The 69668-nt window shown below is 47.4% G+C and overlaps 4 protein-coding genes across 7 annotated transcripts in view; 2 read left to right on the forward strand and 2 right to left on the reverse strand.

Moving 5' to 3' along the window:
• SPTBN2 (spectrin, beta, non-erythrocytic 2) overlaps positions 1–13720 on the forward strand; it is a 48851-nt gene extending 35131 nt beyond the window's left edge. Inside the window, exons 20-36 of the mRNA XM_006860869.1 lie at positions 4735–4959; positions 5211–5300; positions 5639–5899; positions 5993–6123; positions 6868–7072; positions 7762–8136; positions 9530–9774; positions 9867–10005; positions 10270–10354; positions 10597–10793; positions 11459–11601; positions 11676–11751; positions 11828–11878; positions 11999–12219; positions 12353–12526; positions 12957–12999; positions 13487–13720. Coding sequence (XP_006860931.1) covers positions 4735–4959; positions 5211–5300; positions 5639–5899; positions 5993–6123; positions 6868–7072; positions 7762–8136; positions 9530–9774; positions 9867–10005; positions 10270–10354; positions 10597–10793; positions 11459–11601; positions 11676–11751; positions 11828–11878; positions 11999–12219; positions 12353–12526; positions 12957–12999; positions 13487–13720 — 2895 coding nt within the window. The remainder of the gene's footprint in view (positions 1–4734; positions 4960–5210; positions 5301–5638; positions 5900–5992; positions 6124–6867; positions 7073–7761; positions 8137–9529; positions 9775–9866; positions 10006–10269; positions 10355–10596; positions 10794–11458; positions 11602–11675; positions 11752–11827; positions 11879–11998; positions 12220–12352; positions 12527–12956; positions 13000–13486) is intronic.
• Positions 13721–24209: 10489 nt separating this feature from the next.
• Positions 24210–37151, forward strand: RBM4B (RNA binding motif protein 4B). The gene is made up of 4 exons (XM_006860870.1): positions 24210–24376; positions 25167–25590; positions 33333–34009; positions 36552–37151. Exons 2-3 carry the CDS (start codon positions 25179–25181, stop codon positions 33998–34000), a joined length of 1080 nt encoding a protein of 359 aa, XP_006860932.1. The 5' UTR covers positions 24210–24376; positions 25167–25178; the 3' UTR covers positions 34001–34009; positions 36552–37151.
• A 7449-nt stretch (positions 37152–44600) lies between these two features.
• On the reverse strand, positions 44601–52036 carry RBM4 (RNA binding motif protein 4). 2 transcript variants are annotated; one of them, XM_006860871.1, is made up of 4 exons: positions 51900–52036; positions 50667–51090; positions 46862–47555; positions 44601–45035 (listed from the first exon to the last, which is right to left on the reverse strand). In XM_006860871.1, the coding sequence occupies exons 2-3, from the start codon at positions 51076–51078 to the stop codon at positions 46870–46872; spliced, it is 1098 nt and encodes a 365-aa protein (XP_006860933.1). In that variant the 5' UTR covers positions 51079–51090; positions 51900–52036; the 3' UTR covers positions 44601–45035; positions 46862–46869. The 2 variants fall into 2 exon arrangements, with proteins under 2 accessions (XP_006860933.1, XP_006860934.1); XM_006860872.1 differs by lacking the exons at positions 46862–47555; positions 51900–52036 and having other exon boundaries at positions 45016–45035; positions 50667–51097.
• An 8226-nt stretch (positions 52037–60262) lies between these two features.
• Positions 60263–69281, reverse strand: RBM14 (RNA binding motif protein 14). 3 transcript variants are annotated; one of them, XM_006860873.1, is made up of 3 exons: positions 68857–69281; positions 61904–63371; positions 60263–61147 (listed from the first exon to the last, which is right to left on the reverse strand). In XM_006860873.1, the coding sequence occupies exons 1-3, from the start codon at positions 69191–69193 to the stop codon at positions 60940–60942; spliced, it is 2013 nt and encodes a 670-aa protein (XP_006860935.1). In that variant the 5' UTR covers positions 69194–69281; the 3' UTR covers positions 60263–60939. The 3 variants fall into 3 exon arrangements, with proteins under 3 accessions (XP_006860935.1, XP_006860936.1, XP_006860937.1); XM_006860874.1 differs by having other exon boundaries at positions 60726–61147; positions 63261–63371; XM_006860875.1 differs by lacking the exon at positions 61904–63371 and having other exon boundaries at positions 61119–61147; positions 68857–69196.
• Positions 69282–69668: the final 387 nt, after the last annotated feature.

The following is a 69668-nucleotide window of genomic DNA, read 5'->3' on the forward strand; positions in this document are numbered from 1 at the left end:
TAGCAGCCCAGCACTTAACCTACTGTGCCACCAGGTCTCCTAATTTCCGAATTCTACTGGATCACCTTTCTTTGGGATGAGCATGACTATGGCTCTCTGCCACATTTATACCCATTCCAAAGAAAGATGGTCCACCAATTTGGAAATTATCAAGCAATCTTATTAATATCACCCACAAGTAAGCTCTTGCTGAAAATAATTCCAAAATGGATGTAGACATACATCGACAGGGAGCTGCCAGAAGTTCAAGCCAGATTTAGAAGAGGACATGGAACAAGGAATGTCATTGCGGTTATCAGATGAGTCTTCACTGAAAACAGAAAGATGTTTCTCACAGTGCTTGCACCATTTTACAGTCCCACCAACAATATAGGAGAGTCCCAGTCTCTCCACGCCCTTGCTAGAATTTGTGGTTTTCTGTTTGTTTGGTTTTTTTAACTTTGCTGTTAATGCTGGTGTAAGATGACATCTTACCTTTTACCTTTCTGACGTTGTTATGAAGTAAAGCCCAAAGAGGGAGTGACTTGGCTTCTTCACCTTTTGTTTGTTCTTCCCTGCTGTCTCCTTCAGAAAGGAACAATTTTTAAATGCTTGTATTATATACAAGTATAGGTACACAGCAAGGATCTCTGATAGTGTAGTGGTTACGAATCAGGCTGCGAACCACAAGGTCAGCTGTTCAAAACTACCAGCTGTTCCACGGGAGAAAGATGAGGCTTTCTGCTCCCAGAAAGATTTCCAGCCTCAGAAACCCTGTACCAGGGTCACTATGAGTCAGAACGGACTCCACAGCACATCACCACCACCACCATATATACACAGCACATATGTGGGATTTACGAATCGGGCTGTGAACCTCAGGGTCAGTAGTTCGAAACTATCAGCTATTCCGCGGGAGAAAGATAAGGTGTTCTGCTCCCGTAAAGATTTACAGCCTCAGAAACCCTACACAGGGTCGCTATGAGTCGGAACTGACTCCACGGCACGTAACAACAACAATGTGGGATTTAGAGATTGAAGCTGTCATTGAAAAGGCATGACACTGTTCTGTACCCAACAGTTTTTAGTACCAGCCCTTATGCTATATCCTTTGTGCAGTCATTGTCAAGGAGAAACTGACCATTTGAACTTCTAATTGTATTAAATGGATTCTAATAATGTGAGTGGAGTCCTGGTGTGGCATGCTGTAGGATAAGCACTGGACCACAAGGCCAGTTTCAACCTTAAGTTTGGTGGTTCAATTTCACCAGCAGCTCCTCAGAAACCCTATACAGGGTTGCTATGAGTTGGAAACAACTGAATGACACTTAACAACGACAAAGGCTGTCTCGTTCTGACTTGCATCTCTCTAATGGTTAATGATCATGAGTGTTTCCTCATATGTTTGTTGGCCACCCAAATCTCTTCTTCGGTGAAGCGTCTGTTCGTGTCCTCTGGCCATTTTTAATTGGATTATTTGCCTTCTTCTTGTTTAAATGTTGAAGTGTTCTAGGATTTTTAGAGAATAGTCCCCTGTCTGAAATGTCTGTGCGAAAATTATGTTCCCCAATCTGTCTGTGGGTTCTTCTTTTACTGTTTTGAAACCTTTTATGCACACAAGTGTCTCATCTTTAGAAGGTCCCAGTCATCTATTTTGTCTTCTGCTCTCAGTAATGTTTGATACTGTATTTGTACCATGTATCAGAACTCCTAAATTTATCTCTACATGTTCATTGATGATCTTTATGGTTTTAGATTTTATATTTAGGTCTTTAATCCATGTTGAGTACATTTTTGTTTCTGGTGTGAGATATGGGTCTTATTTTATTCTTCTGCAAGTAGATTTCCAGTTTTGCCAGCACCACTTGTTGAAGAGACTATGCGAAGGCATTTGACTGTGTGGATCATAACAAACTATAGGTAGCATTGCAAAGAATGGGAATTCCAGAACATTTAATTGTGCTTACACAGAACCTGTACATAAACTAAGAGGTAGTCATTTGAACAGAACAAGGGATACTGCGTGGTTTAAAAATTAGAAAGGTGTTTGTCAGGGTTGGAGTCTTTCACCATGCTTATTCAATCTGTAATCTGAACAAATAATCTAAGAGTTGCATTGTATGAAGAAAAATGTGGCATCAGGATTCAAGGAAGACTTATTTATTAACCACCTGTGATATGCAGATAACACATACTTGCTTGCTGAAAACAAAGAGGTCTCAAAGCACTTATTGATAAAGATCAAAGGCTTCAGTATGACTTCTCAATAGTGTCCTGATGTGGCGCTGTAGGAAAGGTACGGGACTGCTAACCATGAGGTTGACAGTTCAAATCCACCAGCCCCTCCTTGTTGTTGTTGTTGTTGTTAGGTGCCATCGAGTTGGTACTCACCCATAGCGACCTTATGCACAGAAGAACGAAATCCTGGGCCAACCTGAACCCGATCCTGGGCCAACCTCACTATTGTTGCCACGCTTGAGTCCATCAATGCTGCCACTTGGCCAATCCATCTCGTTGGGGGTCTTCCTCTTTTTCTCTGATCCTCCAGCTTACCAAATATCATGTCCTTCTCCAGTGACTGCTCCTTCGTGACAATATGTCCAAAGTATGCGAGACGAAGTTTGGCCATCTTGGCCTCTAAGGAGTACTCTGGCTGCACTTCTTCCAACACAGATTGTTGATTCTTTTGGCAGTCCATGGCACTTTCAGTATTCTCCTCCAACACCACAATTCAAAGGCATCAATTCTTCTACAATCTTCCTTATTCATGTAGGAAGACCATAGAATTGATGCCTTCGTCTCTCATAGTTTGGACATATTACCAGGAGGGAATATGCTTCCGTGGAAGCCCTATGTAGGGTTGCTATGAGTCAGAATGAATTCAATGTTACACAACAACAACATAAACAAAACAAAAATCCAAACAACTAATAAGGCAGCATAATAAATGGAGAAAATGTTGACGTTGTCAAGGATTCCATTTTACTTGAATCCACAATCAACACCCATGGATGCAGCCATCAAGAAATCAAGTGATGTATTGCATTGGGCAAATCTCTGCTAAAGACTTCCTTAAAGTGTTAAAAAGCACACATACCATTTTGGGTGGATCTGACCCAAACCGTGGTATTTTCAGTCACCTCATATGCATGTGGAGCTGGACAATGAATAAGGAAGACCGAAGAAGAATTGCTGTATTTGAATTCTGGTATTGACAAAGAATATGGACTATACAGTGAACTGCTGGAAGAAAGACCAAATCTGTTTCACAAGAAGTACAGCCAGAGTGCTACCTGGAAGCCAGGATGGCGAGACTTCTACTTAGATTCTTAGAATGTGTTGTCAGGAGGGGACAAGTCTCTGGAGAAGGATATCAGGCATGATAATGTAGAGTGTCAATAAAAAAGAGAAAGACCCTCCGAAAGATGGATTGGCACAGTGTCTGCAACGATGGAGTCAAACATAGGAACAGTTCTGAGCATGGCGCAGGACTGGGCAATGTCTCCTCCTGTTGTTATACAGGTCACTATGAGTCAGAACACCAGCCACGTGAGTCAGAATTAACGCAATGGCAGCATAATTGATTTACGTTTGTTAACGAGTTAAATTATTCCTTATTAAGAGGGTACAAGAGAACTCTAAAGCAGGGTTCTACAAGGTTTTCTGTAAAACCTTGTAAGCTTGAACCGCTGAGCTTTGCTGTTCAAACGACTTTGCAGTTTGGCGCATTAACCCATAGCACCACACCAGGACTCCATATGGGTGGGTATGGCTGTTTAACTTTTATTGTAAAATACAGTTGCATTACTCTGTTTACAAAAACAGGCAGCAGGCATTCTTATATTTAAAAAACAAACAAACAAACAAAAAAGCATATATGTGTTCCAAGAAAACTATATTTGCAAGAATACGCCATGAACCATCTTCCAAATAAAGATGTTTCCTTAATAATCCCCCATTTTCCCCTGTCCCATGCTCAGTGATTAAAGAAACCTGATGTCCATACTTTAAAAAAAAAGAATAGGCCATGGCCCGGAGTTGCTGATTCCTACTGAAAATGAAAACAGACATAGGGAACAGCTACTACCTTAGGGCTGAGGGGGAGTACCCAAAAAAGCCAGTCAGAAAATGCCCTCCCCTCAACCAAAGGCTGAGGGGGCAGAAGCCCTCTGAATGGCTGAGAAGAAGCAAGAGCCACAGCTAGTCTGAAGCTGGTGAACCAGAGCCGATAGGCAGGAAACGCCTACCCACTGGAGTGCCAGCAACACTTGCTGGAGCGTGAGAACCACTAGCTCTGTGGCACATCATGGGCAGTATTGCCATAGAACACGGAGAAAAGCACACAGGAACAAGACTAGAAGCCCCTTCTGCTCTGCATGGTGACATCACTCCACCGCCCTTTTAACGACAAGCCCTCACATTGCACACACTGGCAAAGGAGAAACGTCTACAGAATGCAGAGCCAAGAAGGTGGATTTGGAATTGGGAGACAGTACACTGATAATTAGTGTGAGTGGGGCATGGGAACCTACTTTTCAAACAACATGCTACCTTGGGCTGCTTCTATATATTAAGATTTGAGGTCTACTGATCTATAGGCCAGGGGGCATGCTGTTTACTTACTCTCGGGTGGAATCATGTAGAATGGCGTGGAGATAAGAACTCATGATTGGCTTGGTTTAGACCCGTGTCTTTTCTGCGTGTGAAGACAGCCTGCAGTGCTAACGTCTTCCTCCTCCTTCCCTGGCCTGGCAGATGCTGGAATGGGAGATGGCTGTGAGAGAGAAGGAGGTGGAGGCCATCCAGGCCCAGGCAAAAGCTTTGGCCCAGGAAGACCGAGGTGCCGGAGAGGTGGAAAGGACCTCACGGGCTGTGGAGGAGAAGTTCAGGTCCCTCTGCCAGCCCATGAAGGAGCGCTGTCAACGCTTGCAGGCCTCTCGCGAGCAGCACCAGTTTCACCGGGACGTGGAGGATGAGATCGTGAGTCACCAGGGCTGGAACAGCCTTCATTACAGCGGGGTGCTCCCTGCCATGTGGCTCTCCACACCCTTTCTGGAGAGAGAGTGGGGAGGTCTGGGAATGCCCTCTAGGTCCCTTTACCCCAGAACCAATGATGACTGTTCCTTGCACGCTCCCCAGTAGCCCTAAAAAGCCTCCCCCAGGATCCCCCATCCAAATGCTACCACCGCCTTTGCCATCTGGACCTCCCCTGACCTGTCTTTCTCATCCAGTTGTGGGTGACAGAGAGGCTCCCCATGGCCAGCTCCATGGAACACGGCAAGGACCTGCCCAGTGTCCAGCTCCTCATGAAGAAAAACCAGGTGAACCAGAAGCTAAAAGTCAAAGCCAAGATCCTAAGAATCTCCCCAGACTTGGGAGTTTGTTTGGAGCTTAAGACCCGGGGTTTCTCATGTCCCACCCGGATGCTCTGTGTAATCCTGGATTTTAGTCGTTCATCTCGGGATGGCGGGCTCTCTGAGTAAGACATCATGTGGGTTGAAGGTGTTGTTACCATCCTATTCCTGGGCCAGAAAAGAAGGCAGGTGAAGAGGGCTCAGGAACCAAGTGTGAAGGGAGGTTCAGTGTTGAGAAGGTATTAATGAGGGTGTGGGGGTAGGGTTGGCAGGTCCTTAGCAGCCTTCTCCTGTGCTGTGTTCAGACTCTGCAGAAGGAGATTCAGGGTCACGAGCCCCGGATTGCGGACCTAAAGGAGCGGCAGCATGCTCTGGGAGCAGCCGCTGCAGGTCCAGAGCTGGCTGAGCTGCAGGAAATGTGGAAGCGCTTGGGCCATGAGCTGGAGCTCCGAGGGACGCGGCTGGAGGAGGCTCTGCGAGCTCAGCAGTTCTACCGTGACGCTGCTGAGGCTGAGGCCTGGATGGGGGAGCAGGAGTTGCACATGATGGGCCAGGAGAAGGCCAAGGTGGGATCCAGGTGGAGCCTATCTGTGAAGCTGGTCTTTCCTCCCCTGATTCCTACTGCCTGACGTCACTGTCTCTACCCCACCCTGTCCCAGGACGAGCAGAGCGCCCAGGCCGAGGTGAAGAAACACCAGGTGTTGGAGCAGGCCCTGGCTGACTACGCCCAGACCATCCACCAGCTGGCGGCCAGTAGCCAGGACATGATTGACCATGAGCACCCAGAGAGGTGAGTATAGCCGGCAGCAAGGGCATGCCACGGGTAGAGAGCTGGGCCCGCAATGCGGCAGGGACTGTGTACGGAACCAGCTACCTAGAAAGCTGGACAAGAGGGACTGAGCCAGCAGTTGGGGACGGTCTTAATCCTTAATCCTCTAGTACTGCTGTAACTGAAATACCACAAAGTGGGGGAGTGGGGGGGTGTTAGCAAACAGAAAATGTATTCTCTCAGAGTCCAGATTCCCAGCACTGGCTTCCGGGCAAGGCTTTATCTCCGCTCTGGGGGAAGGTCGTTTTCTTCTCAACTTCGGTTCCTTGGTTTCTTGGCTCCTTGGCGACCTCCACGCGGCATCTATCTTCCCCAGCTCAACTTTCGGGCAGCTTTCTCTATCTGCTCTTTTATATTTCAAAAGAGATTGGTTACAAGTCAGGCTGCTCAGCTCAAGGTCAGCAGTCCAAACCTGTCAGCTGTTATGCAGGAGAAGGATGAGGTTTTCTGCTCCTGTGAAGATTTGCAGCCTCGGAAACCCTGTGCAGGGTCCCTGTGAGTCGGAACCGACTCCACCACACACCACCACCACCACCACCACCACCACACTAACACTCCCTCATTCACGTAACAAAGAAAACTCTATTCCCAAATGTAATTAAAACCACAGGTGGTGGGAAGAGGCTGAGAGGGACCAGGCTCTTTGAAACAGGCCAAGATCAGAGCAATGTCCTGAGCCCGGCGGTGCCCTTCTGAACCCCACAGCACGAGGCTTTCCATCCGCCAAGCCCAAGTGGACAAGCTGTACGCCAGCCTGAAGGAGCTGGCGGGGGAGCGTCAAGAGCGCCTCCAGGAACACCTTCGGCTGTGTCAGCTACGCCGTGAGCTGGACGACCTGGAGCAGTGGATCCAGGAGCGGGAGGTGGTTGCGGCCTCCCACGAGCTGGGCCAGGACTACGAGCACGTGACTGTAAGTGTGCAGAGGACACCAGGAGGGTGGGAAACCGGTTGAGACAAGAGGCCCTCATGCTGGCATGAGACCCAGGCGGAGCAGGTTCAGTCCTCCTGGGCACTGAGGAATTTGAAAAATGGTACAGAAAGGAGGAACTGGGACTGAGTGCAGGAAGGGTCAAGGGGAAAGTCCCCCAAACCCTCTTTGTCCTCAAATTCAACAGTACAGCGGGGAGCTGTGAATGTCCTGCCACAGTTTGGGGTGCAAAAATGTGGGCTATAGTTTTTCTCCTTGTCTGAAGGCTGAAGGCTCCAAGTACCCCAAAACATCTTTGCTGGGGGTGGGGAAAGGGGGCCTGTTAAAACTAGGGGAAACAGCTGCATCAGCTCATGAAGTCAACCTTGTAGAGAAACCCATTGGGCCCAGGTGGCCCAGGGTAAGGCATTGGAGTCTCAGTTTGGAGTGCGAGGAATCTAGTCTCAAGGCAAGGCCACCTCCCCCAGTGTCACGGCATTGTTGTTAAGTGCTGTTGAGTTGGTTCCGACCCACAGTGACCCTCTGTAGGGTTTCCAAGGAATGGCTGGTGAGTTTGAACTGCTGACATTGTGGTTCAAACTGACCTTGCAGTCAAGTGTTTATCCTAAAGTGCCACACCAAGAGTCCAGTATGTCACAACATTGTCACCCTGCAACTGCTTCCTCCACCAGATGCTCCGGGACAAATTCCGAGAGTTCTCCCGGGACACGAGCACCATCGGCCAGGAGCGAATGGACAGCGTCAATGCACTGGCCAACGGGCTCATCGCTGGAGGCCACGCTGCCCGGGCCACGGTGGCCGAGTGGAAGGACAGCCTCAACGAGGCCTGGGCTGACCTGCTCGAGCTGCTGGACACCCGGGGGCAGGTGCTGGCGGCCGCCCACGAGCTGCAGCGCTTCCTCCACGGGGCCCGCCAAGCGCTGGCCCGGGTGCAGCACAAGCAGCAGCAGCTCCCGGATGGGACAGGCCGTGACCTCAATGCTGCCGAGGCCCTGCAGCGCCGACACTGCGCCTATGAACATGACATCCAGGCCCTCAGTGCCCAGGTCTGACCCAAGCAGGGACAGAGTGCTTAGAGATCTTGTGGGATACCCAGGGACTCCCGGGAGCTGGGGGGCAATTCTCCAGGATGCCAGGGTGGCATCCTCGGGAGGGTCATTTGGGGATGAGGTTAAAATTGTTCCAGGAGCATGTCACTGGCCACCACATTCACACCCTTAATGACAAGCCTCCTGCAGGGCCAGTGACATTCACAGCAGCTGGAATGGGCGGGTTGGGGCCTCTCCGTTCATGCAGGAAGCCAGGCCCAGGTTGGAATCCCAGCCTCACGCCCCTCGTGCTCAGTCACCCCCGTGTGTCCGTGGAGGCTGCTGTGTTGGAGACCCAGCCTCACGCCCCTCGTGCTCAGTCACCCCCATGTATCCGTAGAGGCCACTGTGTTGCTGGGATACTGGACAGGTTTCAGTGGAGCTTCCAGACTAAGACAGACTAGGAAGAAAGACCTGGTGATCGGCTTCTGAAAATCAGCCGATGAAAACTATGGATCACAACAGTCTGATCCGCAATCCATCATGAGGATGTGCAGGGATTGTTCTGTGCATGGGGTCACCATGAGTCGGGGGCCGACTCGACAGCACCTACCAATAAAAACAGCCAATGGCTGGAAGAGGCTGCATGTTGTGGGAAAACATACCTGTTATTCCCTCAAGCTTGAGCTCTGGACTCATGCAACATAAGTGTACACCCTTTCAGAAACTATTTCAATAAATTCTGCATGCATCCTAATTTCTTCAAACTGAAAGAGGAAACGTTTCCACCAACTTACAGCAGAGGTCTGTTCCCATGACACTGCTACAAGTTGACTCTGATGCAGGTTGAATCTCTGTCTCTTTTTTTTTTTTTTTTTTTTACTTGTCATCACGATCTTTATCAATCCAAGCTTTGTCTTTGGAGATTGTCGTGAGAATGACATCAGTAAATTATGTGCTGCAAGGCTGTGTGCAGTACATAGTACCAGTGATAAGATGTTTAGGGAAAAAAAACAACTAAATACTCATAGGTTTTTGTATCTCGAATATGTCTTAAGTCTTGGACGACCTATATCTCTCTCTTTTTATTTTTTTGGTGAAAATATATACAACAAAACATGCACCAAGTCAATAATTTCTACATGTACGATCTGAGAGGCTCTTCTTGTCCTAGACAGGCCTCTGAAAACTCCACTGGTCAGGGGGCAGCCCTTTCGAGGGTCATCCCAGACTTAATCCCCATCCCCCCAGCTAAGATTGCAGAACAGCTTTAACTCCCCGGGCCTCACCTTGTTCCTCCCTCTGCTGCTCTGGCTGGTATCATGGGTAGGGGGTGGAAGTGGCCACCAGGCCAGAGGGAGCTGCCACCCTTGCACGACTGTCTTCCCTGACTCTGACCCGGGTCCTGCAGGTCCAGCAGGTGCAAGAGGATGGCCAGCGGCTCCAGAAGGCCTATGCCGGTGACAAAGCCGAGGAGATCGGCCGCCACATGCGAGCTGTGTCTGAGGCCTGGGCCCAGCTTCAGGGAAGCTCTGCTGCCCGCCACCAGCTACTACTAGACACCACGGACAAGTTCCGCTTCTTCAAGGCCGTCCGGGAGCTGATGTTGTGGATGGATGGAGTCAACCTGCGAATGGATGCCCAGGAACGGCCCCGGTGAGCCCAAGGGTCTGGCCACACCCAGGGCTGGGACAGGGCTGTGCATGACACACCACGTCCATGTCCACGTCCATCCCTCTGCCCCGTAGGGACGTGTCCTCAGCAGACCTGGTCATCAAGAACCATCAGGGCCTCAAAGCTGAGATCGAAGCCCGGGCAGATAGCTTCTCCACTTGCATCAACATGGGGCAGGAGCTGCTCACCAGGAGCCACTATGCGGCCGAGGAGGTAAGCGAGGCATGGCCAGCCAGCCTCCTGCAGAGGGCTTCACAGAGTCTACTGCAGTCTTTGCTTCACATGGTTTCTTGGCAAAAGTCTGTCATAAGACTCGCACCCCCTCAATGCTCTTCAGGGATTTCCTACATCCCACTGTTTCCCCCATACTGTCTGCTTCTTGAAATCAGAAGTCAGTGGGTCCCCTGTGTGGGCTCCTGGGGACCCTGTGAGGCACTCCCCGCCCCTCTGGGTACTGACTCTCATCTCTGCCCCCAGATCTCGGAGAAGCTATCTCAGCTGCAGGCCCGGCGCCAGGAGACAGCTGACAAGTGGCAAGAGAAGATGGACTGGCTTCAGCTTGGTGAGCTGTCCTGCATCCAGGGGTCTGGCTATGGCCACCAGGCCCAGGAGGGTCGGGGAGCTTGGACCCTGCAGTCTCCAAAGTCAGTGAGACCGGAGTCCTGGGTAGGCCCCACCTGCCCTGCCTCTCCTGCTCTGGGCAGTGGAGCTCTCTGGGTCCTTCTCCTTGACGGTGTCATGGCGGCAGTGCCCTGCTGGTGCCCACCCTGACCTGCCATCTCCCTGCCACTCCACCCCCTGCAGTTCTGGAGGTGCTGGTGTTTGGGAGAGACGCGGGCATGGCAGAGGCCTGGCTATGCAGCCAGGAGCCTCTGGTGCGGAGCGCAGAACTGGGCTGCACAGTTGATGAGGTGGAGAGCCTCATTAAGCGGCATGAAGCTTTCCAGAAATCCGCTGTGGCCTGGGAGGAGCGTTTCAGCGCGCTGGAGAAGCTCACCACGGTGAGGGCTGCTGGTACCGGGGTACCCACAGCAGCCCACATTCCCTAGTCCTGCGTCCTCTAGTATGGAGAGAACATTTCTTTCTCTTCCTCCCATCGCACGCTGCCAGGACCTTGTTGTTACCACAACTTTCAGAGTCATCTGTGCCCCTGGTGGTGCTAAGAGACCCATCTCTGGTCGTCTCTTCTTTCGGAGTCATAGTCCCCATCTGCCCTTTCTCATTAGATTAAAGCATGCCCACCATCCCCAGACCCTGGTCCTCCTAACATGACCTGCTGTGCCCTAATAGTGCGGTGGTTAAAACACATGGCTGCCAGCTGACAAGTTGGAGGTTCAAACTCACCAACTTCCCCGGGGGTGGGAGAAAGACACGGCAGTCTGCTTCCATAAAGATTTGATGTTGTTGTTAAGTGCCATTGAGTTGGTTCTGACTCCTAGTGCCTTGTATAGGGTTTCTGAGGAGCCACTGGTGGGTTTGAACTGCCAACCTTGTGGTTCATAGTCCAGGCCTTATCCTACAGTGCCACACCAGGAGTTTGACAGCCTTGGAAATCCTTTGGGACAGTTTCCCTCTGTCCTGTAGGGTCACTATGAACTGGAGTTGGCTCGACAGCAGTGGGCTTGAGGTTTTTCGGGGTCTGGCTTACCTCCTAATGTCTTGGCAGCTGGAGGAGCAGGAGAAGGAGCGGAAAAGAAAGCTGGAGGAGGAAGAGCGGAGGAAACAGCCCCCTGCTCCAGAGCCCCCAGCTGGTCAGCCTAAAGGGGACCTGGTAGATGGCCAGCTGGGTCCTGACGCTGCCTGGGACCGGTGAGAGCCAGGACCTATGGGGAGGGGGCCGAGGACTAAGGATCTGTCATTCTGAGCCCCTTCTGCCATTCCAGAACTCACCCGAGGCTGCCCTTATCTACACAGCTGCCCACTGTCAACGGGGTCTGCACGGAATCAGAGTCTTCCCAGGTAATGGCAGGGTTCTGGGTGCCCGTCCAAACCTGGCTCTCTGCACGGACCCTCTTAAATCTTCTTGTCCTTGCAGCCCCTGCTGGAACAGCAGACACTTGAGCAAGGCAGATTCTCAGAGGGGCTGGTGAGTGTCCCCTGGAGACAGGAATGGGAAGTGGGTGGGGAGCTGGGGGGCGGTACTGGGGATCTCCAAGGCAGGTAACCCCCATCTCCTACTTCATCACCAATGTCATTTTCCCCCTAGGCATCTGGCACAGGGGATGAGGCCAACGGAACACAAGGGGAGAGGCAGAACCGGCCCCGGGGCCCACCCCCTGCCATGATGCCCCAGAGCAGGTCATCTGAGTCATCCCACATCTCCACCTTGCCCCCTCGAGCCCCAGAGCCCTCTGCCCAAGAACAGATGGAAGGGATGCTGTGTCGCAAACAGGAGATGGAGGCCTTCGGCAAGAAGGCCGCCAACAGGTAACGCACCTGTCTCCTGCCTTTGAAATGGCCTCCAATCAAGGGGTGGGGCTCAGGACCAGACTGGGGGCCTCAGGTAAGGGTCACAGAGCCCGGACATACAATCTCTCTGACCCTCAACCTGTCCTCCCAGGTCATGGCAGAATGTGTACTGCGTCCTGCGCCGTGGGAGCCTCGGCTTCTACAAGGACGCAAAGGCCGCCAGCACAGGCATACCCTACCACGGAGAAGTGCCTGTCAGCCTAGCCAAGGCCCAGGGCAGCGTCGCCTTTGATTACCGGAAGCGCAAACATGTCTTCAAGCTGGGGTAGGAACAGGGAGCCACACCTTCAGGGCAAGGAGAGAATTGGGGGAGGAGACCTTGGAGCCAAGTCCAGAGGGAATTGGGTTCTAGAGCCAGGCCTCTGGGGACAGAAACATCGAGGGAGGCAATGTCCAATGAAAACGTTATCCTGGGGCGGGGTTGAGGTGGAAGGCAATCAGAAAGCTAGGTGCTGGTACACTCCAGCCTTTGGGGCCTCTAGGGGCCTATTTCTGCCTGCCAAAAAGCCAGGTTGGGGGTAGATGTGAGCTCCCTGTAGCCCTCTGCATCCAACCAGAAAAAAACTGGCTTTTGCACAGTCCAGTGAGTCTGACGAATGTACAAAACCTGTCTGATCCAGCAACGGGCTGCCACTGGGATGGCCTCGCAGCCTTGTACTGGCCAGCCCTGAGCAGGAAACCTCTCTCTCCTACAGCTTACAGGGTGGCAAAGAGTATCTCTTCCAGGCCAAAGACGAGGTGAGTAGTCCCTTCTCCCCGTGCCACTTGGAGAGCCCACCTCTTTAATAAGACAACCCAGAATGCACCACAAACTGTGCTCCTGATTATTGGTGTTTGTTGTTAAGTGCCATTGAGTTGGTTCTGACTCATAGTGACCCTGTATAGAGTTTCCCAGGAGTGGCTGGTGGGTTTGAACCGCCAACCTTGAAGTTAGCAGCCTAGTGCTTATCCACGTTATTATTAAGTGCCATCGAGTCAGTTCCAACTCACAGAGTTGGTGAGTTTGAACCACCAACCTTGTAATTGAAACTGATTGAAATTGACCTTGCAGTCCAGCTCATTAACCCGCAGCGCCACACCAGGACTCCAACCATACAAGGGGATATTTCTCCTCATGAGCAGTTTCTCTGCCTTATCTTTTCACACTTCCCACCCACCATCCACCTGCCAGCTCCCACTGCAGCTTCCTGGGGGCTGATAGGTTCTCTTTCCACCCACCCCGCAGGCAGAGATGAGCTCATGGCTGCGGGTGGTGAACGCGGCCATTGCCACTGCATCTTCGACCTCTGGAGAGCCTGAAGAGCCAGCGGTGCCCAGTGCCAGCCGGGGCATGACCCGGGCCATGACCATGCCCCCAGTATCAGCGGTCGGGGCTGAGGGTCCTGTCGTACTTCGCAGCAAGGATGGCAGAGAACGAGAGCGAGAAAAACGCTTCAGCTTCTTCAAGAAGAGCAAGTAGTTGGGGGCAAGACTCCCAGGACAGCTCCCTCCCATTGGGGAACCTGCCAGGGACTGTCAACAGGGACCACCCTCTTGTCAGGACAACTGCCTGCTGCTAGGGTCTGTTGCCAAGGCCGACCCACCACCAGGAACTGTCACTGGGGACACATCATTGTCGCCAAGGGCAATCCTCCTCTTCTGCTATTTAATTTCAGACTGGTGGTGGGACCCAGGCAAGCCCCAGTTCCACTCCCTACCCTTACTTTTCCCCCTCGTCCCCTAGCCTTATGCCCCTACCCCCACCACAACATAGGCCATGTGGGGAATGACTGCCCCTGCCTCAGGGTGGCACCCTACTGGGTCCTCGCTCCTGAGGGCCAGCCAGGAACCTGTCAGAGCCAAAAAGTAGGACCTGGAGGCAAGAGTACCAGATACGAGAGTCTGACGCCAAGGCCCCCTCCCCGTCCTGTCCTCATCTTCTGCCCTGAGTGGCCACTCCACCTCCAGCAACTCTCAACGGCTTCCAGGTGTGAGGTGTTCATGGCCAACAACAGCCTTGCGTTTAGCCAAGGAGGTGATTAAACAGCTCAGCTTCTCTCACTGCCTCTGGGTGTCATTGTTTTCCTGACCCCAAGCCTCTCTGCCAGACCCCATGGTCTTTCCTATGAATCTAGTGTCCTGTGTCAGTTTCCACTCTGCTCCGAACCTCCAAACCCTCAAACAAGCAAACAAATACCCACCGCCACTGAGTCAGTTCCGACTCATTGCTTTAGGACAGAGTAGAACCGCTCCTTGGGGTTCCACAACTGGAAACCTGTATGGAAGCAGACCACCTCACTTTTCCTGCTCGGAGCAACTGGTGGGTTTGAACCAGCGACCTTTAGGTTAAGCCACCCAATGCTTAACCTACTGAACTACCAGGGTTTCTTGCAAGCCCTCGAAGAACCACCTTATTCTGAGAGTCTTCCTGCTTTGGTCTCGTTTCCCCATCAGAATGACCTCCAGTTTCCTGGGTTGACCAACGCATCTTCCAAGACCAAAACAGTCCAATACAGGTCAGAATACCGTCAACAAGCCGTGTTCATCCTAAAAGGCAGTGACTGACTATTTCCCTGCTGTACACTCTTCTTCACTTAGAGTCGCTCAACTGTTTTCAAACATGGGGAAAAAAACAATAGAAAATTTCACTCCTCTGTTTTGACCTTGAATGTCCACACTCTCCTGGCTGCGTGGCAGTGCGTGCAGAGCACAGCCACAACTTGGTCTCTTCCATTGCTCCCCTTCTACCTCCTCCCAGATAGAAAAACCTAGGGAGCTCAGACAGATCAAGTAAGTGGCAGGTTCCCAGTCTACCGACCAATAGGATGAAGTTATCCTGGGCAGCCACAAGGGGCATCCTAAGTGTGTAAGCACATCCACAGACACAGAGAAGAACATATTACAGTCTGGTGAAATATACATAAAAGGGAACAGGTAACGTCTCCCGTCTTGTCTTGGCAATTAGAGATTTCAGGGCAGGGGGGTCATGATTCTAGAATAGCACTCAAGATGATGGAGGTGACCACTCTGGTCGCTGCCTACAGAAAGAGCATGTTTCATAGTTTCACACACTACCACCAAATTTATCTTCTCTATTTTGCTTAAGGACTCAGAGACGATCTTTCCAGTCAAGTAACCCCATCTTTAGCAAAACCAGCCAAGGGCCCTAGCTGACCCTGACTGACAATTGCCAGTCTTGACAGAACCAACACAACACAGCTTCAGATCACGGAACATGTGATCTGGTAGACCAGCTAGCCCACAGGATTGTTGTTAAATACCATTGAGTTGGTTCTGATTCATCACAACCTGGTGTAGAACTTCATAGGCCTTCAATCTTTGCAGAAACAGAAAGTCTTCATCTTTCTCCTGCAGAATGGCTGGTAGACTTGAACTGCCAACCTTGTGGTTCACGGGCCAGTGCTTATCCTACAAAGCCACCATACCATGCTCCTAGCCCACAGGATTTGTGGTGGTTAGATACCATCAAGTCGGTACCAACTGATAGCAACCTTATGCACAGCAGAACGAAACACTGCCCGATCCTGGGCCAACCTCACTGCTGTTGCCACGCATGAATCCATCGATGCTGCCACTTGGCCAATCCATCTCATTGGGGGTCTTCGTCTTTTTCTCTGACCCTCCACCTTACCAAACATGATACCCTTCTCCAGCGACTGGTCCCTCCTGACAATATGTCCAAAGTATGAGAGACAAAGTTCGGCCGTCTTGGCCTCTAAGGAGCCCACAGGACAGTCATCCCTTAATCTTGAGGGAAGCAGATTCATAAAGATTCTGCAGAAAGCATGTGGGTCAATGCAACTGGAACAACGTGTCGCTGGACTAAATGGAATAAAATACCAGCTCTGAAGTGCATAACCATCGTCTGAGGGAAAGCGAAATCATATATTGTGGGTTGCTCAGAAAATCCAGGTATTTGCACTCCAAAGTGGCATGCCTGGAGGTTAGGCGGGGAATCAGTAATTGGACATTTTAAAAGGTAATATATATGGAGGATAAAATTTGTTATTTTGACATATTAAGTAACGGTGGTGGCGGTTATATGCTGTGGAGTTGGTTCCCACTCTTAGTGACCTTGCATAGGGTTTCCGAGGCTGTAAACCTTTATGGGAGCAGAAAGCCTCATCTTTCTCCCGCGGACTGCCTGGTAGTTTTGAACTGCTGACATTGAGATTAGCACCCTAACTCGTAACCACTACGCTCCCAGAGCTCCTTTAAAGCATCAGTAGGGCATCCAAATGATACCGCCATTGTGAGTGGAGAGGTAATGGCCACAGTGTGGTGAAGTATCACCTAAAGGCACATGGCAGTTGAGCTATCTGAGTGCACGGATCCTGAGGGACTGGCTGTAGAAAAGGACAGGACGGAAGTCTTGGGACACGTCTCTGATATGGACAGAAAGAAGAAAGAGTGCCCAGAAAGATAGAACCCTCAGTGGAGCAATGAGGGATCTGAGCAGCATTAGAAAACAAAACATCCATGAGGAAAGATGAACATACAAAAACATGTATTTTTTAGAAAAAATGTGTTGGAATTCTTACCTACTACCACCCACAAGGGTGGGCACTAGGTCTGTGATGTCCGATATGATAGCCACAAGGCACTGAGCACTTAAATTTGACTACTCAAAACTGAGATCCACTATAAGTGTAACATACACACTGGATTTCAAAAACATAATAGGAAAAATTGTTTCAACATCTCAATAATTTTTATATGGAGGTTGAGGAGACTCCGCTACTTATGTTGGACACCTCATCAGGAAAGACCAATAACTAGAAAAGAACATCATGGCTGGGAATGTAGAGGGTTAGCAAATACAAGAGAAACCTTTAATGATACAACAGACTCAAAAAACCATGGAACGTAAGTGTATCAAAAGTTATGAAGACGGCACAGAACTCATTTTGGTTCTGTTACATATGAAGCCGCCAAAAGTCAGAGTCAACTTTAGCACCTAATAACAACATGTATTGTCATAATATTTTAGATATACTGGGTCTTAAGTTTATTATTAAAATTAATTTCAACTTTTTTTATTTATTGCACTTAGTAGAAAATTTTCAGATTCATATACAGCTCACATTATATGTCTACTGACCAGTGTTGCTAAAAATTGATGAAAGACCTAAACATAAAAGGTAAAAACTATGTGAATAGAAGAAACTGTAGAAAAATATCCTGACTCAGGAGCCCTGTTGTGGCACCGTGGGTTAATATGCTGGACTACAAGGTCGGTTTGAACCGCAGGTTTGGCAGTTCAAGCTCACGAACCACTCCTTGGAAACCCTATACAGGTTCACTATGAGTTGGAACTGACTCTATGGTACTGAACAATAGTAACAATACAGTATTCCAAAAAAAGATTTTAAGGCCAAAAATTCTTTTGATAAATTTTATGACATCAAAACAAAAGATCTCTGATCAATGGACACCATGGACAAAGTTCATAACTGGTGAAATGAGAGAAGAATGTTGTTGTTTTTTTCCTGCTTTATTGTGAATTATGTGATAGTTTACATGGAAGGACATTAGCTTCACATTGATCCTGTTGTATATCGTTTCTTTCCCATGGTTACAATCCATCAACCAAAGGGTATACCCCGAAAGCCTGCCACCTCCCCGCAACCCTGGTCGTCCACATACCACCCCTCTCCCTCTCCGGGTCCAAAGTCTCCAGCCGCTCCATCTCTCCATGTCATCATCTCTGCCTCCATCTCTGGCATCACTGCTTCTCTGGGTAGGGTTCCGTTCTTCACTCTTCTCCTTTGATGGTCCCAGGGACCTCTGCTCCTAGACTGCAAGGTTAATCACTCCCCTCCCTTTGCCCCAAAACGTCTACCTTTATGTTTCCAACCCTTACAATCAGTCCTGATAACAATTATTCGCTATTGAGAGACCTAGCCACATCTCCTTTCATCAGCCCTGACTAGGCAGAATGGATACTACTCAGTGGAGATTCTACCTTGCTCCACACCTTCTTGATCTAGGTTCCCTCTTGAAAGCTTGTAAGCCAGTTACTTCTTGCCTCTATAGTCCTCCCCCCACCCCCATTCTGGGTAGCCAATGTCCAAGTTGCCCATCCCTGTCCTCTCCATGTGTGGAGGGGGTGGGAATGATCCTCGCTGTGAAGATTTGTTCACTCTTTGAGCTACTGCTTCCATAGGTGTAGGTCAAGTTCATCAGATTACTCTTTTTTCCCTCTTCTTTCTTCTTCTGTTTGAGCTTTGATCATCCAGCCATTGAAGCCTGGTCAAGAGGGTATTATCTGCAAGTGTGGGTATGCTTATGCATACTTCATTACTCATACTTCAGGTATGTTATCAGCAAGCATCAGTCTTTGGAGGAAGACATCATCCTTGGTAAAGTGGAGGGTCAGCAAAAAAGAAGAAGACTGCAGACAAGATGGATTGGCACAGTGGCGAGCAGCAGCAATGGGCTCAAATGTAGCAACAATTATGAGAAGGGAGCCGGGATGGACAGTGTTTCATTCTGTTATGCACAGGGTCTCTATGAGTGTTGTAATAGGCTCGATGACCACTGACAACAACAAGTGTTTGAAACCACTAAGAAATTAATATCTATACCATAGGAAAAAAATCCTGAAAATCAGCGCAACCAAAAAGGGAGAAAAATCTTTTAAGGAGCAGAATTTTTACAGAAAAGTAAACCCAAAAGACTTAAAAAAAAAAAAAAAAGAAAAAAGAAAAGAATTGGTTAAAATCATTAGTAATCAGAAATGCAAATAAAAAAAAAAAAAAGAAAAAAGAAAAGAATTGGTTAAAATCATTAGTAATCAGAAATGCAAATAAAAGCAATAGTGAAATATTTTATACCTGGGTAACATCGAACACCTGCATAGACATGGAGGTCATAGGGTCCCTCACCTGGTCATAGGTGGGATGGTAGACTGGACTGGATAGTTTTTCAGAGAACTTGGCACCATTTAGACAAGTTAGTTCTAGGTATACCTTGTGACCCAGCAACCAAACTATTTCACCCCTCACTTTATAACCAAAATCAGGAAACCAATAACCATTACCCTGTATAATGGTTTGTTTTTTTGTTTTCAGATTTAACCATGTTTAATGCTTAGACACTCTGTACAAAATTATAAAATCAAAAAAACCTCACAAACCATCCTCACAACATCCCTGTGAGGTAGGCAAGTATTCAGCTCCCATTTTACAGATGGGAAAACTGAGGCAGAGAGGTGCCATGACCAGCCATTGGCCCCAGAACAGTGAAAAGTCAGGGTCAACCATGAGAACACATAAGAGCCTTCCCATTTATCTCTGCTCTCTGCTCCTCATCAAGACCCTGGGTCTAAACCAACTCACAGTAACCCTATGGGAACCTACAGAGTAGAACCACCCCCATGGGGTTTCCAAGGCTGTAGTCTTTACAGAAGCAGACTACCACATCTTTCAGAGTGGATGATGGATTTGAACTTAGTGCTTCTTGGCTGTATAGCACCCGTGCTACAACTGTTGGACAGTTCAGGTAGGGTACAGCAACAACATGTGAACTGCAGCATTGTTTAGAATGGTGGGTTTTAGGATAACCTGAGCCCTACACCCAGAGAGAGTGGTTACACATTATGGAGTTAGACAATACACAGCCTGGTGCTTAGTGAAAAAAGTAAGAGTAAGAAACAGCTCTGGAACACAATACCACTTACAGGAATTAAATTTACACAAATGCACAATGCAGGAAGCTTGTTTCACTCCAGATCCAAAAATACAAACTATAAAAAGACACGTTTGAGACATCTAGGGAAATTTCCATAAAGGCGATTGACTGTGTGGATCATAACAAACTATAGATAGTACTGTGAAGAAGGGGAACGCCAGAGCACCTTATTGTGCTCATGCGGCCCCCGTATATAGAGCAAGACACAATCATTCAAACAGAAAAAGGGGCATGGTTTAAGATCAGAAAAGGTGTGTGTCAGGGTTATATCCCTTCATTTTCAATCTGTATGCTGAGCAAATAATCTGAGAAACTGAACTATATGAAGAAGAACATGGCATCAGGATTGGAAGAAGATTCATTAACAACTTGTGATATACAAATGATACAATTCTTGCCTGATGAAGAAAAGAGGATTTAAACATCTGTTGATGAAGATCAAAGCCTTTAGTATTAATAACACCTCAACGTAATACAGAAATCCTTACAACTAGACCAATAAATAACATCATGACAAATGGAGAAAAGATAGACGTTGTTATGGATTTCATTTTACTCAGATGCACCATCAATGCCCAGGGAAGCAGCAGTTAAGAAATGAAACGTGACGCGTACATTGGGCAAATCCGCTGAAAGAAACTTCTTTAAAAACATAAGGAGCAAAGATGTCAGTTTGAGGACTAAGGTGTTCTTGACTAAGCCATGGTATTTTCAGTCACCTCGTATGCATGTGAAAGCTAGACAACGAATAAGGAAGACCATAGAAGAATCAATTGCATTTGAATTCTGGTGTTGGAGAAGAATATTGAAACTACCATGGACTGCCAGAAGAACAAACAAACCTTTCTTGAAAGAAGTAGCGCTAGAATGCTCCTTGGAAGTGACATTGGCAGGACATTGGGCTTGCTGTCAGGAGGAACCCCAAGAAGATGGATTGGCACAGTGGCTGCAACAATGGGCTCGAACACAACAATTGTGATGCTGATACAGGACCAGCCAGTATTTCATTATGAGTCAATATGAGTGGGAGGCAACTGGGTGGTACCTCATAACACCAACAGGGAAATTTTGATATGAATATTAGATGAAATTACCCAGTTGCTGACAAGTTGACTTCTGCTTATGGTAATCCCATGTGTGTCCAAGTAGAACTGTGTTCCATAGGAGTTTTAATGACAGGTTTTGACAAGTAGATAACCAGGACTTTCTTCCAAGAAATGTCTGGATAGACATGAACTTCCAATCCTTTGGTTACCAGTCAAGTATATAAACTGTTTACATCACAGAAGGACACATAGATTATATTAAGGGATTTTAATTGAATTTTTAAGTGTGATAATGGCATTGTGCTATCTAATTAGAGGCATATAGTGAAGTACTGGTGTGGCGTTGTGGGTTAATGCGCCAGACTGCTAAGCCATTTGAACTGCAAGGTCGCCTGTTCAAGCTCACCAGCTGCTCCTCAAAATCCTTATACAGGGTTGATATGGGTCGGAACCGACTCGACGGCAATTACCAACAACAACAGTGAAGTACTTAAGGAGCTCTGGTAGCGTGATGGCTATGAGTCGGGCTGCTAACCTCAAGATCAGCAGTTCAAAACTACCAGTTGTTCTGTGGGAGAAAGATGAAGCTTTCTGCTCCTATAAAGATTTAGAGTCTCGGAAACCCTATACAGGGTTGCTGAGTCAGAACCAACTCCACGGCACATAACCACCACCACCACCAGTGAAGTACTTATTGACAAAATGATATGACTGGGATTTGCTTTAAAATATTCCAATCAAAAGAAAAAAGAAAAAAGGTAGAAGGACTAGATCAGTAAAATGTTGATAATTGTGGAAGGGTCCATATGAGTTCATCAACATATTCTCTATACTGGGTCAGAACTTTTCCATAATAAAAAGTCTTGTAATGGAAGAAAACTAATACATATTTAAAGGCATTACTATGCAAGATCACAGATAAAGCCATACAATTAAATTCATTAGATGGTTGCCTATGGGGGAAGGAGGATGGATGTAGAGAGAAGAAATAAAAGAGAAGAAATGGAGAAGAAGAGATGAAATGATGTCATCAGAGCTATGAGAATAAACAGTAGAAGAGAGGATGAAAACTTACGAAAACATTAATTTGGGTGGTCTCAAACATGTTCAAGAGTCAGAGGAAAGAATTCAAAATATGGCTGATGGCAGATTCAGATTCTCCATATGAAAAGTCTGTCCTAGAACACAAGGAAAGAAACTCAAGCTATTGGGGGTTTGCGGGGAATAGTGATGATGAGTGGAATGTCCAAAGGAGAAGGGAAAGGGAGAGGTAGGTAGATGGAATGAGACAGGAGGAGGTGAGTGTGAGACTCACTTATTAAAAGTGGAAAGATAGTACGTCTTCTGAAACAGCTGGGAAATACAAATTCAGCGAAAGAAATGCGTCCCAAGTATTGTTAATTGTTAGGTGCCTTGGAGTCAATCCTGACTCATAGCGACCCCATGTACAACAGAATGAAACACTACACAGTCCTGCCATCCTCACAATCCTTGCTGTGTTGAGCCCATCTTTACGGCTACTGTTGATCTCGTTGAATCTTCCTCTCCTTCAATGACCCTCCACCCTATCAAGCATGATTCTTTTCCAGGGATTGGTCCCTCCTGATAACAGGTCTGAAGTACATGAGACCAAGTCTCACCATCCTCCCGTCTAAGGAGCATTCTGGCTGTACTTCTTTCAATATAGATTTGCCCATTCTTCCGGCCGTCCTTGGCATATTCAATATTCTTTGCCAAAACTGTACTTCAAAGGTATTAATCCTTCAGTCTTGCTTATTCATTGTCCAGCTTTCACATGCACATGTTGTTGCTGTTGTTAAGTTTCCTGGAGTTGGTTCCAACTCATAGCAACCCTGTATAGGGTTTCCAAGGAGCACAGGGTGAGTTTGAACTGACAACCTCGTGGTTCAAAGTCCAGTGCTGATCTTACAGTGCCACACCAGGTATCTGAGGATTGACTCAGGTCCACCTTAGTCTGTAAAGTGACATCTTTGCTATTTTAATACTTTAAAGAGGTCTTTTGCAGATTTGCCTAATACAATGTATATCATTTGATTTTTTTGACTGCTGTTTCCATGGTTGTTGATTGTGGATCCATGTAAATGAAATCCTTTTCTCCATTTATCAAGATGTTGTTTATTCAATGAAAAAAATGAAGTGCAAGAAACACATCAAAGTAACTGGGGATTAAGTGGGCAGTTTGGAGAATTCGTGCGTGATAGCAGCAGAGACCCTCCCAGAATTCATTGACAAACATCCCGACACACTAGTTAAATCCATGAAATCTCTAAACGTCTAGGCTTTGTTTGTGCGAGCGTGAGCGATCCTCCATCCAACAGCTTCCCTGTTGCCACCAGGAGGTGCCCTTAGACCAGCCCTTAGACCACCGCTGGATTTTGAATGCCTGAACGTGTGTGTACGGGGACTACCAGTTGGTGTGGGCGTGAGACCCGCCCCACCCTCAAACGACGCGCCTCTCTTGGCCTCCTTTGGTGCGCTCCTCACGAACAAGAAACTGTTGCGCTTGGACTCTAAAAAAGGAAAAGCAGCCCACTTAACAAGCGAGCCAAGAAAACGCGCAGCCTGGGTAGATGAGTCTAAGCTGCGCCAGCTCTGCTAGTTCTGTTCTCTCACAATGAAGAAAACGTTTGGAGCAAAAATGTTTTCAATTATTTTTAAGCTCCCACAAGCAATAGAACCAGACACGTGGCGCGCCTACGTGTCTGAAATGTTCCCACAAGTTCCTAAAGAGGCTGACCAGCATCTTTAAAAAGCCCACTTTGTTGTTGTTAAGCGCCATCGAGTCGATTCCGACCCATAGCGACCCTATATAGGGTTTCCAAGGAGCAGCTAGTGAGTTTGAATCGCTGACACTGTGGTTCAAACCAACTTTGCAGTCCAGCGCATTAACCCACAGCACACCTGTCGAGAACACCCACCCCTCCCGAGATTTTGCTATACGACGACCCATTGTGACGGTAGGAGACTCCCTCGGGCTCCAGATTTCACAAAATAGTGGTTGCGCCAGGAGCCCTTCTGACGCTAGAGCACCGACCTCCCTTCAGGACGGTGATTGGCTCGCCGGGGGCTGGGGGGGCGGGCTGGCCTCAGCTCCGCAGCTCTGTCATCAGCTAGTCCCGCCCTGTGCGGGGGTTGCTGGGAGCCGAGCCACAGGCCATCGCTTGTACACGACTGCAGGATTGGCCGGCCGGCTCCCGCGGGAAGGAGAGGACGGCAGCGCGCGCTCGCGCGTGCGTGAGCCGGCGCGCGAGAAAGGGCCCGGTTGCGCCGAGGCTCGAGCGGCCGTCGCCATTTTGTAGGGTTCTCTCTGACGCGGGAGCCGCAGCCACCGCCACCGCCGCCGCCGCCACCCGGAGGTACGCGAGGTGTCCTGTGTGTGAGGGGAGCTGGGGCTGGGCGGGGCTGGGTCTTTTGCGGAGCGGACGGTGCCGAGTCTGGTGTTCACTTCTTGCTGCGGGAGGGTCCAGGGAGATAACGGAAGGAGGCGGGGCTGGGTCTCCGGAGGCGGGGCAGGGGTCGGCTGGAGTCTTTGTTGGGGCGAAGAAGCTGGAGGTGGAACCGCTGAGGGGTGCCAGTTTGCATCCAAAGGGAGCTTTTTCATTCTCAGAGTATCTTGAAAGGTGATACGGTACAGACAAGCGGTTCACAGATTTCCCTCCAAAACCTTGGTACTAGGGACATTCAGACGTGGGCCTGGCTCCCGCTTGCCTTCTTCCCTCTCCGCCCATGCCCCCCGAAAAGACCCTTCTAAGACATGATACTGAGTCCAGGTGTGGCGCTGTGGGTTAATCCGCTGGACTGCAAGGTGGGCGGTTCAGGCTCACCAGCCGCTCTTCAGAAACCCGATACAGGGTCACTATGAGTCGGAACGGACTCCACGGCACTTAACAGCAAGAAGACATGAAACCGCTAAATGTATTATTTAAATATGCCGCATTTTGTGGAGATGACTTGAGACTACAGATTTGTATCTGTCAAACTCAGTTCACACGACGCCTTAAGAAGAAACCCTTTTCCCTCTATTAAGGGAGACTAGTGAAGGTCTCAGTCGGGGTCTGGAAGGTGCCCAGAGCTTGTTTGGACTAAGTTAAGACTAAAATGCAGTGAATGCATTGATGGTTCTGAAGCCTCTGTCTTCTCTCCTAGGCTGCTGTCAGGATGGTGAAGCTGTTCATCGGAAACCTGCCCCGGGAGGCCACAGAGCAGGAGATCCGCTTGCTCTTTGAGCAGTACGGGAAGGTGCTGGAATGTGACATCATTAAGAACTACGGTTTTGTGCACATAGAGGACAAGACGGCGGCGGAAGATGCCATCCGCAACCTGCATCACTACAAGCTGCACGGGGTGAACATCAACGTGGAGGCCAGCAAGAATAAGAGCAAAGCTTCCACCAAACTCCACGTGGGCAACATCAGCCCCACTTGCACCAACCAGGAGCTTCGGGCCAAGTTTGAGGAGTATGGTCCTGTCATCGAGTGTGACATCGTGAAGGATTATGCCTTTGTGCACATGGAGCGGGCGGAGGATGCGGTGGAGGCCATCAGGGGCCTTGACAACACCGAGTTTCAAGGTGAACTTCTCTGGGGTCTGGGTGGCGGAGCTGGTATCTTTTCTTCCATGTTGTCTAGTCAGTTAGACTGATTGTCTAGACTGGTAGTGACCCTGTATAGGGTTTTTGAGGAGTGGCTGATAAGTTTGAACTTCCAACCTCTCTGTTAGCAGTCCAGTGCATATCTTGCACCGCCACACCAGGACTCCTCATTCCATGTGAGCTGAAAACAATAGCATGTAAGGGGTAATACTGCGTGAGTCCCTGGGTTGTGCAGATGGTTAAGCGCTGGACTAAACTGGAAAGCTGGTGTTTCACACTCACCCAGAGGCACATTGGAAGTAGGGGCGATCTGCTTCCCAAAGATCACAGTGCCATGAAAGCCTTAGGGAGCAGCTGTACTCTGCACCCAGGAGGTGGCTATAAGTCTGAGTCAATTTGATATCAATAAACAGTACGTTTCCTCACACATGGTTTACTTTGGGGGAAGCCACAACTTCAACAACTGCTCAGAATCACAAATTGGGGGGTGCTTTCTCCCACAGCCTTTAGTGAGCATCTTAGGAAATATGAAGGTCTTCAAAAAGTTGGTGAAAAATAGAACTAAAAGATGCTGCTTTCTTCCATGACCTTTTGAAAGCCTCTGCCTCATCCATCCCTCCTGACTGGGTCTCGTCCTCTCAGGGCTGGATGCTGCTGTCGATTTGAGGATTTAAATGCTTGGGATTTGTCCTCTTTACTTAAACCTTGGCTGGGACGAGTGGTAGAAAGAAGGAAGCAGATATGGAAAGAAAGCCTTGCAAAATGAGTGGTGAATCCGAATTTGGGGAAGTATCTTGTGGTTGCCCAAATTTCCTCTGTCTGGGGACTATACATGGAGCCCTGATGGCACTGTGGTTAAAGCACTTGGCTGCTAGCCAAAGGTCAGTGGTTTAAATCCCCAAGTCACTCTTCAGATGAAAGATGTGTACGTCTGCTCCCATAAGTTTCCTCCTGGAAAGATTGTAGTTGTTAAGTGCTGTCGAGTCATAGCAACCCTGTATAGGGTTTCCAAGGAGCAGCTGGTCAGTTTGAACTGCTGACCCTGCAGTTGAAACAATCTTGTGGTCCAGTGCTTATCCTACAGCGCCACCCCAGGACTCCCTTTGAATATCTCAGCTTAGGAAAACCCCTGGATGCTTCTATTCTGTCCTGTGGGATTGCTATGAGTCACAGTCAACTCATCAGCAGTGGATTAGGAAGACGGTATCCAGACAGAACAACCCTCACCATAAAATGGTCCCCAGACTACTCACCACCTTTTAGTCATTAACTTGTGGAGGTGGAGGGTACCTAAGAAGAGGAAAAGACATTCCTAGAAAGATTCTACTGAATAGAGAATCCTGGAGCTGCCTCTGTGGAGATTTCAGTTAGGTCAGCATAAAGCATATCGAATTATTTCCACCTATAATAAAGGCACATGCATTCTCATTAATATCACAGGAGATGGTCTGAAACCATCTAGAACTGTGCTGACACATTGGGTAGCCGACGCCATGGCACATAACAACAACAACTAGCCACATATCACTGTTTAACTGAAATGAAGCAAAATTTGAAATTCTGTTCCTCTATTGTACTGGTCACATTTCTAGCCTTCAGTGGCCTCATGAGGCTAGTGGCGACCATATTAGCACAGAGAGAGCTTTTCCGTCATCACAGAAAATTTCTGTTGGACAGAACTGCTCTTTTTGTTGGGTGTGTCGTGTTGGACCCCACGTGCACAGACACTTTTCTGGTATTAAGTCAACACTCTTTTTTGTCCTGAGTGCCACTGAAAGAGGTGTTAAGAAGTGCATAAGGGTCCTCTGCTAAACCTGCAAACAAGACAGAAAAGATTGGGAGAAGGGGAAACAACCAGAAAATGGTAAGGAAGTTTGCAGACAGTTGGGGTGGGGAGAGAAGCACCTCAGGCCCCAGCCCTATTTCTTTTATTACTGTTATTTTGGAATGGTGTTGCACTCCAGGTATCACTACAAACGATTCTTCATTATTTTCATTTTGTGGAGAAGGGGCTCGTGAGTAGACAACAGAGAGAAGGAAAGAAGGACTGTCTTATAAACAAAATGCAGTTAGCTACAGACCTTTACCTTTTTATACTGGATTGGGTAAAAGGAGAGGAGAAAATTGTGTATGAGGTTAAGTCAAAAGTATTGCTACTAGGGTTTCAGTTCATACATGCTGCACAAGTCTGTTCCAAATAAAACCGTTGTAGGTAAGTAAGTCTTTGCAATTCAGTGAATGGCTACAGACTAATTCTCTCCATAATACACTTGTCTTGTTAGGGAGTGCTCCAAAAAGGGCTTCTGAAGGCATCTGCTGAGGCAGTTAAATTAAGAGCAGAGAGGTTGGCTCAGAAGGCGATGGCAATTGTTTTGGGAGATTCCAGAGAGATCATGTTGGTAGATTTTCTCAAGGGACACAGGATGATCATGGAGCCTTACTAAGATCATTGAGAAATACATTGGTGAGGAAAAGGCCAGGAAAGTTGTGTCAAGGAATGGATTTTTTTTTGTCCATCACAACAATGCACCAGCTCAGTATTTGAGGGTAGCAATTTTGTTGGGAAACCTTACCCCATTCATCCTACATCCCTGATCTTGCCCTTCTAGGCTTCTTTTTGTTCCCAAAACTCAAAGAACATTGAAAAGGAACACGATGCGAGGCCCTCGAGGTTGCCCAAGCTGCTGTTTTAACATGATATAGTTGGAAGAGCGCAGAATTCTTCAAGGAAAAGTTAGAGAGATGAAAACACCACCTTCAGAAGTTCATAGACCTAGGTGGAGGATATGTTGAGATACAATCATTTCACACTTTGACATTCTTGTTTAGTAAAGGTTTCTGTGATGTTGTAACAATACTTTTTGATTTACCCTCTTAGTTAGCTAATTTGGGTGCGTTAGCTTGGATTTGCTTTAAACTTGTTATTGTGAATTGTCTTACAGTTTACAGAGCAAATACGTTTTCCATGCAATGATTAGTACACATTTTGTTTCATGTCATTCATTGATTTGTAATCCTTACAATGTGATATCACTTAATCTCACTTTGTCCCTGTGTTTCCCGTTTCCATTCCTTCTTCTCTCCTTACCCTTTCCGAACTCTATCTTTGGGTTAATGCTGCCCTTTTAATCTCAAATGGTTGCTTTTTCTAAGGAGTGTACATCCCTAGTGTCATCGTTCCCCTGATAGGCGTGTCTTGTGTTTGAAATTGAACCAGAACAGAAGAGTGAAGAGCCCTAGTCTCAGTGGCTCCACATTTTTCATCCACTCGCTCTAGGAGTCCTGTTGTGGCATTGCAGGATAAGCACTGGACTGCTAACCGCAAGATCAGCAGTTCAAACCCATTAGCCACTCCTTGGAAACTTCAGGATCACTATGAGTCAGAACCAACTCAGTGGCACTTAACAACAACGATCTAGGACTTCATGTAATGGTAGCCAGGCACCATCTAGTTCTTGGGTCTTAGAACTATGGAGGCTAATGTTCACATGGTTCGTTAGGGTATTCATCTTTGATTTCCTTGCTCTTCTTTCCTCTAGAAGGAGAGAAACCAAAAGTTGCACCTTAGATGGCTGCTCACAAGCATTTAAATCGCTAGTTATTACTCACCAATGTAGAATATAGAACATTGTCTTTGTGAACTATGCCGATTAACCTTGATGTCTCCCAAAACCGTGGTCCTAAGCCTCCAGGCCTAGTGACTTACTCCTATGTCTAAGGAGTTTTTGTAACTTTACCTCCACTATGCTGCACCACATTCAGAGATATGTAAATACACATGTAGAAATAGCCTGACAAATCTTTATACAAGTGGTTTCAAAAAGTTCATGAAAAAAATTCCATTTTCTTATAATTCTGTTTATCTACTACCTTTTAGAAGTCCATGTATCTGCAGGGACAGCCATTCAGCCTGAGTGTGGTTATCCATGCCTTCACTTGTGGTCACTGTTAGTGCAGAATTATACCGACTTTACCTGTTTCCTTTCTAACTCTTGCAGGGAAAGGAGTGTGTTTTAATACAATAAGTTTAATTACTTCAGAAAGTGGCTGTCTGAGTAAAAGAATGATTCATGTTGTTGTTGAGGGCCATCGAGTCGATTCCAACTCATGATGACCCTGAACGGGGTTTCCGAGGGTCAGCTGGTGGGCTTGAGCTGCCGACCCTGTTGTTCACAATCCATTGCTGCTCCAACAGCACCACACCAGGAATCCATGAGGTTTTTTAAAAAATTATTGCCTAAAGGAGCAGAGACAGTAAGCTTGATTAGCTGAGAAAAAATCATTTGGTTGTCATATCAGCAGGGCCCCTCTGGAGGGAGCACACTCTTCTGAATTGGAGGCATTTTGTACCCAACTGTGGCTTATTTTGCCAGATGCCAAGAGAACCTGTAAGTTGCAGTTTTAAGTGTAAAGGCCTTTTCTATCATCTTCCACTAATGCAGGAGGTCCCTTTGGGTGTCTTACAACCTTTCTTGTACGCTGTGACTACTGTTTCATCCTCTATGTTCTATGACTGGTAAATAGAGACGCGGGATCTGAGTTTGCCTGGGTCTTTCTGGATCTGATTCCTCCTGGCAATCAGCAGAGCAATGATCTGTTACTGAATTCACAGTGAAATGCGTCCAAAGACCCTAAAGAATCTGTTGCAGTATGAGTTTGGGCAGCTGAATGGGGAGTGATCTCGAGCCCTACTGTTGTCAGCTGTTCCCCTGCCTCCCAGACTTCTCTGGGCCCAGACACCAGGATGGGAACTCAGAAGCTGAGGTCCCAAGTTTCTCACCTCTTAGCGTTTGTTGAATACTCTTTTCTGTTTCAGCTTTCGAAAGAAAACCGCTTTACTACGCTGGTTTTTGTAGAAAGCATTGTCAGCAGATTCCAGTAACTTTGGAGGATCTCAGAAAATCTTCGGGCTTTTTGGCCTCGACACGTGTAGCAGATGGAGCCCTGGTTGTACAGTGGGTTAGGTGCTAACCAAAACGCTGGTGGTTTGAATCTACCAGCCACTCCATGATAGAAAGATGGAGGATTTGCAGCCATGGAAACCCTGTAGAGCATTTCTCCAAGTTGGACTGGACTCAGTGGAAGTGGATGTGGGGGTTTTAGTTAGTGTAATAATTGCAATTGTTACAAAACTTTGTTGTTAGTGCCATCCACTTGTCTCCAACTTGTAGCAACTCCTATGGGTCTCCAAAGTGGCTAATAGATTTCAACCACTCAGCTTGAAATTAACAGCACTACTTATCCTGTAGCACCCTAACACCAGGACCCCATCAAAGTTTTGTTGCTGTTAAGTGCCATTGAGTCAGTTACTACTCACAGCAAGCCTGTATAGGCTTTGCAAGGAGTGACTGGTGACCTTGAACCACTGACCTTGTAATTCAGCTCATTAATCCATAGCACCACCCCAGAATTCCATAAGAACTTTGGTGGTGGTGTGCTGAGGAGCTGGTTCTGACTCATAGTGACCCTGCATAGAGTTTCCAAGACTGAAAATCTACTGTAGCAGAAAGCCTCATCTTTCTCCTACAGAACATCTGGTAGTTTTGAACTGCTGACCTTGATGTTAGCAGCCCAGCTCAAAACCACTGCGCTGTCAGAGCTCCCTGTAAGAACTTTGTTGTTGTTAAGTGCTGTTGAGTCAATTCCAACCCATAGCGACCCTGTATAGGGTTTCCAAGGAGCAGCTGGTGAGCTTGAACCACTGACTTTGCAGTTCAAATGGCTTTGCAGTCTGGTGCTATAACCCACAGCGCCACACCGGGGATTAAAAATTACTAGTATCTTTTTCCTAACTACACCAGAGTTAGATTTTGCCACTGGTATTCACATAAGCTTATGAATCCCTGCTTTCTAAAGAAAAGCAAGTGGGTAGGTTGAGTTAAGTAACAGAGACATCAAGAAAATCACTGGAATTTGTTTTTCCAAAATTGAATCTAGAATCTTGAAAAGTAAACGGGTGCAAGTTTAATTGGATTATTTTGTCCTTAAAGATGTACTTTTAGGTCTCCAGATTGGCTGCTTGGCACGGTTACTTTGAGCTTTATCAGAAAACAATTGTGTCCCAACTTCTGTCACCATGTATATTGGAAAGCCAAGCACTTGTAACCACACAAGGGAGAAATTGAAGAAAAATGAGTTAGGCATGTGGCCCTTAATACTGTTAGAGGTAGATGAGAGTGTTTGGATCTCAGGAAGTAAGAGAACAGCTAACTGCTGCTCTCTCAGACAGTTCCTACTGTTTGTTACTCATTGACCTCTGCCCTCACAGATGTAGGTAAAAAAGCTTGAACACCTTTGTTTCTCAGGCAGTGGACGGTTGAGCCGAATGAGTGAGTCTAAGTAATGTGATCTGACTGTACTGCCCGCTCCCGTCTCCAGCTCTGTTCTAGCTACTGTCCTGGATGGGACTCATTCCAACAGGATGGCGGGGCACATGACTGCATCCAAAGCAACATCTGCTACAGAGAGACATTTGCTGGTCCTGGAAGGGGGTCTGCTTTGAACAGCCCTGCTGGACACCATGGTTTGCTACACTGTGAAAAGCACTGTCTTGCTCTCCAAAGTCTTACCCAGTTTGGAGCAAACTTACTGCTAAGAATAACCTTTTTCCCCAACTGCTTTTAGAGGACCTTATATGCTTTCATCAGCAAGGATGCCTGGGTTTGGTGGCACATTCCCTGGACAAAGTACAGGTGTGGCTAATTTTTACAGTGCCCAGAAGCCATCAGGTGGAGGCTGTGTTTTCTAATATCCTAGAAAGAAATTCAGATTCTGGGGCAGGATGAAACACATCTTTCCGTGACCTGGGACCGGAGGTGTCAGCATATTGCCCCTAAGAAACTGGCACTCTCTCCAGATGTGTCTCGCTGGTGGTAGTAATCTGGTAGTTTTCTTTTTCACAGTAGGTATACGGATTCACCCTTGTTGGCAGAAGTGGGAGTGGGGATAATACATGGAGGGAAGGGGTTCAGAACTCCCAGTGGTGCTGGCAAGTGAAGCAGCGGGTGAGCCAGGTGAGCCCTGTACCCACCCTCTGTCCATACCTGCAGGAAGGGAGCTAGACAGACGGTGGCTGTGCTGGTCAGGCTCCTGTGCCCACGAGTGCCCATCGGTGCAGGTTTGTAAGATGCTTCCACAGCCTGCTGAACTAAGGTGGTACTATTATTCCACGTGGACAAATTGGCAGGTTTCGGATCCCTGTTCTTAATTTACCAGTCTTAGCAGTAAGTACAAAGGGGAAACTTTTTCAGTTCCTTTGGGGACATGGGGAGGAAAGTTCTGGAGACAGTAGAAGGAAGTCTGGTTTACTTCTGGGTGAGTAGAAAGTACTGACTGGTTTCTCAGGACTTGGACTTTCTAGTTCTTATGTGTCTTAAAACTTCTTTTCAACTTCTTGGAGAGGGGATTGATAAAACAGGCTCACAGGAGTCATTTACAAGGGGGCTTCATGATTCAAGAGGCAAACTTCTAATGTGTGTGTTTCTTATATATAACTTTATCCATTGCTTTATTAGCTTTATTGTGTAACGTAAAACTTCTTTTTGAATAAAAGTAACGTGTCCATAAATATTTTTTATAAAGTAAATGGAATTTTCCCACAAAACTTTTGAAGCCTCATCAGATGTCTGTATATCTTATGCCAACTAAGTTCACTTTCAGTGGGGAGGATAGGGAGAAAGTTCATTAGTTATAATTAATCTTCTTACATCTGTTTCCTCAAGGCAAAAGAATGCATGTACAGTTGTCCACCAGCCGGCTCCGGACTGCCCCCGGGATGGGAGACCAGAGCGGCTGCTACCGGTGTGGGAAAGAGGGGCACTGGTCCAAAGAGTGTCCAGTAGACCGCACGGGCCGGGTGGCAGACTTCACTGAGCAGTATAATGAACAGTACGGAGCAGTGCGCACACCTTACACCATGGGCTACGGGGAATCCGTGTATTACAACGATGCGTACGGAGCACTCGACTACTATAAGCGTTATCGAGTCCGCTCTTATGAGGCGGTGGCGGCGGCGGCAGCAGCCTCCGCATACAACTATGCAGAGCAAACCATGTCCCATCTGCCTCAAGTCCAGAACCCAGCTGTGACCAGTCACCTCAATTCCACTTCTGTTGATACCTATGACAGACACCTGTTGCCGACCTCAGGCGCTGCTGCCACCTCAGCTGCCATGGCTGCTGCTGCTGCCACCACTTCTTCTTATTATGGAAGGGACAGGAGCCCCCTGCGCCGTACTGCAGCTGTGCTCCCCACAGTTGGAGAGGGCTACGGCTATGGGCCAGAGAGTGAGCTGTCTCAGGCGTCAGCAGCTGCACGGAATTCTCTGTATGACATGGTTCGGTATGAACGGGAGCAGTATGTGGACCGAGCTCGGTACTCAGCCTTTTAAAAACTGGAGGTGAGATTGGGGTGGGTGTGGTTAAGAGTCCATTTAGTTCTCTTGAAAGAGACCCATGTCTTTATAGAGGAACCCAGAGCCACCTGTCTGCTGTTGGGCCAGTATCTAAGAGGTCCAGTTATAAGTTGTTCTTTTAGTTTAATCCTGAGAGGCTCATTTGGCCTTTTGAGGTTTCTGTGTATGACTCCAACCAACTTAATCCTTTGAAGGAAATGGCAGACAACTCAAATGTGTTCATGAGAAGACTGTTCTTATAACCAGGTGTTGAGCAGGTTTGGGTAAGAGAACAAACATTTGTTGAGTACCCTCTGTAGAGTGTATCATTTAAACTACATACTAAGCCTTTGAGGTGTTTATTTCTCTTACAGGTGAGAGAAGGAAGGCTCATACAAGTGTTAGGTGTTTTGCCCAAAGTTACTTGGTAATCGAGAGGTGGAGTCAAGATTCAAATTCCGGCCTGGCTGTTTCCAAAACTTTGCTCTTTTCACTGTAAAAATCCTTGTGGTGTGAAGAGTTCCCGGTCCAGAATAATGATGGAGGATTTGAACTCGAGACTTCAGATTTGCTAGGGCAATTCCTTCTTGCATCATATGTCATTTAATCAAAAGAAACTTCTCTTTCATCATATGTCTAACAAGCCAAAGAAAATCCTGTAACGTTTAGGTGGTTTTCCTTGAAAACGGACTCTTTTGATCTCTGCCCCATGGGAGTCCCTTCATTAAGCAATACAGAAAACTTGGTTTCACATGTGCCTTTTTTTTTTTTTTTTATTTAGCTTGGTGTGGCACTATAGGTTCAGCACTGGACTGCAAATCACAAGGTCGGCAGTTCAGACCTACCAACTGATCCTTGGAAAACCCCATATGTGGTTGCTATGAGTCGGAACCGACTCAACAGTACTTAACCACAGTGCTATCATTTAGCAGCTGAGGCTTTTAATTTCTTGCAGCAATTTCTAAGGGAGAAGCATTAAAGAAATTAGATATGCTGGTAATTTTCTGATGTGTGAAAAATCCCATTCATGATAACTCTGAAAATTCCATCTTTCCTACTTCAGGAACCAAAAGTGTTGACATGGCAAGAATGATTAGGCGTATTAGAGATGAATAAGTCTCTCCTAATGAGTGGAAGTGGTTGAACACAACTCTATAGTCTCGTGGTTTTTCTTGTATCTTGAAATTGAGCATTTGGACGCCCAGTAGTAAGGTTACCACTCAGTTTCCAGCAATCCTAACCCACCCCTTAGGTTGATATGTTTAAGAAGACAAAACCACAGAAATGTTTGTCCTTTGGTGTAAAGTGAGAAGCAGGTACGGTATGGACCTGTGATAAGTCACATCCAGTATGTTGACAGACCTGAAAACAAGACGGGATCTTCTGAGACCAGTGGCAGCAGTGTGTGTTCATGTGTGTCCTTTGTAACTTACAACTTTTATGGTTTGTGCTTAATTTTTACTTTGAATGCAGCTCGATCTACCATGAAGTGAGATTATGCCTCCGAAGTAAGATGATATCATTTATCCGATATTTCTCTCAAATATGTGTCAAAAGTTAAATACAAATATGTTGTGGTCTTTAAAGGAGTGTTGTTAGGGTGTCTTAAAGTTAATTTTTGACGGTGGGCAGTGTGGTTAAAGTAACCTCTCTTTAGTGATGACTCTTAAAGAAACTTACCTTCCAGGTGTGAAGCTCAAATGGACTAAGTAACCTTGAGTTGGTTGCAGTCCCAGGAGCCTGATGTTAATGAGGCTGCCAGGAGGAAATACTCCACAACTGTTGGGGAGCCAAATTCGGGTCTCACCCTAGCAGAACTGATCCAAGAGCGTCACAACTTTTGAAGTCGATTGGCAAAGATCAAGACCAAGATTTGGCCCTTTGTCTGTATTAAGTAGAGGAACTTGGTGTGAGTTAATTTTTTTTTCCCCAGCCATTGGTGTCTGGAATCCCCATCACCAATGGAAGAATTAGAAAATGTTAGCGGTGATTTCTTCTTGTGATTTAGAAAGGGGGATGTGGCCAATCAGGGAAACCACTGGAATTATGGCTCTGAATCTCTTGACAGTCTGACATGTAGGTGTATGGAGATGACTGGCCTCACTCCTCAGTGCCCTACCCATTGTGATTGTCATTTCTGACAACTTAACTGTGAAAGATTAAAATGCAAATGCAGAATAGTGCAATTGGCCATTTTTTGAGATTTTGGCCAAAAAATAATCCTGTGAAATGTTTGGATGCGCTTTGTTGCAGCCACAGTAGCCCTTGTCTGAAAGATGGGTAAGAAAATCAGAGAGATGTGTTTCTAGCAAACATCAGTCTTCCTGATAGATTACATCTTGTCCTGTCTGTAGCATTGAGTAGATTCCCAGGTCATTACAAATGATAGATGTTGTAGCCACACTGACGTGGTTTTGTTTTGTTCTTTGTTTCCCCACCCCATCCCCCCAGCCCCGGAATACCAGACGGGACCAGGGCCCCTGTACTCGAGAGAGCCGAGCTGCTCCCCTGGCACTGTGTAAGCCTCTTATGTTGTGCTCTCTTTCAGGTAGGATAATTGCGGACTGAACCCTCGGGCTGCGGTCATATATGAGAGCTTGCTCCGCGCGGTCCCCTTTGCCGGGATGTTTCCATTGCTTCATGTTTCAGTAAACAAAGGAGTTTGTGACCAACTATGTTTTCTTCCTTAATTTAATTCTTGAGTTGACTTTTCTTTCTTCCTGATACTAGTCTCTACTGTAGCCTTTCACTCTGTTCCTTACAGTCTCAGCCTCTGAGCAGCCCTAGGTAAGGATTACACTGCCTGCTCCCCGCCCCCCTTTTCCTGTCTGGTGGAGCCCCTCTACCTTGCTTTCTTAGGAGTTGAGCCATCCTCCTTGTCCTCCCCCTTTAGAATGACCATGTAGTGGCAAGTAGCCTGTCGCTGCTCTGTTAGCTGTGGACTCTTTAACACTGAAGCTAATCTTCAGAAGTTGCTAGGACCATTGGGAGCCTGGGTGGGATATTTGGTGGTGGTGGTTTGTTTTGTGTGTCTGACCTGTGATCGTGGTGCAGCATTTGCTGAAATTCAGCCTTGTTTTAATTCCACTTCGTTTTTGTTTTTTCTTTTTTTTTTTAATTTTTGACAAATAAACCTTTTTGACACTTAGTCTCTCTTTGTGCTTGTGTAATTATTATTTATCACCAGTATCTTCTGGTTCTTTCCCAGTTGTGCTCAGCCTTCAGAGTTCAATGAGCTGAAATGTTGATCAAAAGGAAGAGTTTTAGTGAGGCGAGAGGACTATTGATGCAGTCCTGGATGGGAAGAAGTTAGTCATCATCTCGAGCCACTGAAAAATATGCTTCAGCCAGTGGGCAGATGGCTTTCCTCTAAATAACCAGACCTGCTGCTTCCAATTTAAAAGCTATCAAACTGGACTGTTAACCACAAGATCTGCGGTTCTAGCCGACCAGCACTTCATGGGAAAAAGATACTTTCTACTCCTATAAAGATTTAGAGCCTCAGAAACCTTATAGAACCAACTCAATGGCACCTAACAACACTGAGTTTAAGTAGGTGAACTCACCCACCCACCCCACCCAGAGAACCCTGCATCAGCAAGAGGTTAAGCCAGAATATCTTCAAGTGTCTTTGAAATCAAATTGAGTCGATGCAATTTAATTTCATACTTTGCCAGGTAAGAATTTCCCTTTGGTTATGACATGCTAAACTGGAAGATTTCTTAATTCATATAAAGAATGTACATTTAAACTTGATGAGCTATTTTTAAAAGCAGTTAAAACCCACAGGAGAAAATGAAACTTTCTGATTTATAGCCTCAGTAACCCTATACAGAGTTGCTGAGTTGGAGTTAACTACTGGCAGTGGGTTAATGGAAATGCTAGCATGCAGATTCAGACTGCATGTAAGATTTTACCTAATATTGGGGGGCTTGGTTTTGTTTCACATTATTTTATGCTTAAAATAATCTTGAGCTAGGTGTCCTAATAGGGGGTAGGATACTAGTCTAGAAAAGTTAACCTGTCCATGAATATGCCCCAAGTAGGCAAGTACACAAGGCTCAAGTTAGCTTCAACATTCCCCATTCAACTGCCCATTTTACAAAAGGAAAAGCAAACACAGATACTGGTTGATCTGCATGCTGTGGCTTTGCTAACCTCACCACACTCTGGTCCTCCCATGCTAGGTCCTGAGGAGTGTTAACAGTTTAGTTATGTCCTGATTTCTCTCATTGACAGGGCAAGATAAAGAATGTCGTTCTAAAAAACCAGTTCTACCTCAGCACTGCCCAGTGAAACCTCTAGTGATGTGAGTGTTCTATGTACCTGCACGCCCAACTTACAGACAGTTGCTAGCCATCTATGACTACTGAGCACTTGCATGGCAGCCGCACATAGAAACAGAATTTTAAATCATGGCTAGTGGCTATTACTGTTGGACAGCAGAGTTTAGATGGTGAAATTAGTTTTTCAAATGGAGAAAAGGCCTTGCAGAATTGTATGGAAGGTTTTTTCCCTCTTCAAAATCACCAAAGAGATGATCTTGGCAAAGGCTTCATGTTCAGTCCTTGTAAGAGTGCTGAGGGAGGAGTTCTGGTGTGACATTGGGGGTTAATACTCTGGACTGCACGGTCTGTTTTAACCGCAAGGTTGATGGTTCAAATTCACCAGCCACTCTGTGGAAACACTACACAAGGTTGCTAGTAGTGGGAAATGATGAGGAACAAATGTACTCATTTCAAAACCTCAGTTCTTGCACGAGAAATGAATTATGAGGCCCCCTGGATCCTTTCATTCTAACAGCTCCAGGTCTGGGTACATGGTAATGAATGGGACCAGAGGTGCTTTGTACTAAGAGAAGCCAACTTTGATGGCATTCGTGACAAATTCTGTGAAGTGACAAGTTCAGAGTACTATGAAACCGTAGGGACTGTCCCAAGGGAGAGATGGGGGAGGCTATTCCAATAATGGACGCGGCACATGTAAAGACCCTGATCAGGCATCGAGTGGTAGACCACTGAGAACCCGAAAACGAACTTTGGCCAGAGCACATAAATGATCTGCAGTATACTACTAGAGGTGCCATCCTGGCCGCCAAGGAGCACTCTGGCTGCACTTTTTCCAAAACGGATCTATTGGTTCTTTTGGCAGCCTATGGCACTTTCAATATTCTCCAACACCATAACTCAAAAGCAATTCTAGTCTTCCTTATTCACTGTCCAGCTTTCGCATGCATATGAGGTTATTGAAAATACCATGGCTTGGGTCAGGCACACCCTTAGTCCTCAAGCTGACATCTTTGCTCAACACTTTAAAAAGGTCTTGTGTAGCACAATAGACCTCTTATAATCCTTAAGCTCCTTAAAGTGGTTACAAATCGGGCTGCGAACCACAAGGTCAGCAGTTCGAAACTACCAGCTGCTCTGCGGCAAGAAATAAGATTTCTCAGGGATCTTGACAGAATAGCATGGTGATCAGAATTCCTGGGTGCAGGGGCAAAGGGAAAGGTTTAGAGAGATGACTGGTTAGTGCCTCTGATCTGCAGGACCTTTTTTGAGAATCCAGGTCGGTTTCAGACCACACAGGCCCACCCTCTCCCACAAGCGCTCAGAGAAGGTTCATTATGGAGTTAAGAGTTCCACTGTTTTTAAGTGCTGTCGGGTGAGTTCTGACTCACAGCTACCCTATACAGGGTTTCCAAGGTGCATCTAGTTAGAACTGCCAACCTTGTCATCCAGTGCTTTAAACCACAATGCCTCCAGGATTCACTGTTAACTGAAGTCAGTGGTTTAAACCCACTGTCCATTCTAGACGAAAAATGTTAGTCTGACTCCGTAAAGAGTAAGCAGTCTTGGAAACTCGCTTATTTCTGCCCTGCTCTATAGGGTCACTGTCAACTCTTTAGCAAAGGCTTGTTTGGTGTGACGCTGTGGGTTAATGCACTGGACTGCAAAGTCAGTTTAAACTGCAAGGTTGGCAGTTTAAGCTCACTAGCCACTCCTTGGAAACCCTATACAGGGTCCCTGTGGGTTGGAACTGACGAGCACTCAGCAGTTCCGAAAGGCAGTAGTTTCCACCCTGCCGCCAGAAAATGACCTGAAATGGAGCGGAGCAGTTGGCAAAGGGACTGGCAGTGCCACGAAGAATCAGTTCTGACCCACACACTTCTGAGGGGCAGCTTGTTAGCTTGAACTGCCAACCTTGCATTTCAAACCAACTTTGCAGTCCTGCACATTAACAAAGTGGCACACCAGGGCTCGTCTTCAGAGTAGGTAGGTTCAAGAAGGGCTGGTTCAAACCCCGTCATGTGACAAGGCTAACCAGACGATCAGTGATAAGAGGCCTGCATTCTTGGCTCTGGAAATTTCAAAGCAAGGCAGTGGCTAAGAAAATAAGGCAAACATGTTCAGGGTAAGGGCCATGGTGATGTAAAGAGATGAAACAAGTGAGTAGAGGTGTTAAAAGAGTTACATGGCCAAGTCACACTGAGCTCTCCAAAACACCATAAGGGGAAGCTGAATGCCTACTCTGAATTCAGGGAGGGCTCAGCTTGTCAAAGAACTCAGTGCAGATATTGCTGGAGAGGTTCTGAAGGGAATCTGGAAGCTCGGACCTCACTTAATATCATGCCTTGGCAGGCAGACAGCAGAGCACTCAGCAACCTTCTGCTGGCTTTGCCAAGCCTGTCTGACAAACAGAGCAGGTGACAGAGAACACTGGATTCAGCTTGCAGACTTCTCACAAGTTTGGCCTCCTTTTGTTTCTAGCTGCTAGACATGCTGGTGCACCATCCCTGCCTCCTATCTTTAGGGTGCTACTGACCTACCACAAAGTTATGAGTCTAGGGTCTGAAGTTTTGCACATGGTGAAAGGTTGGAAGGTTTTGAGTTTTAAGCTACCATCATTCAACTTGAGACAGAAAAGACCATTAATGTGACAAAACATTTTATTTCCATAAAATACTGCATGAACACAATTTAACAAAACAAACAGCACAAGGCTTTAGAAAAAAACGTCACAGCCTCCCCAGAGGCAAGTGATTTTAGCTTTTTCAGCTGTTTCTTACCTTTGTTTCTGTAGATACTAAAGAGTTCTCTACTTACCTCTTAAAAGGAGTCACCTACTGATTTCTAATATGGAACACTGCCCACCCATCCATACTTCCTTGCCCTCAGCCTCACAATTCAGTCAGATCACAATCATTTTATTAATTCATTGCTGGCCTATTTTACATTACATGGTTTTCTTTACTCTGGAGTTCCACTTATTTTCTATGTCCTTAGAAATCCCAAGGAGCCATGATGGCAGAGCAGTTAAGTGCTCACAGCTGCTAACCCAAGGTCAGCAACTAGAAACCCACCCACCAGCCACTCTGGGAGAATGATGTAGCAGTCAGCTTCCCCCAAGATTTCAGCAGCTTCAAAAACAGCATGGGCAAAATTCTGATGTCCTATAGGGTTGCTATGAGTTGGTATCAACTCAGTGGCAAAAGGCTTGGTTTGATCAGTAATTCAGCTCTGAATTCTGCATGTGAACAGAAAATGTCCCCACACATTCACAGTATTTGTTTAGGAGGCATCTACTCCTGAACTCTCTCCCACTTGAACCTATTGCTTTTCTTTCCAGCAACAGAGAAAGTGTCCTGGGACTGCTCATGGTCAGCATCCTGGGCTCTCCTTTACCTCTGCTTGGGACAGCATACTAGGCAAACTTGATTTCAGGAATCTGAAAGACCACTTAGCACAATGCAAACGGTCTGCCTCTCAGTACTCCATCCTTCTAGTCTAATAATGATGTAGCTCTGCTAGGAAGGGACCTGGTTTTATTCAGCATTCATCAAATCAGCCTCAATTTAGGGGAAGGCTGATAAATTTAATCTACCAAAATCAAGACCAACCCTGAAAGCTGTCTGATGCGCCCAGTGTCAGGCTGGCCAGAAGTCACAACAAAACAGTGACCCTGACCCCTCCCATACCCACCAGACTTCCAGGGGCACATTATTTGCACACACACTAAGCCAGACAGAAACCACCTTGTAGCGGCAAGCACTGTGATGTCAACTAAGCTAGACTTCGTGGTGGCTCCACTACTCTAGATGTTGCTGGGATGTAATGTGAATGACACTCAAAAACAGTTCACTCTAAATTAAGGGGATTTCCTTCCCAATCATAATGCTAAGGTGAGTGGATCTGATCCAATCAAAGGCCAAGCATAAACGAAGGTTTTGACCTTATGACACATAATACAGACACTCTTATCAGTTTCCTGGTATGGTGCTACATACAGTTTAAGAACTGAACTGCTAACCACAAAGTTGATGGTTTAAACCCACCAGCCACTACTTGCAAACCTTGTAATAGGGTCACTATGAAATCAAGACTGACATCATGGTGCTTAGTAAGTTTCCTAAGGATTTGCCAGTCCCCACAATCTTGAATGAACTCCTTACCCATGTGTCTGTCTGTCTGTCTGTCTCTATATATATATCCTTAGTTGTTTTTCTGAAGAACTCTCATACAGGCACCACGCCTTGTTCATCTTTATATTCTCCACAGGGTGAGTTACTGAACTTGTGGTTCAAATGAACCTTGTGGTCCAATGGCTTTATGTCACAGCACACACCAGGTGTCAATCACACATAAAAGCAGATTAAAAAAGCCTCAACTTAAGAGCTAACACCTGATTGGAAAGGTAAACATAAATGTCAATTTTAACATGACGGGGCCATGTTGCACAGCAACCAAATCTCAATTGCTGCTAAGTCCCACTGAATCAGTTCTGACTCATAACGACCCTGAATATGGTTTCTAAGGAGTAGCTGCCCAGTTTGAAGCACCAACCTTGCGGTTCAAACTGACCTTGTGGTCCAGTGCTTATATCGCAGCACACCAGGACTCCACTGTTGTTACGGCCCATCAAGTCGGTTTCAATCCACAGTGACCCTGTATAGGGTTTCCGAGGAGCAGCTGGTGAGCAATTCAAGCCAACTGTGTGGTCCTCACATTAGCCCACAGCACCACACCAGGACTCCATTGTCGTCAAGTGCCGTCGAATCGATTCCAACCCGTAGCGACCCTGTATAGGGTTTCCAAGGAGCAGCTGGTGAGCTTGAACCGCCAACCTGTGGTTCAAACGGCTTTGCAGTCTGGCACATTAACCCACAGCGCCACACGAGGACTCCAGGCTGGGTCTAAAACAGCAGTCCCCAAATCAAAGATGGTGGGGAATCATGCTGCTTCAAATGTTGCTCTCCAGTCCTAGCAATCTCTGGCATTAGTTCTGAAAGGGTTCACTCTGCCAGTTTCCCAATCTAAAATTCCTACCAGTTCTCTTTCCTGTTCCAGCACCTCAGAAAAGCCTTCACAGATAAACCGAACTGAACTGTCTTACACACTAGAACCTAAAACAATACCTTACATAGCAACACTCACAATTGTTGAATCAATGAAGACTCTTGTCGTCTCCACCCATCAGATCAAGGGGTATACTGATAGAATAAAAGTGTACACCAATGATGGGTCTGTAAAAAAGCAAAAGGGAGCAAAGTAGGTACAACCCTCTAAGAGAAATAGTAGTGGCACAGAGCCAGCTCAGGCAATGAAGAGAAAAGATAAAGGCAAAAGCAGGAAAGGACCTGGTCTAGAAGCCAATTCTCTACTGCTAACAATCTCTTATCTGGATGAGTGAAGAACTACTCTTCCCACCCCTAATATTCCTCACATGAAATCCCTCAACTTTTCACCGAAGTGAGCTTCCAAGTTCAGCCATTATTTGTATTTGGGAGGGTGGGAGAAGAGGAATAAAAATTTTAATACGAGATGACTGGGAGAATTAAACACCACATAAACAACCTAAAACAGTCTCACATACTTCATTCCCTAAAACCAAGTAAGCCTGCACACGTGTGCTCAGTATTTGTTGACTGTTTCTGGGAAAAGTCCTAACTGGACTTAGTCCTCGCTATAAGCTGGAACGGGAGACCTATGGAAGACAAAACACTGTTTTGCCAGAAACAGGGTACGAAGAGGGTGGGGGCTCTTCTTGCACTCGGCCGCACCCAAAACTTAACCGAAACACTCTAAGTACTAAGCTGTACTCAGGTATTCTTTTGATTTGAACAGAGCGAGACAAACAGATATAAACAGGTACCAAAGGTGTCACTGGCCTAGAGAAGTAGCAGAATGTTCTGATGGAGCCACATGACAATTTCCCACATGAAAAGAACGACTGGTCACTTGTGAAAGCAGACCTCTTCCCTGGACATAAATAAAGCTAAATGTGTTCCTTGAGTGGGTGGCTGACATGGTAGTCAAAAGGGGTGGGTGAGTTATTTCTCCAGTAGGGAGACTTTTACCTCAACCTGCCAATAAAAATAGTTGTAACAAAGGAACCAGTGGGACAAAGAGAAAGTCTTACTGGAGTAAAGGCTGCCTGGGTTCTTCAATACCTAATTTCTTATGCTTTGGCACCTCAGTCCTCTACAGTGAAGAAAGTAACTGCACCAGTGCTCACTCATAGCTAAATGTCCCCTCCTCTCCCAGGTACAAATGAAAAGACCCAGAAGGAAACCCAAGCAAAAATTCTCTGCAACACACAAACCCTAAGTGGAAAACCTTTTATTTTACTGCAAAGAAAAAGTGATCCAACTCTATAGAGTTCTACCTGCCACAAACCTTTGGGCCAGAAAGACCCAGAAGCAGTGACACTTTCAACAAGGTTATATCCCAAATCCAACACCCACTGGAAGCAGGAGGTGAGGAGGGCACAATGCCCACCAGCTTCTGCACACAGTGAGGCCTGCGAAAGAATAGAACATGAATGGGAAGCTACGGACATATTGAAAAACAGGAAAATGGGCAGGAGAGAGGAAAGGCAAGGCAAAGGAGGTCTGAACTTAGCAAGGTTAATTAAGGTCCACGGTTCCTGAGGGACTGAATGCACAGAGCCGAGAACGTCCCGGAGACAGGGTACCACGAAAGGTGTATTCTCATGCACAACTGCAGCTCGGAATTTCAGCCCACACACATCCCACCTGAAAGAGAGCACAATACAGGGGCTTTACAGCAGCGCTTCAAAGGGCATTCTCACTCAAAACTTCACAGACTATCTTTACAAAATTGGTAACTTAATGCTCCTCCTTTCAAGTTTGCTTACATCCATCCCCAGTGTGACAATAATCTCTAGAAATGGGGGAAAAGCCTTAAGACCAGAATGGAATTGGGAAGTTTAGACAATCCCAAATTGGAGTCTTTCTCAAAATTAAATAGCAAATCTTTCCTGAGATGAGACAGGCAGTCCACCCCCCTGGATTCACATTTAGCATTCCATTCCTCAGCAGGTAGTTAGTTCGGCATCATCATGGTCATTGGAAGGAAAAAAGGTTCTAGTTAGTCTCTGTAGTATCTGGGCATCATCACCAAGCTTCAAGTTTGGAATCATTCAAGGTCTGGGCAAAGTAGCACACACTGAAGAAACTTTAAGACCTCAGGGCATCCAGCTAAGAAATTTTTTGAAAGAAGGTACTAGAAGCGTATGTAAGCTACACATCAATCACTCAGATTTTTTGTTGTTTTTTTCCCCAATCAGTAATATAGCCAATGACCATATACTAATGTCCTACTTAAAAAGATGACAGACCATCAACCACCTTGTTACTACAAGATAAAGGAACATTGGCAATGTCTGGGTCATAACGGGGGCTGTGCAAAACAACAGACATTGAGAATAGCTCTTTAATGGAAGAGCAATCTCAAACACCTAGAGCCCAAAGCTGGCAAGCAAACCAAGAAAATAAATTCAAGTGGCGCCAAATGAATCTTGAGGCTCACAATGTATGTTATCAGAAAAGCCAGAGGACTCAAGGTAGAGCAGGTGGTTTAAGAGTATTAAATGCCCATTACTGACTAGGGGGAAGATGAAGGGAGTGTGATCTGCTTAAAGCAAAGCTCCCAACAGTGATTTCAATATTACCAAAAGAGCAAAAGTAACAGGTATGTGTGCTCATTTATTTTATCACCACATACTGTGGATAACTGGAAAGGGTGTCAAATATAGCAACGTGGGAAATTTAAAATAGGGAAGAAAAAAAAAAAAAACTAAACTTAGACCTGAACTTGTCAGACTGTCAAGGGACAGATATGAATTACAGCAATGAAGTGGGACCCTATATTCAGGAATTCATCTGAATTAAGCAGAAAAGTTAGGTCCTGCAGTCTTACAGAATTCATTTTATAAAAGACTTTTTTTTACTCCTTGTTGCCCCAACTTACCATCAAATTAAGTTCCTTCTATAAATAAGGCTCATAGGGGCTGAACTATTTAGGAATGCCAGAGAACTCTTCAAGAATAAGATGATGTCCTTTGGGGAGTCTTCATAGATAACTGGGATCAGAGCAGTTTTATAGTTAACTGATTTTTTCATTACAGGTCAATTGAAGCCTTTCACATAGACCAAGAAGCAGAACAGGAAACTTGGAGAGCTCAGTAATACTCCACACTCAACTATGGTTCTGCAAAACAGCACACCTGAGTCTGAATGCCTGGGTCCCAGGTTCAATTCAATTACAGCACACTGATGTGACCCAAGATTCACTCGCCAGTACAACATGCTTGTTTTCATTTGTTTTCCCAGCCACCAATATATCAGATCAACTCCTACTACCAGGAGCCTTGGAAACATGGCCAAGGATTTTTATGTTTCACAAAGTTTAGGCAATTATGACTTCTCCCGAGCCTCGGAGCCAGCTAGTAACCTCATCCTAATCCCGCAAAAGCAAGCAAGCAGGGCAGCCTAACGGGAGCCCTTAGGTTGCAGGAGGGATAGCAAATCAGAACAGAGGAAGACCCCACAGCTCTCACCTCAAGCTTTAAAAGGCTGAGTACCGCGCCCGATCCGCATACTGCTCCCGCTCATACCGAGCCATGTCGTACAGGGAATTCCGCGCGGCTGCCGAAGCTTGGGACAACGCGCTCTCATGCCCGTAACCGTAGCCCTCTCCAACAGTGGGGACTGGGGCTGTAGCGCGACGCAGGGGGCTCCGATCCCGCCCGTAATATGAAGAGGAAGCTGCAGTGACAGCGGCAGCAGCTGCTGCTGCAGCAGCAGCTGTGGCAGCAGCAGCTCCTGAGGTCGGCAACAGGTGTCTATCGTAGGGATTGAGAGAGGTGGAGGTGAGGTGACTGGTCATGGCTGTGTTCTGGACTTGTGGCAGCTGGGACAGGGTCTGCTCTGCGTAATCATACGCGGAGGCAGCTGCAGCCGCCACAGCCTCATAGGACCGAGCGGCGCGGCAGCGCTTGTAGTAGGCATCGAGCGCTCCGTAAGCGTTGTTGTAATACAACGAATCCCCATAGCTCATGGTGTAAGGCGTACGCACTGCTCCATATTGTTCATTATACTGCTCGGTAAAGTCGGCCACGCGGCCCAAACGATCTATTGGACACTCTTTGGACCAGTGCCCCTCTTTCCCGCACCGATAGCAGCCGCTCTGGTCTCCCATCCCGGGCGAAGTCCTAAGCCGGCTGGTGGACAACTGCACGTGCATTCGTTTGCCTTGAAGAAACAGACGCAAGAAGGGTTGCTATCACTCTTAGTCACAGCCCCAGCCCCTACCCCAGACACTGGTCATAGCAATAGCTTTACCTAGACAACTCCAATGCAGGCTCATCAATTGCCAAAAGATTTAATTTTTTAAAAAGTGCCCAGCAGATTCAATATAATGACCCGAATTTCAGTCAAAGACCAGGAAGGAAGAATGTTTCAACTACACTATACACTAGAGTTTACTGCTTAAGAAAGTAACTCGTATTCAAATACAAGCATCTCATCCTTTGCCAAATAACTGTGGGCAAAAATCCACTCCAGACAATGGTCCCAAATCAAAGGAAACCAGTTAAGATCTGACCCCACCAATTTTCATGATCAAGATTCTTTCATTCAAGCCAGAGAAGGTGGACAGAGGACAGTTTCTCCCCCAAAATGCAGAACAATGGAATAAAAGACTTAATAGTCTTGGGTCAGACTATTCGAGTGACTGATTATAAACAGTAAGTTTCCGGGTTGATTTTAGGGAAAAACCTCATTACTTAGGGCCAGGGCAGGGGAGATCAGGGTGCAGCAAATATGCATTAAAAACACTTTTCCTCTTGATTTAAACTGCTTGTTCTGATATTTCTTCTCTCCAACAAGGATTCTTTATAAGCTGACAGCTAACTTCTTGTTATTGTTAGTGCCACTGAGTTGGTTCCGACCCATAACGACCCTGTAAAAGGTTTCCGAGGAGCTGCTGCTGAGCTTGAAGCACTGACCTTGCAGTTCAAACAGCTCTGCAGTCTGGCACATTAACTCACAATGCCACACCAGAAATCTGACAGCTAACTTATGTGACCCCGAATTGACAGAGACATAACAGGACAATTCACAAGATTCCTTAAACTTTGAAAAGGAGACTAGAAAGAAAGACATGAGAAAAATGGAGAATAACCAGTAGTATCTGCCAGTGGGCCAAACTGCCATGGTAGCAGGATCAAAAGTAGTTTTTCTCTTTAAATCTATGGATTTGAATTTTTAAGAACATAAATTTAATGCTATTTTCCTTTGAAAAACTACCATTTATGTTCTGAAAATGAAGATTACTTCAGAAACCCCTATCAAAAAGAGCATCCATTTATAATAAACAGGAGGAGAGCTGTGCAAGTTTGAAACCTGTTCACAGCAATGTCTAACTAACACTATCTACCTACCAGTTTACTAGTACTGGGAAGCAAAATTAGGAAGGAATCTAAAGTCAGCAAGTTTGCCAATGCAAATAGCCACTATGCATTCAAACATGCAGATGTCAAAAAGTGACTAGTTAGGAGGTCAATAAAGGGATCAATCACCTACTCATTTCACTTACAGAATTAAAGTTAGGTTAGGGATGCTAGAAACCCAGCAAGAGAAAGACAGACAGACATTTAAGAGGACAAAGCCCCGGTTTAACAGTTACAGCTGTCAAGTTTAATTTGTGGGTGGATCAAGTGTGGGAAGACATGCAACTAAGTAGAAGATATCCAATTAAGTGCCTTAAAGTAGTAATAACCTTTGTCCCTCTGACATTTGTTCACCGGGCCACTTTGGCACACCTAACAAAACCAAAGAAACCATGCAACCAAGAAAATCGACAATGCCAATTCGAGATGGGGTTTCAAAACGTTTAAGGAAAAATGTAATTAGAAGATAATGGAATTGTTCTATGAGCTTTTTGAAGCCCCCTGTACACAGACCTCTCTCTACTAAAACAGTATTAAGAACAATGGCTAATACAAATAAAGCAAAGCAAAAATAACCAAGCACAGGAAGCATCAGAGACCTAGAGTTCAGATGCTCACAGTTAACGTAAAAATCAATGCACATTGTCATCCCTTTTAGGCATGTCACTGTGTAATATTGTTCAAAAACAAGGTTATCGCATCACAAACCTGCCAGGAGAGCAGCCTTTGCTCCCAATTAAGTTGTTGACAAAAAATTCTCAACTTGCCAATTAAAAAAAGGAAAACAAACTAGACCTGAGAGACCTGTTGACACTTTTAATCATGAACAACAATACCCTTAACACAAGACACCCGTTACTTGGGGACATGATCAGGCCTCCAGGTGTCAGAAAAGGCCCAATTTAAAGGAAATACACACTGAAGGGAATAGCAATGACCCTTTAAGAGGGGGAAGTACTCATGGAGAGAAGCAGTCACTACCCTGCTCATGTCAATATGGCTGGAACCTAGATTAGAAATGTAGCAAGGAATTGTGGAGCTATACCATAATTTGTACAGGTTACATACAGCCAAAAGGGAAAGCGGGGCGGGGGTGTGAGCTTAGCTGGCAACTCACCATGGTTATCAGCCCTTCATAATTGTCCCTCTTGCCACAGGAGTTTAGATCTTAAATCAAGAAAAGGTAGTATCTTCGAAATAAACTGACAATCGACATCACACATGCTGCCCTCCAAAAACAAAAACAGGCTTTACTCCAAGGTAACTCCCCCAGCTAAGTCCTCTACTTGTCAAGGACATCAAAGATCACCCACAAACCAGTGCAAAGGCATTGCTTATTACTGTCCCCAAGTCCCAACACCTCCTCCCCAAGACATCCCTGAAATCAGCCTTAGCCTGGCCCTGGAAACAGAGCCTCTCGATACAGGTATAATGCAAATGCAACCAGGACAACAGCCCTTTGAAACCAGTAATTATCTTTACCAGAAAGAAATAAGGAATCAGGGTCTAGTGAAGGGACTGACCTTAACTGAGATTCTGCTCCTAGAATCTTTGTGCAATGTAAGCTGCTTGTGCCAAGTGCTACACATGTACAATTATTTAAGATGCTGTTACTGTGATAAGACTAAATAAATTCTCCGCAGTACTACAAGAAAAAGAATAAAAAAGCTACTTGGGAAGTCTCAGAAGCAAAGATTTCTGCACTGATAAACTAGCCAAGTGGTCTTCCCATGGGAGCCTGTAAATCCCCTGAACATTCGCCTCTTAAAGCCATCACCACACTTGAATCTTTCACCTCTAGCCAACAGCTGTCTCTGGACCCCAACTCTTGTCTTTACTAATCCAACCTATTATCTGCACACATCCTTGTGTCCAGATCTTGTAAAGTCCTCTACTCAAGAGGACCATTCACCTTGAAACTCGGTGTTGTCAAGGCCCCTGATGGCCTCCACCGCATCCTCCGCCCGCTCCATGTGCACAAAGGCATAATCCTTCACGATGTCACACTCGATGACAGGACCATACTCCTCAAACTTGGCCCGAAGCTCCTGGTTGGTGCAAGTGGGGCTGATGTTGCCCACGTGGAGTTTGGTGGAAGCTTTGCTCTTATTCTTGCTGGCCTCCACGTTGATGTTCACCCCGTGCAGCTTGTAGTGATGCAGGTTGCGGATGGCATCTTCCGCCGCCGTCTTGTCCTCTATGTGCACAAAACCGTAGTTCTTAATGATGTCACATTCCAGCACCTTCCCGTACTGCTCAAAGAGTGAGCGGATCTCCTGCTCTGTGGCCTCCCGGGGCAGGTTTCCGATGAACAGCTTCACCATCCTGACAGCAGCCTAGGAGAGGGGGTGGGGATAAGAACAAAAAACGAGATTTCTAACAAAGGCGTAAGCCCCCCCCACCTTACCGCAACAAACCCCGCCAATGTCTTCCACCACTCGGGCCCATTCTCTCTCTCATGCACACATACAGCAAAGGGCCGTGGCCCTGGCCGCTACGGAGCCCGTGAGGGTCGGAGGAGCTGGGTACGGGTAGGGAAGAAGTGGGCAGGCGTGAAGGGCCGGGTTCCCGGCGCCTCTCTCCACTGTTTAGTACTCTTGAGAAAAAAGGTCTGACTCCGGGCTCGCCACAATTGCAAATGAGCTTCTTCCTCTACTATCCGAGATAGAAGCCCATTTCCGGGAATCTGGGCCCGGAGAGCCACGTTCTGGGGTTTCCCTGGGAAGCGGCACGCGCGCGGGTAACAGGGCAGTATTAGGTGTGGAGTCGCACCGGACCGGAGAAACGCGCGGCTCGACAAGAGGGCTTCACGCAATGTCTGCGGGCCTATAGCATGCGCGACACGAGTTGCAATTCCTTAAGCTGAAGGAGGCGCGGTCTTCTCGACCGAGACCTCTAGACTGGACGCTTGCGCCCGGCGGGTGGGAAGCAGGCGGCGGCCAAGCTAAGTACTCTCGGGGGTGAGGGCGTGTGGAGAGGCTTGGGGGAAGGGCTGCTCCAGGCTTGCCGCGCAACGCCGGGATGAGACCGACTCTCCTGACGGGTACGGAGACCAAGACCCCACCACGACCTGCTCGAAGCCCTGAGCGTGAAATATGATTTACTAAGCATAAGAATGGGGATAGAAGGGATAGAAATGGCTCACCCGCACACGGACTCCAGCAAGCGCTCTTCTCGCGGCGCGGACGCTTCTGACAAAACGCTAAAATGGCGGCGGCCGCTGCAGTGACTCTAGGCTGAGGGGGAGGTGAACCTACTGCTAGATTGGCTGCTCAATAAAGTAGGAGGTAAGTGTTCTCGCAGAACCTCCTCCTGATTGGTTACCACAAACGCCAATTCCCTGAGAGGCCGGGAAGAGGTGGAAACGCCAGTAACCCTGAAGCTTTTATGTGAAAGCCAATAAGCACCAAGTTTGCGTAGCCGAAATCACAGATTGGCTGAGGACTGCCTAAGGGAGGAACTACAAAGTGGGCTTCGCCTGCAAGGAGCTACCCGCCATTAGGCGGAGCGGGCTGGGCTTCCAGTGTGGCAGGTTGTGGCTCCATAGCCTCAAGTTTTTTCATGTTAGGATCCCACGTTTCTCCACTTTCACGTGCACACGCTGACAGTACTCAGCGCTCCATTTTGCTCTACTCCAAACGTCTCCCCCTTTATAGTCTACACATGGTTTTCGCCAAATGCAGGCGCTAAGTGAGAAAACCAGCGGCCCCCAGTATTGGTGTATCCCTGAAACCCCTCGGAGATTGCGGCTACTTTCACTGTGGAAAGTACCTTGAGATGGGCTCAAGGTCCCACCTTGGATTAAGGTACAATAAGTAGCACGGTAGTGGACGCCGACCAGAGGCATTACCCAGGAAGCGCTGAAAAGTCCTCTGGGAATCAGCCTATCAGGGTCTAAGATGAAGGGTGAACAGTTCATCGATGTGACCGTGGACGTAAAAAAACGGCTCCCCAGCCCCGCCCCTCGAAAAAACCAGAGCAGACGAGTCTTTTTGTTGTTGTATTTTATTGGGCGCCATCAGCCAGAGCTGTGGTTAAGCCACCACCACAGACCTCAGAGGAAAGTCCAGTCACAATCCGCTATGAACAAAGTACAATCAAAATAACGGTCTCCAGGGGTTCGGCTCCTTATATTTTCTTTCTTTTCGTTGGCATAAACCCATATTCACTGAACATGCAATTTTACTCAAGAAGACAAAACTCTTGAAAGGGGAAGCCAAAAAAGGGTAGGGGTAATGGATGGAAGACCTAACCCTAAAACCTGAACAATACCACCTAAAATCAGGGAGTTGTTTAAAAGGGTCCACATATCACCGAGTGCAGATACTCAGGCAGAACACAAAACCAAAAAAACCTCTCTGATGTGGAATGGGTACTGATTCCTAGAGCCCCTAGAGGCTGCCATGTTTATGGAAGCAGACTGCCAACAGCTTCTCCTCCTGAGAGACTCTTAGGATGATGGTGGGGTCCTGCTGCTATGCTTTTGCTTTTGCTTCAGAGCACTCTAGCCCCAACTGCACCAACAGGGTGCCTCCAGTCACAACATACTACCTACCTTGCACCGAGAGGGGGTTCTTGGCAGGGTAAAGAGAAAAGTGTAACCTGAAAAGTCAGAGTTCTGAACTCAGATGATGATACCCAACAAAAACAGGACATGAGCTTTTTCTAGTGAGAAAAGGTGAGGACCGAAGGAAAAAAAAAAAGCAACATTTTACAGAGGTTGTTGGTCACTAATCTTGGTCCATTTCATTGTGGATGCTGATGCACCTCTGGATCCACAGGATCAGTGAGGAAGAACTCAATTCCATGTGAGAGTCAGCTCTATTCAGCTCCTTGTGTCCTCTGAAGGAGCCAGCATCCAGAAGTGGTCACAACCCAACATATGAGGGAAATATGTCAAGTCTAGAAATGGTCTCTGCTCCTTCGATTTGATTTTCCACATTGTTTATGTCCCAACAGCCCTGGAGATAAACTTTCTTCCAAAATAAAAAGCACATGTAGTCAACTCATTCTAGAAAACAAATTATCTCTGGGTCTGAAAGACAGACTGAGAATATAAGCCTTAGGATCACAGTGCAAGGTAGTGTTTCAAGACAATTGCCCTCCTCTCCAACCCGCAAAATAGCTAAGCACACTTGATTTGCTTCCTGAAAAATCACTAGGTTGAGTCGTTTTGTGTCACTCTGCAAACATAACCGAGTAAACCACACATCACATCACCCCTTTTTAAAACCCGTTGCAATTGCGAAAAACTGCAGTACTCCTCCATGGCCTTTTTGTGCCAAATTCACTCCCAGCTCAACCATAAGGTCAATCTGAACCAGTGGTTCCTCAGAAAACCTGCAGGGTCACCAAGAGGTGGGAATGACTGAACAGCACTTAACAACAACCCCATCTACGACATCCCTCACTGCAGCCCTATCTTGAAACTCTATCCCCACACAGTTTCATTTATTTTTACAAATACTTACCAGCACTTGAAATTCTGTTCATTCATTCTCTGACACCATGACCCCAACCCACTTCTGCAAATTCTTGTTCTAACTCTTGGTAACCAAAAGGTGAAGACCAGATTATCAATCTACCATGTCAGCTGAAGTTATCTAGGCACTTATTAAATCAACTCATAACACCCCTGCAGTCCAGTGCATTAACCCACAGCGTCACTGAAAACAGCACTTTGATCACTCAGACCACCTACTATTACCTCCCAATCTCTCTCAAACAGAAAAGCAGCTGCCCCCAAGCAGGAGGAAGCTATGCTAACAACCGGGGTCAGTAAGATTACCAGCTGGACAAATGCAGCAAAAAGCCTAAGGTAGATCTGTAGTCTGTTTCCACACCGTTCGTTGTTCACCTGTGCCTTAGACTAGTTTACCTAAAAGAGCTTAAACACAAGGTCCACATCTGAAAGGCTAATTGAAAACATCTGGGCATAGTCTCTGTCACTTCAGTGACACAGAAGGACATTGAAAGGGATGTTTTAAAAGCTCCTTGCCTGAACACTGGAGATACCACTGGGGATTGAGTTCCTGACCAGTCTCTAAGCCCCTGAAAGGTAAACTTGTCCAAAGTCATCCAGATTTCTATTATATTCTGGCTGCAGATCTTGAACAAAGAAGGAAATATATTTGCATACATAGTTGAGAGTGCCTATATTCTTGCAAGTCCTGGTGTGGTGCTGCGAGTTAAAGCGCTGGACTGCAAATCCGTTTGAATAACAAGGTCTGTGATTCAAGTAACTGCTCCTCAGATACCGTATACAGGGTCGTTATGGGTGGGAACCAACTCAACAGCACTTAACAGCAATGTACTCTTGTTGGAGTCCTGGTGTGGCGCTGTAGGAGAAGCACTGGAAGGACAAGGTCAGTGTTCAAACTCAACAGCCGCTTCTTGGAAACCCTATACAGAGTCACTATGAGTTGGAACCAACTAGAAGGCACTTAACAACAACAAACACTCTTGGAAGGAGACAAATCAGGGGAAAATCCAAATTTAGGGGTAAACATTATGTCAGTGAAAACTATTTAGACCTTTATAAACCATCTGTGTTAGTTTTCCTTTAAATATTATACAACTAGTAAATAACTCTGGTTTCTGGTCCAGAAATGAATTACCGCTCTAATAAAGTCTCAAATTAAATGTCAACATCCTCCAGGGACATTCAGAGAAAGTCACTTGGCCAGCCAAGCAGAAATCTTGCAAGGCCTCCAATTCTACTGCTTGCTACACACCCCACCTCCACCCCAGTTGCCATCAAGCTGACTGACTGCTGGTGACAGTGTGTGACAAGGGTAGAATTGTGCTCCGTAGGCTTTCAATTTTTTGTAAGTGGATCGTCAGGCCTTTGTTCTGAAGCACCTCTGAGCACTCCAGACTTTCAGTTGGCTGCTAAGCAAGCATCCAGGACCTTCTTGCTGTATGCTCTGGGATGGATTCCAAGTCATAATGCTCCTATAGAGCAGAACTGAGTTGCCCCGGAGTTTTCTAGGGTGTAAATCTTTACAGGGTAGCCCTGCTGTGGCACTACAGGAAACACTGGTAACAAGATCAGCAGATCAAACCCAACAGCTGCTCCCAGAAACTACACCGTAGCACTGATTCAGAACCAACTCCACAGCACAAAACAATTTTTATGGCAGATCACAATGTCTTATGGAAAGCAGCCATTCCAGTTCAAACCCTCCAAGCTTGTGGTTTGCAGCCAAGGGCTTACTGATTACACTACCAAGTCTCCTCTACCTCCTCTTGTGAAGGGTCACTGAGTCATTTCTGACCCTTAGCAACCTTGTATAGGGTTTTCAAGGAGCAGCTGGTAAATTTAAACCACCTATCTTGCAGCTCAGAGCTTATCCTACCAGGATTCCTTACAACTTCTTGACACACCTTAATGCCTCTGCAGGTTCATTCCCTATTTGATACAGCAAGCCTTTCTTCTTCATGCCAACAAAAATGACCCCATGACATTGAATGGTATTGCCTGAGACTGGAGGTGGGAATATTGAAAGTGCCATGGGCTGCCTAAAGAACCAACAGATCTGTGTTTGAAGAAGTGGAGCCAGAATGCTCCTTGGAGGCCAGGATGGCCAAAGAGTCGGTACTGACTCAATGGCACCAAAATACAACAACGCTGGCGTGGTTCTAGCGGTCATCACTTCACTGTTATTCACTGCTGAACCAGGTCTACATCCAACATCCTTTGCTCAGTGGTGTGCTATGGATCCATTTCAACTCAAAGTGACCCTGTGTGAGGTTTCTGAGGCTGGCGGAGTAGCCAGTAAATGGGAACTGCTGAATCTACAGTTAGCAGACTAGCTCATAACCCACTACACCAACAGGACTCCTCATTGTGTGCTGCTCTTGGCCAATCCAAGCTCTCCAGCATCTTCTCACTTCTGATAATGAGCAGTTCATGAGCAATGACTTCATATGAAGCTCTGCATTTGTCACATGGGCCTCATAAGAAGGCTGATGCTACCAACAGCAGCACGGTGTGATTACAAAGCCCTGAAAGATTGATTCAAAGGGTTGCTTCAGTTCCTCTAAGTCACCTATTGCTAGCCAAGTGTCCTTCCTTAAGTAAAGTCAGCACTCTACAGCCTCAATTTCCCCATTTGTAAAACAGGTTTAGAAATAGCTAACTCATTTGGGTAAATTATTACATGAAAAGTACTATTAACATGTTAGCTATTATTCCCATTTCATAGATACAAAAACTCAAGAGAATTCCTGACATGCCCAGAATCAATCACACCACCACCAAGGAGAGAGGCAAGAGGAGGTAATACTGGAGAGCATGAAATCCCACGGCTTTATGCCTGTGAACAACTCCAACCAGGCAGAGCTTAATTCCATCTTGTACCTATGAGTCCTGGTGTAGCACTGTAGGACTACACTGGACCGCAAGGTCGGCTTGAACCAGAGTCAACAGTTCAAACTCACCAGCCACTCCTCAGAAACATACCGTCACAACTCAAGAGCACTTACCATCTAGGTGTAAGTATTCAGATGCCAATTTTCCTTAAGTACCTCATGTACCTCTGAGAGCCGAATTGCCAGTTAGAAGTAGTAGGCCCTTGCAGAACCACTCCTGGACATACCCCTTTGATGGTCACCTGGTTGTGATGTCATACCCCAAGAGCCTCAGAAGCAGTCAGTAAGCTTTCCTTTCTGAAATAGTCCCCTCCTTACTTTAGTAGGCCCAGAATACATATGCAACACATTTTATTTGTCAGTCAGTTGTGGGAGGTCAGTCACAGTTTGTCCTCTGTAGGTCACCACATGGAGACAGAACTTTGGAAATTCATCATAGCTTTTTATCACTGATTTCCCTCGCCAAGTTATCTGTTTCTTAGTCTTATGGCTACTTCTGTTAAAGACTTAGTATTTAACCTATTTAAAAAAAAACCACACACACACATTCAAACTCAGGACACCTGATTTCAGAGCCAAGTCACACTATCAGTGCCTAGACAAATCTTCAAATCAAACTAACCCCATGCTCTAGAAATTGTTTTCTAATTGGTGTAGGATAAGCAATGAACCGCTCACTTCAAGGTTGGTGGTTCAAACCAAACAGTTGCTCCTTAGAAACCCTATACAGGAACTGACTGGACAACATTTTACAACTGGAGCTGCCCCACCCCCTCCCTTCTTGTTAAGTGCCGTCAAGTCGGTTCCTACTCACAGCAATCTTGTATAGGGTTTCCAAGGAGCAGCTGGTGGTTTGAACTGCCAACTCTGCAGTTTAAATTGACTTTAGGTCCAGGGCATTTATCCTGCAGTGCCACACCAGGACTCCTTTCTTACCTACCTACTTTCTAGCATTATTAACCTGTTCACTGAGCTAGAAGCTAGCACCCGCCTCTCCAGACCAAATCCCGCAAAGTTCTCAGTCCAAGGGCTCACCTACTTGCTCACTGTACTTTAAGCACTACCAAACCAAACCAAACCAACCATTGCAGTCACCCAACTCCTGCAGAGCCCCCTAGTCTGTACGTTCAGATCTGTGCCAATTAGGACTTTTTCTCTCATGTTTTATTTAGTCCGCCTACTTGGCTTGATAGTGCTCCTAAGGGCAAAATGCCAAGAGAACCTACAGTCTGCACACACTTACCAAAGCTGAATTAATTGGCATGACTAGAAAGAACCCTCCCCAACTTATTGAGGCTGATCCCCCATCACCTCCAGAAGAAACAAGGTCCAAACCTCAGAAGAAAACAGGCTGATGAAGATTGGAAGTCTCTACTACTTAAAGTCTGTGTCCCAGGAATAAACCATTTTAAACTTTTCCAATGAAGGCCAAGTTTATGTTGGTGAGAAGTGTACTAAGTCATCATAGTTTTAAGGCACACTGGAAATCTATATCCCCCCGCCCCCGCAACACAAATCAAACATCTAGCTTCATGCACTCAAGCCAATCCTCCCCCAGATGACAGAACCCTGGAAACTCAGACAGCCACAAAAAGCAAAGCACGCAGACTGGGTTCTTGAATTAACACTGATGGCAAAAGAGAAGAAAATCACAAGTGTTTCACTTTTCATTCCTCCTGACTTGAAGCAGGAGCCTGAGTAGAGGCAGCCTGGTTGATGAGACCAAAAATGACAGGCAGTTAGTGACCATCTAGGCCAGGTCACAAAGAAAAGAATATGGGCAGCAACGCAAAATCCATCAACACTGGCTTGCCGAACGCATGAAGCTGTTTCTTGCAGGGATTCGACAGTGGCAAACCCTCACTGGAAAGGAAGACAGGTGACAGAAAGCAACACCGATGAAGAGATATTACACACAGACATAGGCCACAACCACAGCCCTACAATAAAACCCTCAATTTTCCAGAGCACAAAGCAGCAAACGAGCTATGGTCTCACTTAGCCATCTTACAAGCAGGCGCTCACAGCTATGGACTGCGCTTTGGTCCACAGGGCAGAGAGAACAGGACATCTGGGACAACTACCTTGTCATGAATAAGTTCACAAGAAGCCAGTGAAGGAGGAAGAAGAGAACCCACCTGAACTCCACTAGATACAAGCAAAATTCTCCCCTCCCAGCCTCCAAAACTGAGCCTCTAAACCCTTTTCCCAAAGGAACACTCAGATTTTCCTGTTATCACCCCACTCAACCAGTCTTCTTCCATTTGTCCATCATTAAGCTCAAGTCTCCACCTTGTCCCCACCTGAAATTGACATGAATTTGTGCCAGGTCTCTCAACCCCAGCTCTGGAATAAAAGTATAAAGAATCTGTAATTCCTCACCCAACCCCAGCATCCCTACGTGGTTAAGCTTGCATCCCAACCCTTCCCAAAGTCTACCAGGACATTTCAAACAAAAACCCAGCAAGATTATCTGAAAGTCCCAACCAACAGCGATAGGGAAATGAGTCTCAGCTGACGATGATGGCAGGGGTTTGCAGGACGCAGGAAGGACGCTCCGTGGTGAAGTTCAACAGATCTATGGCCCAAATCCCCCATACCTGCTTCCAATTGTCCTTGTGCAAACACTGTGCAGTACCAGGCGCTGACATCACCTCCACCCTACTCCACTGCTGACTCCTTTCTGGGTCCCAGTCCCAGCACTCACTCGCACCCACTACCTACAGGACCCACCAAGCAGCCCACATAAGTGGCAACGCAGCCCATTCCCCACTGATGGCTGCCTCTCCTGAGAAGCCAAACCCCAGAACCACTGTGTTGGAAGCACAGGTTGTTTCTGAACAGGACATAAGTCAGGAAACAGGGTCAAGTGTCAGTAGAGGAAAACAAGTGACACATTCACTGCATTCGCTGAGGGGCTGCAAAGTCCAAGCAACTGGGCCTGGATTCTCAAGTCCTAGCAAGAAGAGGGACTAAATTCCTCTGGGTAGCAGGGAAGGCACTCGAATTTCCACAACCAGACCTTTCCTCACCCACCCTGGGCTCTCTGGCTGTGTCCCCGCAGCTGCCACGTCTTGCTGGCTGTCAGAACTGGCTCCTCTGAAACTGAGTGCAATCAAGACAATGACAACCGGGTTTCCAAACTGCAAATTGCCCCAAGTTTTATTGTAGTCCATACAAAAGGGGGGGAAAATTAAGGTTTTCTAACACCACCTACTTGGGGAGATGGGGGAAGTAGGACTGTGCCGGTCAACATCACCTAGAACATCAGGGGTCAGTCAGGGTTTGGACCCAAACCAACGACCATCCCAACAGAAACCCAGCCTCAACAGTCTATGGAGAGGACGGAATCGGGGCCCCCGGGCTGCTGGCACAGCGTGGCGCAGAGGAAATGGTTAAAATGAACCCTTCCCCGGCCTCCTGCATGTCTAAAAAGAAAAAAGGCACCGCTGACCTCAGTTTGTAGGTTGCTTCCCCCTCTAGACAACCTTCAATGTCGCGCACAAAAAATAAAAGGGAGGCAGGGAAAAAAACAAAAACTAAAAACATAAAAGAAACTCCCATTATGGAGAGATGAGTGGCAGGGGAGAGGGGAAACCGAAGATCTAGAGCCGGTGGCAAGATATGCTGCTGAGGCGAAAGAACAAGGCGGTTACTGCCAAGCACTCCGAGCACTCCGGGAAAGCCCACAGGCAGAGGGCATGAAAAACCGCAGCCGGGAGAGGTCCGGGCCAAGTGGTGGTAACTTGGGTCTGCGCCCTGCCCCATCCCGCCTTCCCTGCCCTCCCCGTGGTACCCATTCCAGAACAGCCCTACATGCGGCGCTGGTAGCCAGAGTGCATCTGAGCTGCCCGCAGGTAATCATTATAGGAGCCCGAATAGCGTGCGTAATCAGAATGGGCATCGGGCAGGCGACGGTAATCCAGCGAGGACTTTGTCGGCGAGCGGCGGAACGAGAGCTGCGACTCTGATAAACGGCGGTAATCAGAGAGCTCGGCTAAACGCCGGTCGGAACCATACCTAGTCGAGAGAAGAAGACAGTTGGTGAATGAGACAATTGAGGGAAGGGCTCCAAGTGGGCATAGGGGAGATGCCAACGGGGATCGAGACTGGGTATGACTGGAGTGGTCTCCAACAAACAAGACTTTGTCAGAAAGCTCACCACCCTCTCAAGGTCTCAAAAGCAAGCCTGGGGGAGCTCAGGGAAACCAAGCCCTCAACTGGCCCGGGTGGATGCGGGGCTACACGCTCAAGCCACGGACACACTTCCCCAACCCTGGGTCCTGCACAGCAAGACCTTGGTTGTTTCTCAACAGAACGGCGGACAAAAGCAAGGTCCCTGGCTTGCCCACAAGTGGACGCACTTCAGACATTCTGCCTTCAGCCAGTGAGTGCCAAAGGGAGTCCTCTTTCACATCCACCCCCACCAAAGCCAGGACCACCACGTGACAGGACAAAGGTTCCTCGAGACGGTGGGAAAGGCTAGGAGTCACATCCCGCGTGCAGTGGCTCCAATGGCACCTGCGCTAACCTAGACAGGTGACTCTTCCCAAGCCAAACTAGCTGGCACCTCCCCAGGTTGAGTGCTACACTTGACCTGCCCCTTGGTGACCAGAGCCATTCACGGAAACCACCCCCCTCAAGCCTCTGGACACCCCACGGGATAAGAGGAGAGATGACCGAGGGAGGGGCCAATAGCTCATTTCCCTCCCCTGCCAACCTCAGCCCCCTGCCCAAAGCCCCAGCTGGAGGCAAAGGCGGGGGGGCATACAGTACCTTTTCGACATGGCGACAGCCTTTTTGTACGGATCGTCGTAGCTGGCCCGGGGTGGGGAGAGGCGGGTACGCTCATAGGGCGGTGGGGTACTGTTGGCGTTGGCAACGGCCCCTTGGGACATGGACAGGTAAGCTGCAGACGACTGACCTGCCCCATCGTAGACACTGCCCGGCTGGCCACGGTAGGAGGCAGCAGCCTGGGGGTGCTGCTGGGCAGCATAGGAAGCAGCCAACGAGGCTGACGACTGAGTGCGGAAAGGAGCAGCCAGGGTGGCAGAAGGCTGGGCCCCGTAAGCAGCTGCAGCCCCATAGGAGCCAGTTGCCGCAGCAGCTGACTGAGCCCCATAAGAGCCTGACAGACCCATGGATGCTTGAGCCCCGTAACTATTCAGCTGGGTCTGGACAACTGGTTGGGCCCCATATGAGCCAGCCATTGGGGTTGTGGCTTGTGCGGCATAGGCAGCAGGCTGACTGGCGTAAGCGGCCGCAGTGGCAGGCTGTGCCACATAGGCAGCGGGCTGGGAGGAGTAGGAAGCAGCCTGAGCCTGTTGTGCAGCATAGGGGGCCGACTGAGCATTGTAAGAAGCCGAGGGTTGGGCATTATAAGATGCTGCCTGGGCCCCATAAGCTAATGAGGAAGCTGCAGACTGGGCCCCATAGGAGGCGGCCTGCGCCCCATAGGAGCCTAGGGAAGAAGCCGCTCCCTGGGCATTGTAGGAAGAGGCAGCTGCACGAACCCCATAGGAAGAGGCAGCCTGGGCGCTGTAAGAGGATGGCTGGTTACCATAGGAGGCCAGGGAGGAGCCCTGAGCCCCATAGGAGTTGAGTGAAGACGCTGCAGCTGCCTGACCCCCATAGGAGAGGGCCGAGGCTGAGGCCTGTGCTCCACCGTAAGGGCCGAGTGAGGAAGCTGCAGCAGACTGGGAGCTAGGACTGGCCAGCTGGCCCCTATATGGGGCCCCAAGGGAGACAGAGGGCTGAGCCCGGTAAGAAGCTGCCTGGGCTGTCATGGGCTGAGTCCGATAGCCGACACCCAAAGAGGCAGAAGGCTGGGCCCTGTAGGCAGCTCCCAACGACACTGAGGGCTGGGCCCGGTATGTGGCTGGCTGGGCCGTCAGAGGAGCCACATAGGAGGCTCGGGGAGGTGAACGGCGCAGGGGGCTGCGATCGCGACCAAAGAAGGGCGGTGTGGGCTGACGGGCTTGCCCATCAAAGCCACCAGTGCTGTTGCCAAAAGCCTGCTGGTAGTCGAAGGTGGCAGAGAAGCCACCAGTTCCAGGGAATGCCGTATCCCCAGCCCCTGGTTTCTTGGTCTTGTCCCCAGACTGGATAGCCAGGCCAGGCCCCTTCTTCTGACCCTTGGTTGAGAGTTCCACGTTGATGCGCTTGCCCTTCACTTCTTTGCCGTTGAGCTGCGCGATGGCGGCTTTGGCATCTGCTTCCTTCTCCATGTGAACAAACGCGTAGTCTGATAAAGCAGCAGACAGAGGGTTAGCGATTAGGGGGGCAGGGCATGCTACCTGGTGGCTCCCAAACTGGACACACAACAGCACCCAGCTGTTGTCAGCTACCTCCGGGCCTCCAAACCCTTCTCTCAAAAAGTCTACCAGATACGTGGCTCCCACATAACCAAGCTTCTGACTGCTCCACAAAGTCACCCTTTGCCTCTAGTCTTTCCCCGTTCTCCCCTCTCTCTTATCTCCTCATCCAACTTCCTGGTGAGAAAAGAAAGAGCAAAGATGAGCTACAACACAGAATAAAGTTTCACACGTCCTATAAATATAAAGCAGCAGACAAAACACAGGAAGGGCTTGTGGACGCCTCAATCATTCCATTCTCTAACCCAAGCTTATGAACGTGGCTGCATAACCCTGAGGAACGGCACCTGCCCAGTGTCCACTTAAGACCACAGAGCTAGACTGCAGTGAGCGGTTCCCAGAATTCCAGTACCAGAAAACATTTCCCCCCTTTTCACAACATGTCGCAGTTTTTAAAACAATCCTTTGCCCCATTTCAGAAAGGCAAACAGGGTCAGGGAATTAATATGGTTTGCTCCAGACCGTAATTCTGGTACGGGTTAGAGCCAGGGCTAGAATCCCAGTTCTACAGTGCCACTTCCTTATACCACTCTAATCCTGAGAAGTCAGTGTATACGGCAAGACTCTGAAACAGGCCTGGGAACTGAAGGAATGAAGCTGGACCTCCTGGAAGGACAGCCAACAGGCACAGGAATGGAAACTAAAGCCACCTTCTATCCTCCACCATTTCCCCTCCAAGGGTCAGCAGTAGACCTTACCCCCTTGGACTTCTATTCACAGAGCACATGGCTTACAGGAAATACTTAGGTTTCACAAATGCAGAGCAAGAAGCTGCAATGACTGCTCTGCTAAGCAGGCTACCCCTGAGGTCCTTGGCCAAAATCTGAGGTGCTGTGGATGCTCATGTTTGTTTTTCCAGAAAACTAGCTCCATACATGAAGATTCCACACAGGGTGCTGATCTCACAGCCCTACTCATCCATACATAAGACAGCTTTAGGACAGAGATGGTTTACTTCCATGCTCACAAACCATAATGGTTCAAGAAGATCTGAAGAACAGTGGGAAGTGCTTGGGGGACATAGGCCATGCACTTGAACCCATTCTGGTCCTGTGACTGCTTAAAGATGGAGTCCAAGTACCAGGATTCCATCTCTCTCGTGGAAGCTCAATTTTAAGACATTAACAACTACCTGGATAAAATTGTTATGGCTGTATTCTCCAAGAAGTAGTCCTTTCAATAGTGACAATAACCTATTTTCTAGAAACTTCCATACTGATGTCCTCATAGCTACTCCTATGTTGTTGTTTGTTGAGTACATCAAGTTGGGTCCAACTCAGGGCAACCCTGTATAGGGTTTTGCTGGTGAGCTCAAACCACTAACTTTGCAGTCCCACAGCACCACACCAGGAATCCTATAAAGCAAGTCATTTCTTCAGATTTTAGAGGCATGCCATCAACTAAATGCTCACACTAACTGGGGGTGGGGGGGTCAACCAATAGATGTCAGAAGTGAGGGAAAGAAGGGATCCTGGGGATAGGAGTTAAAAAGCCTAAGTTCTAGGGTTAGATTTCTATCACTGACTGAACTATTGAGGAATTTATAATTTTACTTCCCTATCTGACAAATCTATCCTACCAACCTCTGTGTGAGTAGGTTCAAATGACAAGACAAAAGTACCTTGTTATTTATTATAATAAGAAGGAATCCCACAGAACTCCAGGGATAACCAAATGCTTTCATTTCCCGACAGAATATTATCTTTTGATTCTAATAAAATACCAGACACAATGCCAACTGTACATATAAACATGGAACTTGCTAGAGGAACAAACAAACGAAATGGAACTATCATAACTCTCTGCCCTCACATTCCCATAGCCAGAACCAGATTCCTTCTCTACCAACTATGCAAAACTTAGAGAATTCCTTCGGCCAAGCCACACACAAAGCACTAGACTAGACCTGTCCCTCTGATCTCAGCACTTGCCCTTGGGTATGGTGGTGGTGGTAGTGGTATGCCTTGGAGTCAGTTTCAACTCATAGTGACCCTGTGCAGGGTTTCCAAGGCTATAAATCTGTACGGGAGCAGAAAGCCTCATCCTTCTCCTGCAGAATAGCTGGTAGTTTCGAACTGCTGACCTTAAGGTTAGCAGCCTGACTTATAACCACTATGCTACCAGAGCTCTTTGGGTATAGTGAGCTTATAAAGTGGAGCTGTCACGATCTCTTTAAAGGTAGAGGCTCAGCTGACCCTCAAGAGAACCAGCAAAACCATCTGGTGAGCTGTGGCAAGAAGGAAATGGCCCATTCAAAGTACAGCAGAAACAAGTAGGAACTTGTAAATAGATTACTAGGAAGAGAATATGAAGGAATCATATTATGTTTCTGAGACTGGAATGAGCTAGGAAAAAAAATGTGGAACAAAAATTTCAGTGGGTTACAATCAATGTCACAAAACAAAATGTGCCATGAATTGTTGAATGAAAAACCAATTTGCTCTGTAAACTTTTCCTCGAATCACAATAAAAAGTTTTTAAAAATGCAAATGGGCTTATAAGAGCAACAGGACATCCCACTGTCTACTCTCTACTTAATTTTATTTTTAAGAACAAGTGATAAAATAGTTTGCAAACTAAGATTCCATATGTACAATTCAATTGACCACTCAGATGAGCTACATATAACTGCCCCCCCCCCCATGCCCCAAAGTAACCTGAGACAATTACAACCAAATTTCATCAGGAAGTTTCTATGCCTAACTCCAGAAGGAAGCGTGAATAGGTTGTCCAGCTGACTCAAAAATGTCAGGGCAAAGTACCATCATGGGATACAGCCAACATCAGACCGAGGGGATCCAACTCCCCCTAAGATGCTATCAATGAAGGCCAGGAACCCAACTACTTACTCCCAGGACAATGAAGATGACCAGGGATCAAGGGAACTTCAGGGGTCTAATTCCAAGCAAGAGCCAAGAAGCGCAAGCCCCTGCAAGAAACCCAATGCACTAAAAGGAACTACTAGTGTATTTTGCAGAGATCTCCTACTGGTCTGGTTTCCTATCCCAAAAAGAGTATAAAATTCTAACTAGAACCTATAAAGCTCTGAGCAGGAGGAAAGCATTACCACTCACCCAAGAAAAGCAATGGAGATACTTTCCTCCTTTGCCTTTCAGACCTCCTTTGAAATCTGAAATGGTTCCTTGAATACACCAGTGACTCTGATACTTCATTTTTGAATATCCAATGGAATACAGCTACGGAGAGTGGTTACAATCTGCTGCTGCTATGGAGATTTTTGTAGTAGCAAAGCATCTGTGTGTGTGTGGTGGGGAGGGGGGGGTCCTATGAAATCAAACAGAACTGGGTGTCCTGTGCAGTACCAAGCTTCTGTGCTTTTCTAAGACCTGACAGCCAACACTCAATCAAATGCCCATCCTCAGCCCAAGACACGAGTTAACTATTTATAGTTATCATAGCCACTTTCACTGCATTCCCAACTTAAAAACCTTCACTGGAACAGAAAGGCCTCAATGGAGAACACAATGCCTCTACCTTCCCCATTGTTCAAGTCTATCAGAAGCTCTAATACACTTCTAGCAGGACTACAAACAACAGAGGTTAGTGCATTTCTGTACACTCAACCTTTAAAGTCAAGATGCATAAGCCCCTCCCCCTCTTCCTCCCCCAGAGAGTCAGTCAGGAGGCCTGGACACCATGCACAACTCCACACTTTACCCCAACACACAGTGTTGGCCCTGAGCAACCACAGGCAAATGCCCAGTTTTCTCTATCAGACAGAATCAAGCTCTTGACCCTCTAAATTCCATAAAAGATTGTCCTCCTATGTCTCTTATCTAGAAGCCACCCCACAAAAGAAACTTAGCCAATTAAACACAGAATGCTTAGAGTCATATACACCATCCACTGCCTGCTCTGCAGCCCCAGCCCTCTTACTCAAAAGCAAGAGCCAGCTCCTATAAAGCCTGTCTCAGAGCACACATCAGGAAAGCCCGATTCCAGACAGGCGTGGACTCACATTACCTGAGTTGAGGGAAAGAGAATGTAGTATTAATGCAGAACAAGGACCCAATCTTACCATTTTACAATTCCCCACTTTCAGAAAGAACAAGTGTCCCAAAAAGACACGGCACCTTTCCAAGACAGCAGAGTAAGGATGTTCCAGGAGGCAGTAAGCACCTGCCTCCAAACACCTCACACAGGGTCTGAGTAGGTGGGACTCCCACACCAGCAGAAAAGCAGCAGATAATCCCAGGTCATGTCCCCTAAAGTTCTCAGGGCAGAGTTTACTCAAATCTGTTCCTAGCGAAACTGGCCTCATACATAAGGACTTTGCACCACATCTTGCCAGCAATTTAAAACTCAAGACTATGAAAAAAGGCAATTGAGTTCCTCAAAGACCTAAATATTGGAACTACATTCCCCCCCCCACCAAAAAAAATAATAAACTAGAGGCCGGAGGATGTGGTTACTGAACCACAACGATTAATAAGTAGATCATGTTTAATTCAAGTTTAACAAAGACCTCTCACATGCTCTCCCCTACCCTCAGAAAGTTGCCAAGCTTAAAAACATTGACTAGACCAAGGACACTCTCATGGGACCCAGGGCTTGGCAAGTAATAACCACGGAAAGGGTCCTCCTAAAACAAGCCTCCTTCCACATGGGAAAGGTGGGGGCTGCCAGCTTATAGATGTAGAACCTCCTGTAAAATCGAGCCCGAAGAGAAAAGAACATCTAGGTTGAGGGTTTGCAAAGCGCAAATCTGTCACGTCTCACCCCCCTAACCATATAGTCAAAGGCCCAAGTGGTGTGAAAGGGGCCCCTCCTACACCCGCGAGTCACTGTTCTGGTAGATCCAGGTGAGACAATTCTATCAGATCCCAGCCCGAGAAACATCCAAGGGCCCCGTTACCTTCCGCTCGGGAGCATTCATCGGGAGGGAAGGCGAGGGCGACCTTGGGGCGTGAGCCCCCACCGCTTCCCTCTTCCCTGGCTCTGACAGACGTCTGCAGAGGAAGTGGGGAAGTGGCGAAATCTTCCCCGCTCCGCGATCCGGCGTGTGCCCGTCACTTCCCAATTTCCGCTCGGGGCCGGCGCGGGAGACGACGGGAAGGCGCGCCCCGGAACCCTCGCAAGCCTCGCAGGCGCGTCCCCGGACCCGCAGCTCGGCCAGCAGTGGTCGCCGCGCCCACCCAGAGCCACTTCCCTCCGCAGGGTGAATGAATGGTGCCCGGGCCGTAGGGGAGGAAGAACTCTGCCCTGCGCGCCCCAATAGCACTTCCGGCCTCTCTCCCGCGGGCCCCCCCTCCGCGCAAGGGCCGACCCCCAGGGGTAGGGGCGTGGCTAACAAGCAGTGCCCGCGCGCCCGCCCAGCGCGCGCCCTCGCGTTACCTTTCACCACGTCACACTCGATGACGCGTCCGCGGCGCTCGAAGAGGCTACGCAGTTCCTGGCTCGTGCACGCAGCCGACACATTGCCCACGAAAATCTTCCAAGTGTTAAGCGGCCGTGGGCGCGACATTTCTACCACGAGCGCGCGGCCGGGCCGCAGCTCGTGGCCGTGCAAGGCCTCGATGGCGCGCAACGCGCCCGCGGACTCGCGCATGTGCACGAAGGCGAACTGTTTCATGACGGCGCAGCTCATGACCGTGCCGTAGGGCGCGAAGAGCGCTGCCAGCTCCTCTGGCGCCGTATCGGCCCCGTCGACATTGCCCACGAATATCTTCATTTTACCGCCGCAGTCGCCTTCCTGGAGAGTCGAACCTCTCCTCCAGCGACAGGGGAAACGTCCAGCCGACCGGCAGTCCTCCCTAGGAATGGCTGGTCACCGAGAACCCCGCCGCGCAGGCGCGTTGATCCAACCAATCGGGAGCCGCATCCTTCTCGGTCGGCAGCCAATCAGAGAAATTAAAGGGAGATGCCCTCAGGCGCAGCCAATCCCAGAAGGCGTGGAGCCCGCTCGTTAGCGAAGGGGGTGGGAGAGAGACTACGACGCGCGACCAACCGCCACTGCTAGGGCGGGGGGCGGGGTGAAGTGGTGGAGGACGGAAACGGAGAGTGCGCGCGGGCTACGCTGGTGGCCAAAGGCCTAGTCTGAAAGGTGGCCTTTGGCCTGGGTGGGGCCGAGCGGCGAGTCCCGAGAGACAACTTTGTTCACTTTAAGTCAGGCTCCTCCCCTTCTGGCTGCTGTGGTCCTACCCGCG

Source organism: Chrysochloris asiatica, unplaced genomic scaffold (assembly GCF_000296735.1).
Source record: "Chrysochloris asiatica unplaced genomic scaffold, ChrAsi1.0 scaffold00040, whole genome shotgun sequence".
Classification (NCBI taxonomy): Eukaryota; Metazoa; Chordata; class Mammalia; order Afrosoricida; family Chrysochloridae; genus Chrysochloris; species Chrysochloris asiatica.

What these genes read in the sequence shown, in the direction of transcription:
- RBM14 (XM_006860873.1), bottom strand. Translation starts at nt 69,193, where the DNA reads ATGAAGATATTCGTGGGCAATGTCGACGGGGCCGATACGGCGCCAGAG. An exon ending in CGAGTGTGACGTGGTGAAAG is followed by an intron (nt 63,372 to 68,856) that starts GTAACGCGAGGG and finishes CTGCTTTATCAG; the next exon opens with ACTACGCGTTTGTTCACATG. An exon ending in GCTGTCGCCATGTCGAAAAG is followed by an intron (nt 61,148 to 61,903) that starts GTACTGTATGCC and finishes TCTCTCGACTAG; the next exon opens with GTATGGTTCCGACCGGCGTT.
- RBM4B (XM_006860870.1), top strand. Translation starts at nt 25,179, where the DNA reads ATGGTGAAGCTGTTCATCGGAAACCTGCCCCGGGAGGCCACAGAGCAG. An exon ending in TGACAACACCGAGTTTCAAG is followed by an intron (nt 25,591 to 33,332) that starts GTGAACTTCTCT and finishes TGTTTCCTCAAG; the next exon opens with GCAAAAGAATGCATGTACAG.
- RBM4 (XM_006860871.1), bottom strand. Translation starts at nt 51,078, where the DNA reads ATGGTGAAGCTGTTCATCGGAAACCTGCCCCGGGAGGCCACAGAGCAG. An exon ending in TGACAACACCGAGTTTCAAG is followed by an intron (nt 47,556 to 50,666) that starts GTGAATGGTCCT and finishes TGTTTCTTCAAG; the next exon opens with GCAAACGAATGCACGTGCAG.